Below are 72,089 nucleotides of genomic sequence, written 5' to 3'. Positions count from 1 at the left end.
ACCTTGATCATTTCTTTTTCTAGATCTCTTTCTAGGGAGTTTTAGGGCTTTCTTCCATCCATCTTTTGGGTATTGGGTCATTTGAACATGACATGAGGCTGAGACATCAGATCTGGACTGAAGGAGGTCCCTTGAGTCCAAAGATCCAAGCTTTATCAAGCTAGAGGCAAGATTTTATGCGTTTGACCCCATATAGAGCTTATTATGGCATTTTGAGCCCTAGATGCCATGCATGGACGTAAAGTTTGCAGCTTTACGTGGTATTTCAGCCTTGGGAGGATAGATCTAGAGTTTGGGACATTATTTCTGCTTAGAATCATTAAAATGAAAATTGGTCTAGAGGGACTCGATGAATGCATGAGCCAACTCGACGAGTCAGCAAGGGTTTCCCCGATAGTATGAACGTGCTACAACTCGGCGAGTTGATGAGACAACTCGACGAGTTGAGTTAGAGTTTTCTCTTTTTTCTGAGGACAGAGGAACTCGACGAGTCACATAGGTGCACTCGCCGAGTTCGGTCAACATGGACTGTTGACTCAAGTGTTGACCTCCGTTGACTTTTAGGGTCTAGTCAATAGTGGACTTTGGGGACCATAGAAGGGTAAAATGGTCTTTTCACCCTTTGAGACCTAGTGGAAGAGTTAGCTTGGTGGTTATTACAAATTTCTTATTAGAGATAATTATGTTATGTAGGCGGAGTCTAGACTGTTCGTGGGGTACTAGATCTACTTGCTTACTTACGAGGTGAGTCTTCTCACTATACTTACCTGAGTGGTAATGATGTGTGACCGGAGGGTCTTATTTGAGTTATCGACCGGAGGGTCCTATGTGCTTATATTGAGTTATGTGATATTATGCATCTTGTCTGTATGATATATGCTATATTATTTTGTGCATTACAGAGATAGGATCGGAGGGTCCAAACTGAGTTGTGAGACCGGAGGGTCTCCACTGAGATACAGGACTGGAGGGTCCGAACCGAGTTGTGAGACCGGAGGGTCCTCACTGAGACACATGACCGGAGGGTCCACACCGAGCCGTGAGACCGGAGGGTTCTCACTGGGACACAGGACCGGGGGGTCTATGACGAGCTAGAGCCTTGAGAGGCTTATTATTTGTGTATGTGGTATTTTGGGGAACTCACTAAGCTTCGTGCTTACAGTGTTGTGTGATATGTGTTTCAGGTACTTCTCAGGATCGCGGGAAGGCGCAGGCTTGATTGTACACACGAGATGGAGTTTATACTTTTGAGGATCCTGGATTTTATCAAACAATTTATGAATTTGTGTTTTTGACAATTTGACAATTGTGGTTTTTGAAATGTGATATTGAGAATTATGTGGTTTTGAAAATGAAAATTTTGATTGAAATGTACGGTGTTACAAGTTGGTATCAAAGCCTTGGTTTGAGGGATTCGGATGTACTCTCGGGTATGTCTGAACTCAAATCGAGGATTTGAGTAGAATTTTCTAAAAAGCGTGGTTGCAGAAATCGGGATTAATCGGCGATTAATCGTGGATTAATCGCTTGGCGTTCTCCAACCGTCGAGGATTAGGGTATTAATCAGACATTTAGGATTAATCGGGTTTGGCGGGATTAATCGGTCTTGGCGGTATTAATCGGTCAACAGAAGTCAACAAATTCGAAAAAAGTCAAAAAATGTCAAAAAATTAAAAAAAAAGTTGAAAAAATCAACTATTGTTTTTACTTCAAAATTTTCAAATTTTCAAAATTTCAAATATTATACCAAACTATTCATATTTTCGTATTTTCAAATTTTCAAATTACAAATTTTCTTATTTTCTAATTTTGAAGTACTTGTTTTTCTTAAGATATATTAATATTTGATTAATTTTAATATTTTACTAATAATCTATGCTCTCCGATTAATCCCCGCCAAGACCGATTAATCCCTTAACACCAGTCGACCGTCGAGCTACTGTCGAGCGATTTTTACAACCTTGCTAAAAAGAAATGATTTTTCTAAAACGAGTAAGATTTTTAAAGAGAAAACGAGACGGAGCAATGTGTACAATTAACCAGACCCGAACGGTGATTTCCCAAAATACCATTATTTTTTTATATTATGAGATATTAGAGCTGCATGCTAGAGAATAGGCTAGGTACTTCAGAAATTAGGGCTAGAGTTGCATGATTCATGATGCCTTAGCCTAGGGTATGCTATTGATTAATCTTATCTGCTATTTACTCTGTGTGTGTATTGAGTAGGGAGAAACATAGTAGGAATCTTTAGAGAGAGTTTCGAGTAATCTAGGAGAGGTGCCTAGATAAGCATTAAGGTATCTACCGAGAGAGTAATTGATATCTGTGAGGGATAGAGTACTTGTGAATTAGGATCCTAGGAGGAGGACTTGGGACGACTACAGGATGGTGTGGAAAGTATTGGGCCCGTACTACTGAAAGCACCGAATCTGTATGCGATCCAAGTAAGAACTTTAGGATACTTAGGAGCATGTAGGGGTGGGTAATGGCATGAGTGCTTGAGCTAGTCTCTGATGATTTTTGTGTTTGTATTTCAGAGACACTATGGTGGTTACCCGCAACAACCCCGGGGGGTAGTGATACCAGTGACGAGGAGATCCGCGGGATCATACATGAGGAGGTGGCCGCAGCTATCAGAGAGGCTATACCAGAGATGTTCGGGTCTATTAAGACCACCCTGATTGAGACGTTTGATGAGCGATACACTTCTGTTACGGAGGCTGTTGCTGCTGCAGCCACCGCAGCCCTAGCTGCTTCGAGGCCACATGGGGGTGACTCGTTGTTGTTCCGGGAGTTCAGCAACACGAAGCCACCTGAGTTTGATGGGGCGCAGGATCCGATCGCTTCCATGAGATGGATCTCGACATTGAGGGGTGTTTTTATACATGTTCATGTCCAGAGTATTTGAGAGTCCGGTTCGCGCTGAACCAGCTTCGCTTGGGAGCGAAGGACTGGTGGAAGTTTGTGACGACTGATTTCACCCCGGCAGATCATGCTGCAGTGACTTGGGAGAGGTTCACCAAGTTGTTCTAGGATGAGTATGTTCCCTAGGTGGAGAGGGAACGTTTGCCGCATGAGTTTCTGTCTCTCAAGCAGAAGAAAGAGTCAGTGACAGAGATTACGAGGATGTTTCATGAGAGGGCGTTGTTCTGCCCTGAGCACGTGTCCACTGAGCAGGCACGTGTGAGCTGGTATTTGAGCATCTTGAGAAGGGATATATGGGAGTTCGTGGTGAACTCGTCTTATCGGACATTGGCTGAGTTGCAGACCAATGCCAGGAGGAGAGAGATTGAGCTGGAGATACAGACCAGGGAGGAGGGAGAGGAGCAGGGGAAAGATAGGAGATCGGTACAGTCGCAACCGATGACAAAGCGGGCTAAGCCCACTTATTCGAGATCAGGAGGCTAGAAGGGCCGCACTTGTAGCAAGTGCGGCAAGAACCACGAGGGATCTTGTCGAGCAGGGACTTGCTACAAATGTGGCAAGGAGGAGCACATGGCGAGGGACTTCCCCAATGGATTTTCGATTTGCTTTCATTGCAACTAGACTGGCCACAAGAAGGCCGAGTGTCCTCAGCTCACTCAGGGGTCAGCTCAGGCTTCTGCTCCTGCTACTTTAAGTGTTACTGATGGTCGTCCGGCGAAGGCCGAGCTCCGAGGGCTCGTGGGAGAGCATTCCAGCTGACTGTGGAGGAGGTCCGTGCAGCGCCTGATGTTGTTTCTGGTACGTATCTCCTTTATTCATGTTATTTTGAGATTTGTTTATGCTTATACTATGTTGTATATAGGTACTTTTCTTGTGAGTTCTCTGCCTGCTTTGGTATTATTTGACTTGGGTACGAGTCGATCCTTTGTGTCTTTATCCTTTAGTCGTCACATTAGTGTCGGACGTGAGGCGTTGAGTCGGCCACTGAGGGTTTCTATAGCCGACGAGCATGCGGTTTTTGCCACTGATGTATTCTGGTGATGTGTATTGGAGATTTTCGGTGTTGAGTTCCCAATAGATCTGGTGCCGATAGCGATGGGTGATGTCTGTGTCATAGTGGGCGTGGATTGGTTGAGCCGGTTTGGGGATGTGATTGACTGTGAGCGTCAGATGGTGACCATACGAGACCCTAGTGGGGGAGTGCTTACTGTGTATGGCGAGGGGATCAGATCTGGGTCGGCTTTCTGTTCTACCGCCAGGGCAAGGAAGAGTTTACAGTAGGGGTGTATGGGCTTTCTAGCGTATGTGATGGATATGAGAGCTGCCACTGAGAGGCCGAGTTCTATCTCCGATGTTCCGGTTGTGTGTGAGTTTCCGGATATTTTTCCCGAGGAGTTACCGGGTGTGCCTCCCAAGAGGCAGGTGGAGTTTCGGATTGATTTGATTCTGGGTGCGGCGCCTATTGCCAAGGCACCTTATCGCCTTGCGTCGCCTGAGATGTATGAGTTATCCTCGCAACTTCACGAGCTGTTGGGGAAGGGTTTTATTAGACCAAGTATCTCACCGTGGGGAGCGCCGATCCTTTTTGTCAAGAAAAAGGATGGTTCACACTGGATGTGCATCGACTACCGGGAGTTGAACAAGTTAACGGTCAAGAACCGTTATCTACTACCGAGGATCGACGATTTATTTGATCAGTTGCAGGGGGATTCTTGGTTTTCCAAGACTGACTTGAGATATGCATATCATCAGATGAGAGTTTGCGAGGAGGATATCCAGAAGACGGCCTTTAGGACTCGTTATGGGCACTACTAGTTTGTGGTGATGCCTTTCGGACTCACCAATGCACCGGCAGCGTTCATGGATCTCATGAACCGAGTGTGGAGGCCCATGTTGGACAGGTCGGTGATTGTGTTCATCGACGACATCTTGGTATACTCAAGGTCCAAAGAGCAGCACAAGGAGCATCTTCGGGAGATTCTTGGAGTGTTGAGGATGAAGAGGCTTTATGCCAAATTCTCCAAGTGTGATTTATGGTTACGAGAGGTCCAGTTCTTGGGGCATCTTGTTAACCAAAATCGGATTTTGGTCGACCCGGCCAAGATTGAGGCAGTTATGCGATGGGAGGTGCCGAGGTCCCCATCTGAGATAAGGAGTTTTCTTGGCCTGGCAGGTTACTACCAGAGATTTATCAGGGATTTCTCCAAGATTGCCATTCCTCTTATCAGATTGACCAGGAAGGGTGTTACTTTTTCTTGGGGGCCCAAGCAGCAGGCCTCGTTCGAGACTCTTCGCCAGAGATTGTGCGAAGCTCCAGTGTTAGCCCTTCCCGAAGGAGTGGAGGACTTCGTAGTTTACTGTGATGCATCTATATCGGGGATGGATGCCGTGTTGATGCAAAGGGGACACGTGATTGCATATGCATCGAGGCAGTTGAAGCCTCACGAGATGAGGTATCCCACCCATGATTTGGAGTTGGGGGCGGTTGTGTTCGCCCTCAAGATTTGGCGCCACTATATGTATGGTGTTCGGTGTACCATATATACAGACCATAAGAGCCTGAAGTACCTTATGGATCAGCCCAACCTGAATATGAAACATAGGAGATGGTTGGATGTAGTGGAAGAGTTCGACTGGGAGATTTTGTATCACCCTGGCAAGGCTAATGTGGTAGCCAACGCCCTGAAGTTGCCGAGCAGTGAGTGCTCCGATGCGAGACGTGTGCATGAGGATGACGGTGATGACTCCAGTCTTAGATACCATCCGAGAGGCCTAGGTGGAGGCCGTGAGACCAGAGAACCATAAGAGGGAGCGGGGGATTGGGCAGATTTCTGAGTTTGAGACCGATAGTCGTGGGCTTATGACCTATCATGGGCGGATCTGGGTGCCGTATACGGGTGGAGCTCGGCGTATTTTGATGGAGGAGGCCCATAGGACGAAATTCTCGCTTTATCCGGGAGCCACCAAGATGTATTTGGACTAGAAAAGAGATTATTGATGGCCCTGTGTGAAGAGGGATGTGGCATGGGTATTCGAGAGATGATTAACCTGTCGTCAGGTCAACGCGGAGCACCACCGTCGACATGGCTTGTTGCAGCCTTTAGACATTCCCCAGTGGAAGTAGGAACATATTTCCATGGATTTTATCACCAAATTACCGAGGACCGCACGATGTATCGTTGCGATATGGGTGATTGTAGACCGGTTGACGAAGAGTGCTCACTTTTTGGCTATCAGTGAGAGCTTTTCAGCGGAGAAATTGGCCAAGATCTACGTGCGAGAGGTAGTGACACGACATGGGGTGCCAACATCGATAGTGTCAGATCGGGATGTGCGTTTTACTTCCAAGTTCTGGAAGAAATTTCGTGAGGAGTTGGGCACCCGGTTTCATTTCAGCACCGCTTACCACCCGCAGACCGACGAGCGGAGCGAGCGGACGATTCAGACACTCGATGACATGCTACGTGCATGTGTTATGGACTTCGGAGGAAGTTGGGACACTTACTTACCCTTGGCTGAGTTTTCATACAACAACAGTCATCATTCTAGTATTGGTATGCCTCCCTTTGAGCTCTTATATGGGAGGAGGTGTCAGACTCCCATCTGTTGGGGAGAAGTAGGGCAGAGAGTGATGGGGAGCACTGAGATAGTGCTCAAGACGACAGAGCAAATCCAACAGGTCAGACAGAGGTTACTGACGGCCCAGAGTCGTCAGAAGAGTTACGCCGACCGGCGTCGTTCAGAGCTGGAGTTTCAGGTCAGAGATTTTGTCCTCCTGAAGGTATCCCCATGGAAATGGGTGATACGATTCAGGAAGCGGGGTAAGCTGGGCCCTAGATACATCGGTCCTTTCAGAGTGATCGTACGAGTGGGTAAGGTAGCTTATCAGTTGAAGTTGCCTGCGGAGTTGAGTCAAATTCATAACACCTTCCATGTGTCCCAGCTAAGGAAGTGTGTAGCAGATGAGACGGCGGTGGTCCCCTTAGAGGACATTCAAGTTGATGAGCGCCTGCATTACATTGAGAAGCCGGTAGTGATCTTGGGTAGGAAGGTAAAGGTCTTGAGGAACAAATAGGTTCCTTTGGTTCAGGTTCAGTGGCAACATCGGAAGGGATCCGAGTGGACTTGGGAGCCGGAGTCCGAGATGCTAGAGCAGTACCCCGAGTTGTTTCCGGAGGATGACTTCGAGGGCGAAGTCTGATTCTAGTGGGGGAGAATTGTAACATCCCGAGTCCCAGGTATATAATCTAACTATTTATATTCATTTTGACAAGAGAACTCGACGAGTTGGAGGCCACAACTCGTCGAGTAGAGTTTAATTAAGATAGCCGCGGGACTTTTAGAGTCTACTAGACGAGTCAGAGGACCCCGACTCGACGAGTAGGAACTAGGTGAGAAAACCCTAATTTTCAGGGTTTGTGTCCTATTTAAAGGACCTTAAGCCCTCATTTCCACCTCCCTTATCATCCCAACCCTGTGTGAGAAACCCTAATCCTGTGTATCCATTTGTGAGTGAAAGAAGCTAACTTTGAGTGTTCTAGTGCACATTTGGAGGGGGAGTGAAGAGCATCAAGGCTTGGAATGAGAATAGGCTTTTGGATCAAGAGTTTTTCGGTGCTAGCTTCTGTTTGGAGGTAAAAAGCTACCACCTTGATCATTTCTTTTGTTAGATCTCTTTCTAGGGAGTTTTAGGGCTTTCTTCTATCCATCTTTTGGGTATTGGGTCATTTGAGCATGGCATGAGGCCGAGACATCAGATCTGGACTGAAGGAGGTCCCTTGAGTCCATAGATCCAAGCTTTATCAAGATAGAGGCAAGCTTTTATGCATTTGACCCCATATAGAGCTTATTATGGAATTTTGAGCCCTAGATGCCATGCATGGACGTAAAGCTTGCAACTTTACATGGTATATCAGCCTTGGGAGGCTAGATCTAGAGTTTGGGACATTACTTCTGCTTAGAATCTTCAAAATGAAAATTGGTCTAGTGGGACTCGACGAGTCAGCAAGGGTTTCCCCGATAATCTGAACGTGCTACAACTTGGCGAGTTGATGAGACAACTCGACGAGTTGAGTTGGAGTTTTCTCGTTTTTCTGTGGACAGGGGAACTCGACGAGTCACATAGGTGCACTCTCCGAGTTCGGTCAACATGGACCGTTGACTCAAGTGTTGAGCTCCGTTGTCTTTTAGGGTTTGGTCAATAGTGGACTTTGGGGACCATGGAGTGGTAAAATGGTCTTTTCACCCTTTGAGACCTAGTGGAAGAGTTAGCTTGGTGGTTATTATGTTATATAGGTGGAGGCTAGACTGTTCGTGGGGTACTAGATCTACTTGGTTACTTATGAGGCGAGTCTTCTTACTATACTTACCTGAGTTGTAATGTTGTGTGATCGGAGGGTCTTATTTGAGTTATCGACCGGAGGGTCCTATGTGCTTATATTGAGTTATGTGATATTATGCATCTTGTCTTTGTGATATATGCTATATTATTCTGTGTATTACTAAGATAGGACCGGAGGGTCCAAACTGAATTGTGAGACCGGAGGGTCCGAACCGAGCTGTGAGACCGGAGGGTCCTCACTGAGACACATGACCGGAGGGTCCACACCGATCAGTGAGACCGGAGGGTTCTCACTGGGACGCAGGACCGGAGGGTCCATGACGAGCTAGAGCCATGAGAGGCTTATTATTTATGTATGTGGTTCTTTAGGGAACTCACTAAGTTTCGTGCTTACAGTGTTGTGTGATATGTGTTTCAGGTACTTCTCAGGATCGCGGGAAGGCACCGGGCTTGATTGTACACACGAGATGGAGTTTATGATTTCAAGGATCCTGGATTTTATCAAACAATTTATGAATTTGTGTTTTTGACAATTTGACAATTGTTGTTTTTGAAATGTGATATTGAGAATTATGTGGTTTTGAAAATGAAAATTTTGATTGAAATTTACGGTGTTACATTGTCAAGTGGAGCAGTGAGGCACTTGTACCAGCTACGCTGAGGATTACTGATGGCCGCGAGGTCAGGGTGGAGGTTCCATGGCGAGGAACCGAACATTTGAGTTGCAGGCCGAGGAGACCCAAATCCTATTAGATGTTGTTGCAGGTATGTATCGTATTCGCTTCCTTCATGTTGTTATTATTTATTCTTATGATTTTATGATTGTGTGTGTGAGACGTTATGTTCGTTTTATTTAAGTCTTCACCTAAGGATTGTAGTTTCTTTATGTTGCATGTTTATTATTATTGGAAGGTTTGTCATATGCCATTTGGCATGCCGAGAATCATGTTTGAAAGGTATCTGGTTGAGCCAGTTGTAGGCGTCAGTTCCGGAGGCGACCGTCAGTGATGGTGTGAGCCCTCGGTGGGCATAAACTAAGTGTTATGATTGGAGGATCAACAACCAGATTGTTTTTGATGATTTCAGTGCATTAGATCGGAGGAGGTTGCAGTGTAAGTTCATCATATTTTTGGAATTCGAGACGGTTGAGATCTTTCATGATTGAGAGGTATAAAGGATTGGTTAGAACGTGGGTTCAGTGTGAGTTGCTATCAGATTCATACTTTCAGGGATGTACGTGTGGTCCTCGCATCAGAGGCTTTTAGGCAAAGATCTCGTTGTAACCGGTTGTCCCTTTTGGGACAGCGAAGACAGTTCAGAGGTGCTTATGCCGCTCAGGTTGGATGTCAGTTGATGGGTTGGTTAGCTCGTTGAACTGATAGCTATTGTTAGTAGGGTGAGAGTTGTTGTGATCTATCAACTTCTGGGAATGGTTGATGCATGTTCGCAAGGGGTTTTTTCCAGTAGCAAGTGAGTTGTTGGATTGGTTATTTAGCTGTTCTGACAGTGGGTATATTCGTTCTTCGTCTTCAGTTGAGGTTTTTCAAGGACTTGGAATTGCATCAGGGGAATGTCTTTGGAGGCGGCAATCTTTTGTCAAGAGTAGCAAAGTGTTGGATCTGGTTTGGGGTGTGGGTAGCCTAACTTTTTTGGTCTTGGAATCTTAGTTCTTGTAACCTTAGGATGATAATGGTGGAGTAGTATGGTTGTGAGATGGTTGAAACACATTAGTTATGAGGTTGGAAGAGTACAACTGGATTCAAGTGGGGGAGAATCGTTTGGATTAATGGGAATATTTTCAAGTGTGAGTCAATGTGGAATTTGATATCCTAGGTCAAGTGGAGAGCCAGATCTGGTTGTGGTATGATTTGGGGTTTATGCCAGTAGTAATGTTCAATGTTTCGTCGTAATCAGGGAGGAAAATGTTGAGCATTCACGTTATCTTGTCTGAGGACGTGAAGCATCGATAGTGGCGCATTTATGGGTTCGTGGCTAGGTTTAGGTTGAGGGTTGTTTTAGAACCTATCTGTCTGTTCTTGTCTGATGAAGGCTTTGGGTTTGAAACATGACCCGAACGCTTGTTTGGGGTTCTGTAGGTTGGGATTTCGGCTCATGTTGATTTTGGTTAGGTTTTGTGGATAGTTGGCAAGACCATGGGTTGGACCCATGGCTATTATGGATGTATGGCAGTACTACGGGCTAGCCCTTAGTATCTGCTAGGATGAGTTTGGCTGTTACAGGAAGGGTTGTAATACTGTGAGGGGGTCACAACCTTCGTTTAGGTTGAGTCGGGTTCGTTATTGTCATTTAGTTGCCCAGTGTTCGGACATGAGGATTGTTAGAGTTGTATTGGTGGTTGGACTAGTATAGCTTCCGATTGATGGCGAAGTCTGTTTGGCTATGCCAGCTTTGGTGAGACCTGTGGGCGAGGCCCGTTTGGCTATGCTAGCTTGGGTGATACTCGTGGGCGAGGCCCATTTAGATATGCTAGATTGGTGAGACCCGTGGGCGAGGCCCGATTGGTCATGTTATCTTGAGTGAGCGGACCATTCATATATTTGAGGTTATGCTCAGGACATGTATCATTGGTGGTAAGTCCCCAGGATAGTGATGAAACGTTGGCGAGATCAGGGTGCTCTATGATCTTAACGCTCAAGTGGATTAAATGGTGTCACAATGTACCGTGAATTAGTAGTGTATAACTCATGAGGGTGGGACCCAGTAGTGTCTGGCATGGTTATGGCGTTAGATCAAGTTAGGAGTAGGGAAGCATAGTGATCAGTGGTTTGGATCCATGTGGAAGATACACTAGGGTAGCCTTTATCAGTTAGACTCTTGGTGTAACACCCGTGTGTCAGTATGGTTTAGCTTTTATTCTCTAGGGCTAAAGATGTAGTTTTTGGGAAAAACTCTATGCCACGGCGTGGAGCAAGGATGCCCACGGTGTTGCATTGAATAAATGACACACATATTTGATTGATCCTCCACGGCGTGGCCAAGAGTTGCCACGGCGTGGCAGCTTTTCTGGCCCAAGCCCATCATTCCTTTAGGGTTCCCTTCGTATTTAAGTCCCTCTAAACCCATTTTAGGGTTCATTATCAGCCTCTAAGCTCTATTTTACCTCAGAAAACCCTAGCATCCATCTCTTGTTGGATTCTTGAGCTTTTTGGAGCTTTCTTAGCTTGGAGAAGAAGAGAATAAGGGAAGAAGGTACTCTATTGTTGGATCCTGCAAGGAAGCAACGCCATCAACATCTCTCTTTGTTCTGGACCTTTGTAAGTATCAAAGGCTCAAACTTTATGGCTTGAAGTGGTTTGGTCTAAGATATTGTCCCATGTTCCTCATGTTTGAGCAAGTTTGGAGGGAAGGAACTCATAAAGTTGGTAACTTTATGACTCTCCTGAGTCCGAAGAGTATTTTATGTTAGGGATCTAGTCTTTGATGGAAGATCTTATCATTTGCCCGGGTTTTGGCCTTTAGGGTTCATATTTTTACCTAAGATGGATCTTAGACATGTATTTGACATACATGCCTATAAATCTTCCACCTTTATGATAGATTTGGTATTAGAAACCCTTCTCGAGTAGTTGGGTTAAGGACTTTTTCAGATTAAGGGCTTAATGATTAAGACATCATGGATTTTGGCTTTATTTGGACGTAAGGTTTGAGATCTTGGTCTCTTTGGGTGTCTTAATGGATAAAGTTGGAAACTTTATCCATTTAGACAAAAATATGGACTAGATCTGAACTTTGGAGCCCTTAGGGTCGAGGGAGACATCTTAATTCATTAAGTTGTTTGGAGCCCAGTGCCCACGGCGTGGCCTAGGTCTCCACGGCATGGCGGCTGGGCTGAGACTCGCTTGTTTTGTCATTTAGTGGCCACGACGTGGTCAAGGATGGCAACCACATAGCTACCTGTTGTAGTTGACTTTGACTTTAACCGTTGACATTTACCAAGTTTGACATAAGGGTATTTTGGATATTTTGAATTGTTATTGATATTGGTCACTATTTGATAATTAGGTGCAGGGTAGAGCTGATATTCAGAGTAGAGACCTATACAGCTATTTGTTCGTACTGAGAGGTGAGTTGTCCTCACTGTACTAGTGGGTTGAAGGCACCAATGTTGACCCACTAGGTTATGTATCCTGGTATATAGGATGATGTTATGCTAGTTATATGATAGATTAGTAGATATGTATGATTACCTATATTTGTTGGATATGTGTTTTGTTACCTATTGTATATGTCAACATATTGTGGAGGGGTTGAGGTGGTCCTTCTTTGTGTTGAAGGCCAAGATACCTGGGGTGGTCTGGATAGGTTTTAGGCCCTACGAGGCGGTCCAGTCAGGATGAAGGCCCGAAGATCGGTCCAGATAGGCTATAGACCCTGCGAGGCAGTCCAGGCAGGCCGAAGGCTCAGAGAGCGGTCCAGATAGGCTGTAGGCCCTGTGAGGCGGTCCATTCAGGCTGAAGGCTCACATTTTCATGTTGTTGTTGGTTATGTTGCATAGTGGTACTTTGGGGGAAATCACTAAGCTTTGGGTTACGGTTTCAGTTTATTGTTTTAGGTACTTCAGAGGATCATCGGAAAGCGAAGGCGTGATCGTGCACATCTTCCTGTTTTTATGATATTGGATCTTGGGAAAACTCTGATTATGATTATACTTTTGAAACAATGGTTTTTGTAAACACTTTATGGTTAAAATGGGTTGTTTTTTAAAATTGTAAATTTCTATGATTTTTGGGACGTAACAAGTTGGTATTAGAGCCCTGGTTTGAGTGAATTTGATGAGCATTCGTGTTAATCCAGACTCAAACTACAGAATTGTAAAAGTTTCCATATTATTTTTAAATTGTTTTCAGAATGTTTTTTTTTTCAAAATTGTTTTCAAAGGCAACCAAAGATGGACGAGATGTGTACGATCAACCGGAGCAAGGAAGTATACCCCAAGTTACCACACTGTTATTAGTTATTGATGATTATTATAATACTACATGCTAGTGATAGACTAGGGATCTCCAGGAATTGTGTGATAGGATTTCTTGATGTATGATGCATGATAGCCTTGGAGGACTTTTTATATGTTAGATGAAATTGACATAATTACTGTAGTTTCTTAGTGTGTGCATCATAGTTGTACATAACAAAGAGTTTATAGCGTAAGAATGTTTGATTTAGCCTTATTTCACGCTCTTGTCTAATTAAGGGCTTAGGGTAGAATCAAGTATTCGACTGTCTATGGGATCCATCGTTATGTATGATTAGCATGCACGAGTGATTGCAGGGTTGGTGGAAGTTTCATGAGGGGGGGGGGGTGCAGTTCATAGCAGGTCAGCGTGAGGAATGATTAACCACTCTTGAGAGAGTGGAGACAATATGAAGGTGTATCCTATATGCTTAGGCTTAGAGGTCGGGGATTTTGTATGAGGATATGCCCGATTTTATTGTGTCTTAGTGCCAGTCGACTCCTCTACTAGAATGTTGCTTCCTTTGTGTTTTGTGGGACTCATATTGATGTGACTTAACTAGTGAATGAATATGCTAAGTTACATGCTGCAAAGGTTAAATAATTTTAGAATGATGGATTCATCCCTATTGTGCAGCTCTTGTTTGAGCATAACCGTTGTAGGGTTGGGTCTTTTAGTCGAAAGATTATTTAAGTTTTGTTGCATGTAATTGTATTCATGAAGTGGTTAGCTAACATTAATAAGAGTTTTCAGTAGCCGATAGCAAGGTGAGGTGGAGGTCCTAGTAGAGCCTAGGAAGTGCCTTAGTGCGATTGCTACGCTGTTTAGCGGGTATTAGGAGTATTATTATGAGTAGGTGACTTATAGGACTCGATATTGACTCTTGAGGAAAGTATGGATAGGTGTGAAATGTAGTATTGGGCCTGTACTTCTGGAAACACAGGATCTATACTCGAATCAAGGGAAGTCACGAGGATTCTAAGGAGCTAGTTGAGGGTAGATAGCATGGTTGGATAACCATGACTCGTGACAAGGTTTCCATATCTATCAATCTTTTGGTTATGGTTATTTAGGTCGAGGATGAGTCTGGTGATTGGTTGGGCTGTAGTAGCCATTTAGTATTGGGTTTGAATGGTACAAACCTACGAGAGTTAGTTGATTTGAGGCCTCGAGGGCTTTCCTCGATGGTAGTTCTAGTTGAGTCGCGAGACTCAAGAAATAAGCGATTGTTATGATTGGCTCGAGGATTGTAGCTAGAGGTTGAATGATCAGCAGATAGATTCGAATATTACTATCTTCGACAGGGCTTGTTCCTCCAGTCTTTCATGTTCAGAAGAAAGTGAGGGAATGCATGTAATTTTTGGAGTTGGGGTGTAAACTCAGTATGGGGCTTTGCGACTACGGTTTTTGTCGGCAGTATGGTAGTGTAGGAATGCACAAGAGGATTTTGTGGATTGGATGCCTTGATATGCGATCGAGGATCTGTTTTCTTAGTATATAGGCAGGCCAGGAACCCGATTGTTGGTTTGGAAATTATGGACAAGGTTAGTGGTAATCCATTTTTTAGGAATAGAAAAACGGTGCTACGTATGGACTGTCATAATTATTGTTTGTGCACATGCACGAGGCTTCTTCAAGTTAGAAGTAGTTACGATTGGAAATTACTGAGGTCATCATCTGAGATTCAGAATCTCTTGGGGTTGCTTGGTCCTTATCTGGAAGATCATCCTGCATGTGTTTTACATCCCAAGAGTCAGGGATGGTTTATACCTAGTTGAGCCGATCTGAGATATGGTTTGGTTGCAACGCCATTGGGTGGTAGTTCTAACCCTAAGTGGGGTAGAACTAGGTATTCTGCTTGGAGGATCATCGATTCGTTTGAGTTTGTGGTGTCGGAAGAATGGTTCATAAGGATCTGCATTGCGGGTATGTGAGACTTTGATTCAAAATTTGGTCAAGTTAGGGGTGTAGAACAAGTGGTTACCAGAAGTATGTGTTTAGGAAATACACGAGTTGTCTCACAGCAGGAAGTAGTTGATCAAGGAGCCTGTTGTAACCATTTTTTTCCTTCTGGGTGCTAATGAATATATGCGGAGGCACTGGGCTCGCTCTGGTTGAGTATCGGTTGTTGAGGGATTTGTCAGCTCGTGGTACGGATTGCTATTTATAGTCTAGATTGGGCAGTTGCAGATCGGTCAATCGGTTCCAGATTTGGTATGTTTAGTCCTTATTGGGCTTTTTCCAGAAGGGTATTGGTTCATTGGAATAGGTTTTAATGCATTTTCGATCATTGGTAATTCGTTCATCATCAAAGCGGAGATTCTTCGGAAGTTTTGAGTTGTATCAGTTGAAGTTCAATGGATTCATAAACCTATCATCGAGTTCGACTCGAGTTTGGAGGATGTCCTTAGTTGTTGGGAGTCTGGAATTGGGGGTAGTGTTGTTCAGTCTTCCGGCCGGGACATTACATTTGCGTAGAAGCTAATTTTTGGTATCTCGTGCTGGCAAGGTTGATAATTGGATGGATCCGACCATGGTTTTAGCAACATTTCTGGTTAACTTTAAAAGTTTTATCGAGCTAGTTGCGTATTGATGGGATCTGTTTCGGTCATTCATGAGGATGTTCTGTTAATGATTGAGATTTGTTATCTCATTAGATCTACTAGCACTTCACCCTTTGGGTAAGGTTGTGAGGAAAAGGGAATGCAGTAAATCCAAGAATTGGTTATGGGTTTTCTTAAAATTGTGTATGGTGGTAAGTTCATTATATATTATTTATGAGGGACGTATGTGGTCTGGACAAGATATCAATGTAGCACTTGGTTTAAGTTATATGCATGGTTCTTGATTTGTTTATAGCCTCGAATTAGAAGAAGAATGCAACAACCTATCTCGTTCTCTAGTTGTGCGCGATCACGTTTCGTTTGATTTTTCATTAATTGCAGCCTGCTGTGATGGAATAGCGACAAGATCATATTAGTACTGTGAACTTATTGCTTAATGGTTAAATCGTGTCGCGGTGTATTATGAACCAGTGGTTGTGCGATTTATATGGGTGGGACCCGATAGTCAATTTTTTGAGGCTCTTAGGTCTCAGATTGTTGCTTTTCTTGGCATGTTGGGAGTTAGTGCATAATTAGAGTCGGGAGACTCAATGACCAGTTGGTTTGGATCCCGTGGGCAGTTATGGGTTGATGGGAGTATCAGTCGTGCATCAGAAGTCTCTTGCGAAGTGTTTGCATTATAAATCCCGTTTGTTTGTGGGTTGTTCATTAGGAGTTTGGTTACCAACGGTGGGCATCGGTTATCGAAACTCAAGTCATGAAATTCATTTTGAATGTCTTGAGTGATTTGTCAGGTGGGGGTACACCTGAGCTGATAAGGATTTGGGTACAACGTAAAAAATTATTGAATTGGTCATCTTTGCTCGTAGGAGCAGTGGGTTGGTAATGACATGTCAGGGAGTGAAGGGTGTATTTAAGGTTTTTGGTACAACTCCCGGAATTGGGATTGGTTGAAATCCACGATCAGTGTGTTTTGAGTATTCGTTCTACATGTTTGGTGGTGTCCTTAGTCAAAGATAAGGGGTAAGATCAACGAATGGATGAATATCAGTTCTGGAGTATGTTTCTGAAGTTTAGAACTGATGGGTTTCTGGTCCCAGGGAGCATATTGATGAATTTGTTTCGTTAGTTGTAGTTTTGAGAGTCCCCGCCTCTGTGATTCTCACTAGAAGTTATGCCTTATAGCTAGGAAGTTGTGGGATATGTTGTCATTGTGCGTGTTTCTATACAGCGGTTATCGAGTTGAGACTCGTGTTGGGAGTCGCTTTATTTTTAATGGAGGGTTCATCAACGGTGAATGATCAGGGGTTCTGTTTCCTAATGGTATCAACAAGGTCGTTCAGGGTCGGCATGGTTATTGTTCGGTTTGGGGTTGTGAAGGGGAGTCGTATTGGCAATAATTAAGAATGGTTTTGTGTTTCGGGAAGTCAGACAAGGTATTGGATTTCAGGAAATTGAGCTGAGTAGCGATGGTTAGTCTTCATTGGTTATGGTTAGCGGGGCAAGGATTCGATCGGCGTTAGTATGTGGGTCTTGCTAAAGTTGGGTTCGATTAATATACTGGAAGGCCATCGTATGACATATTCGAATCGTTTGTGGTGCATGGAATGTAGTGAGAAGTGATTTCGAGGACGAAATCTAATTTAAGTGGGGGAGAGCTGTGTAACGCCCACAGATTCGGGCTAATCAATTTAGAGATAATAAGCGTTAAAAATGACTTTTTGATAGAAGATTATTCAGAATAAATAATCTTAACCAAAGTATAGTATGTGGTACAAGGATTCCGTACATATAAAGAACGCTGAAATCCGACTTATAACGAAGAACTTATGAACCGTCGAAGTTTTTGCGACAAAACCGGCACGGCTCCGCGTATCGTAAAAAGTAAATTTTTGACAAAATACTTTTTAGCCTTAGAAATCTAAACGAAAGTCGTAGTATATGTTAAACAGAGAGCGTGCATATAGAAAATGTTCAAATCTGACTTCATTTGAGGAAGTTATGAATTTTCTAAGATTTTGCATAGCAGTATACAACCCGGAAATCGAATTTTAGATCGATCGGTTTTTAGCCGACATGACCTAAACGAGAATTGAATATCTCGTTAATAGGAGATCAATGATATAAAGACAGCCAAAAAACGGACGTCGGATGACAAAGTTACGAATTTTTAACGGACTTTAACTGTCTAAGCCTGTTAAAATATAACTTTAAAAATAAAGTCAAAATCAGCCAATGAAGTCTAAACGAAAGTTGTAGATCACGTCACTATCTACGCGTGGATATAAAGAGCGTCAAAAATGGATCTTGTATGCGAAAGTTACGGATTTTAGAAGATAATTAACTTTTCAATTAAGTTCCGGAGGTGACACGTGGCACCATCTCAGCCACACCTTCTTCCCCACGGCTTCGCACGCGATCGCGACACCTGACACTTCAAAATTCCGTGTTCAGCCCAAAAACACTCCGTGTTGCACAATTTCATAGCCTATAAATAGAGGCGCAAATCACTCCATTTCTCACACCATTCTAACCCATTCTCTCTCAAACCTCCCCAAACCCTCAAGGCTTTTCCCTAGCATCTCCTAGGTGCTATAAGCGAGTCCCGGAGCACCAGAAGGCCCCGAGAAGAAGAGATTTTGACTCAGAAGTTATGTCCGCGCAGAGCCTGGTTCCTCGCTAAACCCCCTTGTAAGTGATTTATGCTTACTATACTTTAAGTATAACTTATATTTAAGTTCATTATCGTTATTATGAACCTATAAACAAAATTTATCGGTGATTCCAAGTCGTTATGCTAATTGATCTACTTACAGGGATGATGTCTAGGCCGTGATTTAGTGAGGTGTTTAAAGTGAGATTTCCAAACAGTATACTTCGTATACCCAACGGTCCCTACCTCCGATATGATCCTACCTGGTTGTTCCTTACTTGATAGATCTTGAAGTAGACTTTGAGTTAATGATGAATCTAGACTAATAATTAGTCGCAATAAATATTAGACTAAGACTTAGCAATAATAATGCAAGGTTACGTCAAAGGAAAAGACAATTGCTAGAAGCGAAGTGCTGCTCGAATTTCGAGTAGTCACTTTAACAAGTGAGTGCATAGTCCCTTTGATGAACATGATTTTAATACAAGTATTAATAAAGGTATTAAATGTATCTCGAAAGTTTATATGTGAGTTATATGCTTATTATTTGGAAATATGTGTCACATGTATATTTAATGATATACGCTATGCGAACCAGACATGGTTCTATATGTGTTGAAATGTATTTACATGATAATAATAATAAAAGTATTATAAATGAGAAGATAAATGTATGTTAATATTTAATACTCTGTATAAAATATTACACTAAATTAGGATAGTGTTACAGAGTTAGTATTGAAAGTCGATTATAAGCATTGTAGGCTTGCTTAGTGATGAAATAAGACTAAAAAGAGATGTTTAGTTCAATTAAGTTTGGATATTTGGTAGTATCTTATTAAGGATACGTGTGTGACCAGAATAGAGAGAAGAAACTCTGTTCGAGGAGATTGATGATCGATGGAGTATGTCCTACATACAAAAGTACTTTCTATATACCAAGTCTTTTTCAAAGATCTGTATCTTAGGTGTTGCTTGTGTCGAGGTATTATTATGTTCTGGGGTACAAGTCCTACTCATACCAGGGTACTATAATGTGTCAGAAGTACTATCATGTCCAAAGTCCTTTTTTTGACACTATTGTGTGTCGGGGTACGGGAGCCTACGAGAGTACTTTATTAGTATTTCCCCATACTTTTCCTTTTGATGAGCTTTGTATGTCAGCGTTTCCTTTCACGAAGTAACTGAGGGAACTTCGTAGACTGCCTAATAGAGTGTGTCAGTAATAGACCACTACTAGGTATATCCAATGTTGTATTGCCGGATAGGGTGAGTCTGGGGGTAAAATACCTCACGATGCCAGACCACTGCTAGACAAAGTTATCTAGATAACCACCCCTGACTTAATTGTTTTGTTGTTTTTACTAACGGAGGTTTGTGGTGAAACTTACTTCATTCCTCTCATTTGATGTATTTATTGATCCTCGTTTGCTGCCAGGGAATTTCCGAAGCAACGTCGTCAGTTTGCTGTTCATATTGATCCTTTAGGCTAGATCTTGTAAGATCGTTGTATAGGATTTATACGTGGGAATCGATGGGATGAGATAAATTATTTTAGAGATATGATATATATATATATATATATATATATATATATATATGTGTGTGTGTGTGTGTGTGTGTTAATGATAATAGTTGGATTTACAGGTTTGAGATATACATTATTATCACATTGTGGGATTGAAATCCCTATGTACTCACTAGGTTTCCCAACCTGGCCCATTCAATTTATAGTGTCATAGGTAGCTATACGAAAGATAGATTCTGCTGAGAGATTCAAGGAGTATTAAGCCACGAGTTTAATTACTGTAAGGCTTGTAGTATTTCATTATGCTAATGTTTTTGTGTTGACGATGACATCCCAATGTTTTAATAAAATACATTTCTTCGGAAATGTTTTGATAATACATTTATCATATTTTTGGGAACAAATTCCGCAACCTTATTCTTCAAAAAGGATACTCTGATTTTTAAATACGCATAAACAAATCGGTCTTTTCTGGCCGTGAAAATGGGGATGTCACAAGTTGTAACACCCATGTTCCAATATGGTTTAGCTTTTATTTTCTAGGGCTAAAGATGGAGTATTTAGGAAAAACTCTATGCCATGATGTGGAGCAAGGATGCCCACGGCGTGGCATTGAATAAATGGTGTGCGTATTTTATTGAGTCGGCATGGCATGGCCAAGAGTTGCCACGACATGGCAGCTATTCCGGCCCAAGCCCATTATTCCTTTAGGGTTCCCTTCGTATTTAAACCCCTCCAAACCCATTTCAGGGTACATTATCAGCCTCTAAGCCCTATTTCACCTCATAAAACCCGAGCCTCCATCTCTTGTTTGATTCTTGAGCTTTTTGGAGGTTTCTTAGCTGGGAGAAGAAGAGAAGAAGGGAAGAATGTGCTCTATTGTTGGATCTTGCAAGGAAGCAATGCCATCAACATCTCTCTTTGTTTCTGGACCTTTGTAAGTATCAAAGGCTCAAACTTTATGGCTTGAAGTGGTTAGGTCTAAGATATTGTCCCATGTTCCTCATGTTTGAGCAAGTTTGGGGGGAAGGAACTCATAAAGTTGGCAACTATATGACTTTCCTGAGTCCCAAGAGTATTTTATGTTATGGATCTAGTCTTTGATGGAAGATCTTATCATTTGCCTAAGTTTTGGCCTTTAGGGTTCATATTTTAACGTAAGATGGATCTTAGACATGTATTTGACATACATGTATATAAAGCTTCCACCTTTATGATAGATCTGGTATTAGAAACCCTTATGGAGTAGTTGGGTTAAGGACTTTTTCGGATTAAGGGCTTGATGATTAAGCCATAATGGATTTTGGCTTTATTTGGACCTAGGGTTTGAGATCTTGATATCTTTGGGTGTCTTAACGGATAAAGTTGAAAATTTTATCCATTTAGACAACAGTATGGACCATATCTGAACTTTGGAGCCCTTAGTATCGAGGGAGGCAGCTTAATTCATTAAGTTGTTGGGAGCCCAATGCCCACGACATGGCCTAGGTCTCCATGGTGTGGCGACTGGCATGAGACTCACCTATTTTTTCATTCAGTGGCCACGACATGGCCAAGGATGGCCACAACGTAGCGACCTGTTGTAGTTGACTTTGACTTTGACGGTTGACTTTGACCAAGTTTGACCTAAAGGTATTTTGAATTGTAATTGAGATTAGTCACTATTTGATAATTAGGTAACATGAAAGAGCTGATATTTGGAGCAGAGACCTATTCAACTATTTGTTCAGACTAAGAATTGAGTTTTCCTCACTGTACTTGTGGGTCGAAGGCACCAATGCCGGCCCCCTAGGTTATCTATCCTGGTATATAGGATGTTGTTATGCTAGTTATATGATAGATTAGTAGATCTGTATTATTACCTGTATTTGCTGGATATGTGTTTTGTTACCTATTGTATATATCGACATATAATGGAGGGGTTGAGGCGGTCCTGCTTTGTGATGAAGGCCATGATACTCGAGGCAGTCCGGATAGGCGGTAGGCCCTGTGAGGCGGTCCAGTCAAGCCGAAGGCCCAAAGAGCGGTCCGGATAGGTTGTAGGCCCTACGAGACGGTCCAGTATGATCGAAGGCTCGAAGAACGTTCCAGATACGCTGTAGGCCCTGCGAGGCGGTCCAGTAAGGCTGAAGGCTCATATTTGCATGTTGTTGTTTTTTATGTTGCGTAGTGGTAGTTGTGGCGGAACTCACTAAGTTTTAGCTTACAGTTTCAGTTTATTGTTTCAGGTACTTCAGAGGATCATGGGAAAGCGAAGGTATGATCGTGCACATCTTCCAGTTTTTATAATATTGGATCTTGGGAAAACTCTGATTATATTATACTTTTGAAACAATGGTTTTTGTAAACACTTTATGGTTAAAATGAGTTGTTTTTGAAAATTATAAATTTCTATGATTTTTGGGACGTAACACTTCGGCAGAGTCTAGTTGTGCGACCGTGCATGTGATTGTCAGTCGCAACAAAAGGTTAAAGATACTACATCCCAGTTATTAGAAGGTCAACATGGAATCATGGGATCTCGAATAGATCGAATATGTGAATTTTTGCTTATTAGGATGTGAGTTATGTATTTGTTTGGCACCAATGGTTGAGACTTGTGGTGGGAGTCGCCTTTGTTTTAAGGTTCAAGGTTATCGACATCGGTGAATGGTCAGGGTATATGTTTTCTAGTCTTCAGCCTGATAATTTAGGGCCGAAGGGACTTGTTCGGTTTGGGTTGCAGATTGGAGTCGTCATGGATGTGGTTGGGATGGTTCAGTATGTATGGAAGTTAGTCATGGTATAGAGCTGAAAGAACCCCTCTCTAAAATTATATCATATTACTCAAAAACATGCTACATGCATATTTATAAACAATATTTTACATTGATAGTTTAATTACAAAAGACTGGATACAAACCGACTAAGTTTTAGTATATTACATAACTACCCAGGAAATTATAATTTTATAACTTACACGATCACTAAAAACAAAAGTAATACTATTAACTATTCTAAATCTTCCAACAGTATATGTCTATACTGGATCCTTATTACCTGCAATAGTTAAACACTGATAGGGATAAGCGGTGACACTTAGTGAGTTCAAAAATAGATACAATATACCGTTATGCCTTATATATACCAATATGACAGAAGCAAAGAGGAACAAAGAACAACAAAGGCAGATGAGTATCATATGTCATGCTTTCCATATCAACAAATAATCTGATTCAAAGATTTACAATCAATGAGATACAACAATTTCAACTTGATATACATCAATAAGACTTTAGCCCAAGTGGCACAGAAAATAAACTATTTCTGAATAAACATTTTGCTAGAATTTACAGGCTTTCAGCCCTATCCAGCATTCTGCCAGTGCCAAAGTGATGCTTACTCATACACTTCATGGTCAAAGGCTACATACCAGTACCCAAGTGATGCTTAGTCATTCACTTCAAGTAAAAGGTATAACACATTTTCATAAAAACACGGGAAAGCATATTGAACATATAGCACATAACATTCCTATAATTTGAACTCACCGTGAAATAACCGGAGGTTAAAATAGTAATTTGGGCAGCACTTCGTTCCTATAAATAATTTTCTTCGATGAAAACCGGGAGCTTTATTGAAAACCGGGAGTTTTTATTGAAAACCAGGCCTTGCGAGGGTTGAGCTTCAAACCGAAAAGATAAATTTCTCGGAGTCTTCGGACATAAATTTCTCGGAGTCTTCGGGCACTGCGGGACATTTTTCAGGTGTTAGATACGATCCCGAGGCTTCGGGGGTTGTAAAATAGCTAAAAAGTGGGTTTAGGGATGAAAATTGTGAAATTTGGTAACATTAACCGGGAGGGTTCGCACCTCCCTTATATAGTTGCGAGGGTTCGGCCGAAGGTTAGAAGGAAGAAACATGTGTCGCATGCGAGGGGGAGCTGGGCGTCGGATGCGAAGGCTGAACACGCGTCAGCAGCGAGGGCGAGGCAGGTGTCGGATGCGCATGCGAGGTGGCTCACTTCAAAGCTTCGGACGCGCCACAAGTCGGACACGGGGCAGGCATGCGAAGCTTGTACGTGGCCTAATCCGAGCCATGCATGCGAAGCTTCACGGAATTTGTGCCCAAATCTTCAAAAATTCATAACTTTCGCATACGAGCTCCATTTTCGACGTTCTTTATATGCACGCATAGGCGAGATTATACTCTACAACTTTCGTTTAGACTCGGTCGGCTAATTTTGAATTTATTTTTAATATTATTATTTTTAACCGACCGGGACATGAAAATCCGTTAAAAATTCATAACTTCTTCATCCGACGTGCGTTTCTGTCTGTCTTTTTGCCGTTCTACTACTATTGACGAGACCTTCGATTCTCGTTTAGGTTGCGTCGGCTAAAAATCACTCGATCTTTATTTCGAGTTTTTAGCTGTATACTGCTATACTGAATCTTAGAAAAATCATAACTTCCTCATACGAAGTCAGATTTGGACGTTCTTTTTATGAAAATTCTCGGTTTAACGAATACTACGACTTTCATTTAGATCACTAAAGCTAAAACGTAGTTTATTGAAAACTCACTTTTTACGCTAAATAGTGTTTTGCCGGTTTTGTCACGGATCTTCGATTGGTCATAACTTTTTCGTTATAACTCGGATTTTGATGAGGTTTTCGCCTAAATGTTTCTAATGAAATTATCTACAACTTTCAATAACATTATTTTTATTTATTTCCAACTTTATATTTTCGTTAATTTCGATAGTTGACTTTTAATTGGAATCTCATAAGACTTCCAATACTTTCCGAATGATTCTAAACATAGTTTTACTTTAATTCTCGTAAAAACTATCTTGTTAGAACTCAATATTCAAATTCATATAATATTTCATAATATTATTCATTTTTAAAGTAACAAAATACGATAATCGAACAAGGTTATTAACGTGTATGTTACAAATACCTCCTCCTTTTGGGGATTTCGTCCCCAAAATTACAACGATTTAAACAAATGGGGATATTTTGCTCTTATATCATTCTTATTTTCCCAAGTATAATTTGGGCCTCTATGGTGTTTCCACTTGACAAGCACCAACTCCACTTCTTTATTACGTAGATTAGTCGTTCTTTCGTTTACGATCTCTTCTGGCTCCTCTACATATCTTAACTTATTATCCAGTTTCACCTCGGATAATGGAACTGGTTCATCATATATGCTTAAACATTTACTCAGATAACTCACATGAAACACATCATGAAATCTTCCAGCAATTCCATACGGTATGCTTGCTTACCAATTCTCTAGATGATTTTGAAAGGACCAACAAATCTAGGACTTAGTTTTCCTTTCTTCCCAAATCGCATAATGCCTTTCCACGGGGATACCTTCAGCATTATGAAATCACCCACCTGGAATTCTATTGGTCGTCTCCTCCTTTCTGCATAGGACTTTTGTCGATCCTGGGCCGCTTTCATTCTTTCTCGTACAATTTGAATCTTGTCAGTGGTGTCTTGAATCATTTCAGGGCCTCCAAGGATTTTCTGTCCTACTTAACGCCAACATAATGGAGTACGACATCTACGTCCATATAGTGCTTCATATGGTGGCATTTTGATTGAAGCGTGGTAACTGTTATTTTATGAAATTTCGACAAGAGGTAAGTATTTGTCCCAGTTACCACCAAACTCCAAGACACATGCACGAAGCATATCTTCTACTGTTTGGATTGTTCTCTCCGTCTGACCGTCTGTCTGGGGATGATAAGTTGTACTGAGAGCAACTCGAGATCCCAATTCACGTTGCATACTCGCCCAAAAATGAGAAGTGAAGCGAGTATCAAAATCGGAAATAATCTTTAGTGGCACACCATGTATCGCAATAATTTCATCCAAGAACACCTGTGCGTATTTCTCCATTAGGGTCGTTTCACGCATGGCAAGAAAATGCACGCTTTTAGTCAATCGGTCGACAATTACCCAAATACTATCATTCTGTCTAGTAGTCTTTGGCAATTTGGTAATAAAATCCATGGATAGCTCTTCCCATTTCCACATGGGAACATTAAGGCTTTCCGGAATTCCGTAAGGCTTTTGGTGTTCTGCTTTGACTTGTAAGCATACTAAACATTCATGTACTTATCTTCCAATGTCTTTCTTTAATCCAGGTCACCAATAATCAGATTTTACATCATAGTACATTTTACTTGTACCAGGATGTATTGATAGCTTAGAGTTATGAGCTTCATCTAAAATCTTCTGTCTTAATCCACCAATCTTTGGAATGTATAGCCGATTCTTGAATACCTTCAATCCTCGTGGTTCATCAAGTAAAACATCAGTATAATGTACCATTCCTTCTTTCTTCACATTTTCTGGCTTTAAGGCCTCTACTTGCCATTTCTCTAGTTCATCTAGAATAGTGAACTTTACTGTAGTGTGAGTAATAGCATAACACACACTATTATGATAAACCTTTCTGCTAAGTGCATTGGCAACTACATTGTCCTTTCTAGGATGATACAGTATTTCACAATCATAGTCTTTGATCAGCTCCATGGCTCGATGTTGTCTCATATTCAAATTTTGCTGACTGAATATATACTTGAGACTTTTGTGGTCGGTAAACAATTGGCATTTTGTACCAAAAAGATAATGCCTCAAAAGTTTTAGGGCAAATACTACCGCAGCTAGTTCGAGGTCATGAGTGGGATAATTCTTTTCATAATCTTTCAGTTGTCTTGAGGCATAGGCTATCACTTTACCACGTTGCATCAACACACAACCGAGTCCCAACCTTGAAGCATCGCTATATACAGAGAAATCATTATCACCTTCTGAAAGTGATAAGATTGGAGCATGGTTCAAAAGATCTTTTAAAGTTGAGAAAGCTTTTTCTTAGGCTTCACTCCATTCGAACTTTACTTCCTTCCGTGTAAGACTCGTGAGATGTACAACTATACATGAGAAATCTTTAATAAATCTCCAGTAATATCCCGCGAGACCCAAGAAACTACAAATTTCAGAAGCATTACGGGGCGCTTCCCGATTTTGAATGGCTTCAATTTGTTGGATTAGATGTCTAAGCTCATAACTATTATTGGTATGTACTTGACCCGAGAGTAGCATGGTCCATTTGGGTTGCATATCATCAGGACAATTTGTTAGGATGGACTCTTAAGAGAAGGTTGCATATTATAAGTTATAATATATTAAATATGAAATCATATGTTTTAATTAGTATTGATCAAGAATTAATTTGGAATTAATTTAGTGATCAAAAGAGACTAATTAAATCTATGGGGACTAATTATGGTAATTAGTTATATTTATATGTGTTGGGCTTATAATCCATGTTGGGCTAAGTTTATGTATGGATACATAAAGAGTTGGGTCACATGAACCATGGCTCATAAAACCCATGGGTATGGATTTGGGTTATACCCATGACCCTTGGAATCCTACATATAAATATGTCCATTCATAGCCAAAAACGCCTAGACTTGTACTTGGAGTTCATGGAGGTGTTTTTGGTGCATGGAGATTCTCTCTCAAGAGCCACCTTTGTTCATGATGTGTTGTGACTTCATTTGAGGCTTCCACACTATTGGGGCTAAGCTCTTAAGGCCAAATATATCAAGACTTCAAGCTACATAAAAGGTATGTTACCCTAACTAGTATCTTGTATGGTATATGTCAATTGCATGCTAGTTATAGGCTTAATACCTTGGAAACATCATTACATGTATAATTAGTGAAAACATAGATCCAAGGTATTTAGGGTTGTATGTGCACCATAGGATGTTGTAGTAATCAAAACCCAACACAATTTTGGTAGGATCAACGGATATACCGTCACCAGAAATCACATGGCCGAGAAATTGAACTTGGCGAAGCCAAAATTCACATTTCGAGAATTAAGCATATAGTTTCTCCTTTTGAAGAAGTTCTAATATTTCACGAATATGAATGGCATGTTCAGATTCAGACTTGGAACATATTAGAATATCATCAATGAATACGATGACAAATTTATCGAGCATTGGACGGCATACGCGATTCATCATATCCATGAATACAACAGGAGAATTTGTCAGACCGAACGGCATGATAAGGAATTCATAATGTCCATATCGAGTACGAAAAGCAGTCTTCGGTACATCCTGATCGTGTACTTTCAACTGATGATAGCCAGATCTCAAATCAATCTTCGAGAAATAGCTAACACCCTGAAGTTGATCAAACAAATCGTCAATGCGAGGTGTTTTTGGTGCATGGAGATTCTCTCTCAAGAGCCACCTTTTTCATGATGTGTTGTGACTTCATTTGAGGCTTCCACACTATTGGGGCTAAGCTCTTAAGTCCAAATACATCAAGACTTCAAGCTACATAAAAGGTATGTTACCTAACTAGTATTTTGTATGGTATATGTCAATTGCATGATAGTTATAGGCTTAATACCTTGGAAACATCATTACATGTATAATTAGTGAAAACATAGATCCAAGGTATTTAGGGTTGTATGTTCACCATAGGATGTTGTAGTATTCAAAACCCAACTGCGGTATCAGAGCCATGGGTTGTTTTCAAATTATACTTGATGCTACTTGCTGAAAAAAGCTGGAAGAATCGAATTTTTTGCTGTCTGGACAGGGGACTCGACGAGTCCATGTGTAAACTCATCCAACTTGTCAAGTTGGTTCTTGCACTCGGCGAGTTGGAGCCCCTGACAACATATATTTACGTTTTTTGGCTTGTTTTGGATTAGAATCATTACCACAAAATATTTTTTTCATAAAATTTGATTTTGTTGTTATGGTAATGATGATTCTCATCTAATTAAAAGATAATTGTCATAATTTCAAAATTTGTATTAGTTATATGTTTATGTTAATTTCTTGAAGATTGATGATATTAATTATCTTGTTCTTATGAGTTAGTTTAGATTAATAGAAAAATTATGTGATAATTGGTTTTCGATTCATATTGATCTAAAAGTTGTTCATAATATGAGTTTTTGTAACTTGTCCTCAAGTTATATGAAAAGTCTCATTTATGAAATTTAAAACTCATAAAATTTCCATAAGTTATGAAAATGAAGAGTCTCATTTTTAAATGTTTTTAAAATCTTCCATAACTTATCCTCACGTTATGGAACTTGAAGAGTTTTTTCATTAAACTACTTTAAACTCATAAGTTATGGAAACCAAAAGTTTTTGAATTGTTCAAAACTTGCCCTCAAGTTTTGGAATTTTTAAAGTTCCCCCCATGAATACTTTAATTCCAAGTTAAACCCTTAGAATTTTAAAAGTTTAAAATTCAACCCTTATACTATTATAATATTATAGGTTTAATATTTATATATATGTAGAAGAGTAAGTCAGTCTTACCGTTAGTAGGCCTCATTCACGAAGCCGGTCTATAAGGGGGTATAAGGTTACTGCCTATAAAATGGCAGTTTAATGGGTGTCCATTCTCACCCACCGCTTCCTTGATTGGTGGAGGGTCGTTAGCCGAACGGGTAGGACATGACATTAATTCTCCCTTCATTAAAAGTATAATGATAAATACTAAGTAACTAAACACTTACAAATTCCCAATCTTAGTTACTTAGGAAAATGTGAATTTGGTGCTAACCCATGAAATTGCACTTTGCACCTTGTTAAGTCGTTAGTGGAGCGTGTGTGGTTAACCGGCACACTAATCTGGGACTGACAATGTGTGGCAAAGGGTAGCTCGATGTTAATCATAGATCAATGGAGCGTGTGTGGTTAACCGGCACATTGATTAGGTGGTTGTAACATTAAGTGTACCAAGTTAATTTGCATGGTTATTCACTCCTTGTTTGTGATCCTCGGCATCCCAGTCACAAACTTGAAGGGCACAATCGGGATTTAAACATGCCATTGAATAGTTCAATGAATCTCAAAAGATCTAGGAGTTTCAAATTCATTTAAAACCTAATGTTAAATTTCATTTTTCATGGTGGAAATTGGTAAATCGTCATTTACCTACCTTCAAATATTTTGTAGCTTGGATTACGGCATCCCTCTTCCTAGTTATAAAATATTGTGTTGGGTCCTAGCCTTAATATTTCATATTGGGTGTTATATTAAGGACTTAAATCAACTAAACTTGAATTTCTCCCTCATAGATGTCTAGTTATGACAACTATGGTCTTCCTTATCCTTTTGGATAAAGCTATCCTAATGAATATGATATCCCAAATGGCGATCAAGGTGAAAGATTAATCCGTTTGTTGTGCATTAATGGGACTGGAAATCATACTTCACTTCCTCCACCTCCTCCAATTATTCTCCCTAACCCACAAGTTCTTGAAAATTTCAAGGTCACTCAATCCCAAATGGCAAGCAGTGTATATATGTACTCACATCTTGGAGATGAAGTCTCATATTGACAAGTTGGGAGAGTTGGGTGTCGAAGTCTCAAGGAAGTTGGCTGTTGACTGGGTTCTTCAATCACTTCCTAAGTCATATAGCGGGTTCTTTGAAGGACTACTATGTGACAGACCACGACATGACCCTTATCGATCTTACCTATTTGCTTGTTGCTGCTGAATCAGAAATGATTTGGAGCACTGGTAAATCAAATTTGATTGGAAGATCTACTTTCCAAACTTTCATGGACATTGACAATGGAAACATTGGAAGTCCAGAAAAGTCTTCTCTTCCCAATGGAAAGGGATCGGCCATAGTCAACCCGGTTGACCAAATGGTAAAGAGAAAGGCTAAGTCTGAGATAGTCCCATGTACCATTACCAAAGATTCCATATGTTTCTATTGCCAACGGAAGGGGCATTGGTTGCGAAGCTTCCTTATTTACCTGAAAGTTCACTAGGATGGTAAAAGTCAATAAATTTGACTATGCTTCAGGTAAAGTCCACTATCTAACTCTATTAAGTTCCTATTTGGAGATTCTTATTACATGATGTGACTAGGTCGTATTTTGATGTTTTGTAGAATCGAAAAATTAGAGCAAGCTTAAAAGAAGAGTATGCTGAATCTGATCGCGAAGATGGATTTCGATCACATGATTCGAAGATCAGAATTTTGCGTTGCTGCTTAAGAGTTATGATAGATTGCTTAGGAATACATAACAACATAGTTTTCATTTGTATTTGCATTGTAAGGAAAAGTTTTCCGCAGTTTTGTAAATAAAAGAAAATTTTTGAAATTTATTTATTTTTTAAGTTTCCTTACAATGGCATTTATGAAAATTGTTGTTTATATGATTCCATTGATATCAATATTGGAAAATGGATTTGATTCTTTCGTTTGTGGTAGTGTCATAATTTACCAAATAAGGAAAGATTCTTATCACCAAAGTTTCAAATGGTTAGAAACTTGGAATCATGCAACTTGTATTGTATGATGAATGAGAATTTTCATCTTTGGGAAATTAAGACTAATTCCTTGTTCACATGTATATGTGAGTCAAGTGAAAGGACTATGAGATCGGGTATACTTGGTTGTGCGCTGATCAGGTCCACCACAAAGAACGATAAGACTATTCTCATGATTTACTAAAGTTTAGTAAATATGGTTATGCTTACAAGTTTAAGTGTATTTCTGAAACATTGGAAAAGTGTCAATGTATGACAGGACGAATGAGTAGAATCAAATTAGGCAGAAAGATAAAAAGTTTCTCCAATCTGAAAAGATGGGAGAGTACTTTAGTATCATGTTTTATGATCATCTTAATGATTATGAATAACCATATCACAATTGATCCTCTAAGGACATCTTAGTGCATTTGTTTGACTAAAAAGAGGAATCGTGAATTGTTTGAAATGGTTAAATCAAGAAGATGAGTCATACTTTGGTCCAAAACAAGTCTTAGAGTAATACTCCAAGATTGTAACCTTGAGTGACATAACCTTAAGAATGTTTCTAACACTTATCAAATGTAGAGTAAAATATTTTCTACTCTTGTACATTTGAAATTGGTGAGTTGTGATGTTTTGGATAAAACAAAGACCAACTAAGGTCAATTGTGTGAAGTATTTGTCTTGATAAGAATCCGCACTAACTCTTGAATATTTGCTTTGTCAAGGAATGGTTCTTGACAAAAGAATCTTATATGTCAAGAGGTCAGTGGGAGTCTTAAAGATCTTGACAAGTTTCAAGAACTAATCAATAATAAACCTATTGTTAAACACTAGCACACGACTCGAGGTTTGTAACCTATCGTGTTGACATATTCTTGTTTCTGTGCCCATTCCAGTTAAAATTGACTATGCATATGAGTTCTATGAGTTCTCAATTGTTTGCATAACAACCTGGAAGCAATGGTAGGCCCTTGTGCTGCCAGGTGGCAAGAAAACTAAGATTTAACAAGTTCAGTCCATATGAGTTTGGATTTATCACTAACCTCCTCTTGTGGTTATGTTTTTGACAAATTCACACGGATAGGAACACATACACCATAAAAATCTAAGTGTCATAAGGTTTCTCTCCGATTCATGAAAATGATGGTGAGGAACCACTTTCACTAAGTAGATTTTAAGTAGATAGCAATTGTGATATTTGCATTCTCAAAGTCGTTAGTGGAGTGTGTGTGGTTAACCGACACACTAACATGGACTAGTGAGAATGGCAAAAGGTCTAAACATTATGATTACAACATCCCTTTTCATAATTGTTTAGACACACATGTGAGCTATCTAAGGAAAGGTGTATGAAATCGGGAAGCTTAGATAAAGTTTTATCAAAGCATCTCGTATCAGAAATCTGAACTTTGGTAAGAAAGTCAATAAGTAATGATTTCTAGAAGTCCAACTGATTTCTGGATACATGTCAAAGCTAGTGGGAGCATAAGTGTTATGCTAATAATGGTTATTATGCTAGTGGGAGCATAATGATTATGGTAAGTGTTGCGAGTTAGCAATGTTAATTATAGAAAACAAAAAGTTTCAAGTTGCAACGTTGCAGGGTTTGGAAAGTTGTTTTTCTATAATTAAGGGAGAGGAAATTATACTTCATTCCAATTCTAAAAGCTTATATTGTAAATCTTTAATCAAATTTAGTCATGATTACATTATTTGCGTTCTAAAATTCGATTATGATTACGGCATCCCTTTTCATAATTCGAATTATGAGAACATGACAAATAGAAATAGAAATATTATAGCAAAAGACTGGTCTAGTATCATGTCTTTATGTAAGACATCATGAATCGTGTCCCATATGCTTTGGATATAGGATCGATCACATGTGTTATAATATTCATCCGTTCTAAATTTTCCAAATGCCTAGGGCATTAAGAGGGAAAAGGACTAGAATTGGATATGACTAAAATGATTAAGCAATTGTCGAGGACAATATGAGGTTTACCAAAGATTGGTTGCTCATGGACGGTTGGAAGTATAGTGTTAATTTTGGAAGGACCATATTGACATATTCTGAAAAGAGGCAACTCTTGTTCAGAAGTGATAGTCAAAATGGGAATATGGAAATGTTTCCATAGGTGGAAGTTATTCTTTAAATCTGTGTAAGATTAGAAAAACTTAATGCAGGAAGGATGTTCAAGGGAATGTACTTTGAATGTGAGACTTCATTTCCATGGAATTGCTCTGTCTGTTGCCAAGTCTCTGTGATTTTTGTGCATAGTCATTACAAGAGGATCATTGCATATAAGTTTAGAATCTAACAGATTATAGTAAATGACAAGAATTTGGTGTTCTTACATTTACGATAAGGATTTGGAATTGTGAAATGAGCATCATTGAAATGTTTTCAATTGATCTATTCCACAAACAAAGGACCATAGGTAAACATAGTGTGCATGCTTGGAGCATGGGACAACTATTGTTTTGATTCAAGTATAAAGTTGATTATTCGAAACATTATACAATGAATAATGAGTAATCAATATGGTGATTAAATAAAAGGTGTTTTATTTACTCTCATAAGTATTGGGGCCATATAGGATTAGTATTATTCTTGTGTTTCACTTTGCATGTTTTGACTTCCCAATAACTAGGTTCTTCAAACCGTCCACAGTCGATCATACTTTGGAAGTAGGTATTGAGGCAAGACTGTCATGAATGGGTCTGTAGTTTGTCTAGGTGGCCTAGACATAGTTGCAGTGTTCATGAGTGCTCCTGGAATAAAATTCGAGTATTGGATTAAACCCACGCTCATTTGAACACTTCATGGATTTTATAATGAGTGATCACGAGACAATAATATCTTATATTCTTCAAACGGAGACGTGTGAGTTGTAGTTGCGAGTCGGTTGCACATTGACATATGTAAACGCACCAGTAACTTGGATGTTATAAAACATATCGTTGTGTGTAATTTGATGAGTGAGTACAAGCGATCATTTGGGTCGAAGTTTATCCGTTCCTTTTACCCCATGTGGATAAAAGCGATATATGTGGGCCCCTCGATGATTTAGTGATGACAAACATAAGTGCTCGGCCGGGCCTGGACTGATTTGATATTTTCAATTAGTCGGTCGTCATAAATCGGAAATCGGGAAAAAACAGATGGACAGAGAGAATGATCTTAATCCATGTCTCAGTCCATATGATATCTAGAATGGAGGAATATATGATCCCTTACCTAATGGACATGTCATTGACTAGGTCAGAGTTCGACAACGGATTTTAAGAGCTACGATTGGTAGTCGGGTTTTGGAGTCTTACTTGCAATAATAGTTTTAGACTTATCCAAGTGGGAAACTGTTGGATTAGATGTCTAAGCCCATAACTATTATTGGTATGTACTTGACCCGAGAGTAGCATGGTCCATTTGGGTTGCATATCATCAGGACAATTTGTTAGGATGGACTATTGAGAGAAGGTTATATATGATTTATTAATATATTATAAGTTATAATATATTAAATATGAAATCATATGTTTTAATTAGTATTGATCAAGAATTAATTTGGAATTAATTTAGTGATCAAAAGAGACTAATTAAATCTATGGGGACTAATTATGGTAATTAGTTATATTTATATGTGTTGGGCTTATGATCCATGTTGGACTAAGTTTATGTATGGATACATAAAGAGTTGGGCCACATGAACCATGGATCATAAAACCCATGGGTATGGATTTGGGTTATACCCATGACCCTTGGAATCCTACATATAAATATGTCCATTCATAGCCAAAAACGCCTAGACTTGTACTTGGAGTTCATGGAGGTGTTTTTGGTGCATGGAGATTCTCTCTCAAGAGCCACCTTTGTTCATGATGTGTTGTGACTTCATTTGAGGCTTCCACACTATTGGGGCTAAGCTCTTAAGGCCAAATATATCAAGACTTCAAGCTACATAAAAGGTATGTTACCCTAACTAGTATCTTGTATGGTATATGTCAATTGCATGCTAGTTATAGGCTTAATACCTTGGAAACATCATTACATGTATAATTAGTGAAAACATAGATCCAAGGTATTTAGGGTTGTATGTGCACCATAGGATGTTGTAGTAATCAAAACCCAACACAATTTTGGTAGGATCAACGGATATACCGTCACCAGAAATCACATGGCCGAGAAATTGAACTTGGCGAAGCCAAAATTCACATTTCGAGAATTAAGCATATAGTTTCTCCTTTTGAAGAAGTTCTAATATTTCACGAATATGAATGGCATGTTCAGATTCAGACTTGGAACATATTAGAATATCATCAATGAATACGATGACAAATTTATCGAGCATTGGACGGCATACGCGATTCATCATATCCATGAATACAACAGGAGAATTTGTCAGACCGAACGGCATGATAAGGAATTCATAATGTCCATATCGAGTACGAAAAGCAGTCTTCGGTACATCCTGATCGTGTACTTTCAACTGATGATAGCCAGATCTCAAATCAATCTTCGAGAAATAGCTAACACCCTGAAGTTGATCAAACAAATCGTCAATGCGAGGTAGTGGGTACTTGTTCTTGATAGTTACCTTATTTAGCTCACGGTAATCAATACACATTCGCATCGAACCGTCTTTCTTCTTGACAAATGACATTGGAGCACCCCAATGAGAGGTACTCGGTCGAATAAAGCCTTTGTCAAGTAATTCCTGCAGTTGGATCATCATTTCTTTCATTTCAGCTGGCGCAAGACGATAAAGAGTCTTTGCAATCGGAGCAACACCAGGCACTAGGTCAATTTGGAATTCTACTTTCCTATCCGGAGGAAGTCCAGGAAATTCTTCAAGAAAAACATCTGGATATTTATTAACAATGGGAACATCATTTACCATTTTCTTCTCCTCTTTTGAGATATCAACTGTATAGGCCAGATAGATAGAACACCCTTTCAATATGAATTTACGAGCTTTTAGGAAACAGATTATTTTTACGATTTTAAGTCTTTGTTCACCGTAGACATAAATAGTATTCTCTCCTTCAATAGGAATACATACTATCTTTTCATAGCACAAGAGTTCTGCACGGTTCTTTGACAATCAATCCATGTCGAGAATAATATTAAAGTTGGGCAAGGAGATAGGAATCAGATTAGGAAGAAAATTATAGCCTTCAATTTCTATCACACAATCCCTATAGACTTTATTAGCAAGTAATGATATACTTCCCGCAGTATCTACATGAAATGGTTGTGCAAGTGCATAGCAAGCAATTTGAAAGTAATGCGCAAATTCATGAGACACAAAAGAATCTGAGGCACCAGAATCAAATAAGATGTGAGAAAGTCTAGAGTTGACTAGAAATGTACCAGTCACAACATTCGGGTCTTGACGTGCCTCCTCCGTGGTAATCTGAAATGCACGGCCTTTAGCTTTTGGCACCTCCTCCTTTTTAGTTGGAGTACTCTTTGGTTGTTGAACAGGAGCTTGACTTATCTCTGGTTGTTGAACAGAAGCTTGACTTCCCGTCATTTGACTAGTAAGAGTAGGGCAGAAACGATTTCTGTGGCCAGCAACACCACAAGCAAAACATGTAACATTCTTCATCGGGCAAACAAACTTCATGTGGCCTACTTCTCTACATCCATAACAGACCACTGATCCTTTTTCTAATCTGCATTCGCCCGGATGATTCTTTCCACAATTTCGACACGACGGCGATTGAAGAGAAAAAGATTGTGACCTACCGCGGCCACGAGGGGTATTATGAGATTGCACTTGTTTACCAGGATCAGTTCGAATAGATTGAGCTGGTGGAATAGAGGAAACAGGAACGGTTCGATCAATACGTGGATGCTTCGGAACAGAAAGAGTGGCACCACGTATTTCTAAGTCATGCTCACGCTTTCGAGCATACTCAACAGCTTTATCAAATGACAGAACATCCCGATTAGCCACGGAATCGCGGATTTCATACCGTAATCCATCCAGAAATAACTGAATTTTATCGTCTTCTATTGGAATATACTTTGTAGCAAACTGTGCTTTTTAATTGAATTGAGTTTCATAATCAATCACAGTCATTCCTCCCTGTTTAAGCTCGATTAATTCTTTCTCCAATCTTCTCCTCATGTCTAGAGGACAATACTTTCCTAGCAAGCAAGTTCTGAACATTTCCCAAGATAAGTTCTCTTGGTCATACTCGTTGACAGCTTCGAATGTTGCTTCCCACTAGACTAAGGTTTCTCCGATGAGCATTGCAGAAGCATAGTTAGCCTTGTCTTCATTAACCACATGATAGATACGAAATACTTTTTCTGTGTTCTGGATACATGTAAGAACATGGGATTAAGAACACCTGAAAACTCTGTAGCACCATTACTCTTGAAAGTTTTGAATGAAGGACGTCTCGCCTCCCCTTTTGAAGATTCTCTGATGGCTTTCTCTTTGCCTTTATCACCATTCTTTTTGTGTTCTTTGAGAGTCTGCCGAATAACACCAGTAAGTTTACCCAAGAGTCGCTCCTCACGAGGGGATGCTTGAATATTTCCTATGGTTTGTATCCATATACTTACAATGAATCTGTTCATATATTGAACTTCTGACGATTTAAGTCTAAATACCAATCTGTGGTATTTAGTTCACTTAAACTACTGCTCTGATACCATGATTGAGAGAACCCCTCTCTAAAATTACATCATATTACTCCAAAACATGCTACATGTATATTTATAAACAATATTTTACATTGATAGTTTAATTACAAAAGACTGGATACAAACCGACTAAGTTTTAGTATATTACATAACTACCCAGGAAATTATAATTTTATAACTTACACGATCACTAAAAACAAAAGTAATACTATTAACTATTCTAAATCTTCCAACAGTATATGTCTATACTGGATCCTTATTACCTGCAATAGTTAAACACTGATAGGGATAAGCGGTGACACTTAGTGAGTTCAAAAATAGATACAATATAACGTTATGCCTTATATATACCAATATGACAGAAGCAAAGAGGAACAAAGAACAACAAAGGCAGATGAGTATCATATGTCATGCTTTCCATATCAACAAATAATTTGATTCAAAGATTTACAATCAATGAGATACAACAATTTCAACTTGATATACATCAATAAGACTTTAGCCCAAGTGGCATAGAAAATAAACTATTTCTGAATAAACATTTTGCTAGAATTTACAGGCTTTCAGCCCTATCCAGCATTCTGCCAGTGCCAAAGTGATGCTTACTCATACACTTCATGGTCAAAGGCTACATACCAGTACCCAAGTGATGCTTAGTCATTCACTTCAAGTAAAAGGTAATACATATTTTCATAAAAACACGGGAAAGCATATTGAACATATAGCACATAACATACAATTATTCCTATAATTTGAACTCACCGTGAAATAACCGGAGGTTAAAATAGTAATTTGGGCAGCACTTCGTTCCTATAAATAATTTTCTTCGATGAAAACCGGGAGCTTTATTGAAAACCGGGCCTTGCAAGGGTTGAGCTTCAAACCGAAAAGATAAATTTCTCGGAGTCTTCGGGCACTTCGGGACGTTTTTAAGGTGTTAGATACGATCCCGGGGCTTTGGGGGTTGTAAATAGCTAAAAAGTGGGTTTAGGGGTGAAAGTTGTGAAATTTGGTAACATTAACCGGGAGGGTTCGCACCTCCCTTATATAGTTGTGAGGGTTCGGCCGAAGGGGAGAAGGAAGAAACACGCGTCGCATGCGAGGGGGAGCCAGGCGTCGGAGGCGAAGGCTGAACATGCGTCAGCAGCAAGGGCGAGGTAGGTGTCGGATGCGCAGGCGAGGTGGCTCACTTCAGAGCTTCGGACGCGCCACGAGTCGGACACGGGGCAGGCATGCGAAGCTTGTACGTGGCCTAATCCGAGCCATGCATGTGAAGCTTCTCGGAATTTGTGCCCAAATCTTCAAAAATTCATAATTTTCGCATATGAGCTCCGTTTTCGACGTTCTTTATATGCACGCGTAGGCGAGATTATACTCTACAACTTTCGTTTAGACTCTGTCGGCTAATTTTGAATTTATTTTTAATACTATTATTTTTAACAGACCGGGACAGGAAAATCCGTTAAAAATTCATAACTTCTTCATCCGACGTCCGTTTTCGTCTGTCTTTTTACCGTTGTACTATTACTGACGAGACCTTCGATTCTCGTTTAGGTTGTGTCGGCTAAAAATCAATCAATCTTTATTTCGAGTTATTAGCTGTATACTGATATACCGAATCTTAGAAAAATCATAACTTCCTCATACGAAGTCAGATTTGGACGTTCTTTTTATGAAAATTCCTGGTTTAACGAATACTACGACTTTTATTTAGATCACTAAAGCTAAAAAGTAGTTTATTGAAAACTCACTTTTTACGCTAAATAGTGTTTTGTCGGTTTTGTCGCGGATCTTCAATTGGTCATAACTTCTTCGTTATAACTCGGATTTCGATGACGTTTTCGACTAAATGTTTCTAACGAAATTATCTACAACTTTCAATAACATTATTTTTATTTATTTCCAAATTTACATTTTCATTAATTTTGATAGTTGACTTTTAATTGGAATCTCATAAGACTTCCAATACTTTCCGAATGATTCAAAACATAGTTTTACTTTAATTCTCGTAAAAACTATCTTGTTAGAACTCAATATTCAAATTCATAAAATATTTCATAATATTATTCATTATTAAACTAACAAAATACGATAATCGAACAAGGTTATTAACGTGTATGTTACAAGAACTTTCGGATTTCTGGCAGATTAGTTGGATTTTCTCTTTGTTGGTTAAGGGCAGCGTGTTAAGGTTCGTTCTTCGTCAGGGTATGTGAATTTTGTTAAGATTGGGCTTTGATATCAGTGTTGGTAGTTGGTCGCCTGTGTGAGATGATTTCTCAGTCCGGTTTTGGTTACACAGAAGTTTAGTTAGGGTTGGCTGGTGTAATAGAGTAAGTTGTAAGGAATGATTTCGAGGACGAACTCTCATTTAAGTGGAGGAGAGTTGTAACACCCGTTTTCCATATTGGTGTAACTTAAAGCTTAGAGGAATCAAAGATGGAGTTTTTGGGAAAAACTCTATGCCACGACGTGGTGCATTGAATCCCACGGCATGGAAAGTTATTCTGGAATGCAGGTTTTTGGTGGGCTCCACGACGTGGCAGCCTAAAACCCAAGATTTTTAAAGTTTCTCTCGTATATAAACACCTTAACTCCTATTCTAGATCATCTTTCTTAGCCTCCATCACTCCCAATCCAAGAAACCCTAACCCTAATCCCTCTTCGTGATTCTTGGCTCATTTTGGTATTTTTGGTGGCTTGAAGAAGAAAAAGAAAGTGTTCTAGTGTGTTTATCAACCAAGGAAGCATCTGTTGGATTAGTGTCTAAGTCCATAACTATATTTGGTATGTACTTGACCCGGTTGTAGCATGGTCCTTTTGGGTTGCCTTCACCAAAGCAACTAGACTGGATGATTTATGGAGAGAGAGAGAGAGAGAGAGGATATTATGGTTTATTAATATATTATAAGAATAATATATTAAAAGAGAAATCTTATTGTTTAATTAATATTGGTCAATAATTAATTAAGAAATTAATTTTGTGATCAAAAGAGATTAATTGAACTTAGGGGACTGGAATTGCAATTATAAGATAATTGATTTTGGGTTGTGGATCTTGTGGATTAAGGGGGTGGACGAATTTAGGGTGGAAGCCCACCTTGAAATCTTCCAAGCCTCATTCCAGGATGTTTCATTGGACTGCTTAAGGCCTAAGTCATCCAATTAGGGTTTTGAATGAAACCCTAGCAGCATAGCTATTTAAGGACCCCTAGGGCATCCAAAATTGGCTACCAGAAGAAACCCTAGAGTTCTAAGAGCCGAAATTGTGCCTCCATTCCCTCTCTTCTAGATCATCTTCTTGCCTTGGTGTTTGTAAGCCATTAGAGGTATTACACTTGTGATACTAGGCTCTCAAAGGTTGAAGATTCTTGCAACAATCAAAAGGTAAACATCTAAATCTGTTTTATATGTTATTTCGATTTTGATATGCTAGATCTAGGGTTTATAAGCTTTGGATATCTTGCATGTACAATAGAGAAACCTAGATCCAAAGCTTTAGGGTTTTGCATGTGCACATAGGAATGTTCTTTTGCTCAAAACCCATCAGTGGTATCATAGCCTTGCTTGGTTTCTATTGTATTTGATGCATTGTATGTTTATTCATTGCTTGAAATCATTTTTTTTCTGCCTTCTGTCTAACAGACTCGTCGAGTCCCAAAGTGAACTCGACGAGTCAGATGAACTCGGCGAGTTCTGTAAGGGACTCGGCGAGGCGGAGTGTCAGACAGATAGATTTTTGGGATTTTGGCTTATTTTGACTTAGGATAATTACCAAAAATGTTTTTAATTAATAAAATCCGATTTTTATTGATTCCATGTGATTATCTTTGTCAAAATAAAAGATATTTATCAATTAATTAGATAATTATTGCCTTATTTGACAAACCTTAATTATTTGAATTATTTGATCAATTATCTTGCATGAATTTGGATTAGGTTAAATTAGATAATCACAAATTAATTGTTTAATTATATTATTTGAATTTTGATCTAGATAGTTTTGAAATGTTTCAAAACTTGCCCTCAAGTTTTGGAATTTAAATTTTTGATTAAAAGTTTAATTTTGAAATAATTAAATTTCAAACCCTAGAATTTTACAAGTGTAAAATTCACCCCTATACTATTATAATATTATAAGAATAATTATTATATATGTATAAGATAAATGCTAGTCTTGCCGTTAGTAGGCCTTATTCACGAAGCCGATCTATAAGGAGGCTATAAGGTTGCTGCCTATAAAATGACAGTTTAATAGGTGTCCACTCTCACCCACCGCTTCCTTGATTGGTGGAGGGTCGTTAGCCGAACGGGTAGGATAGGGCAAATAATTCCTCATTAAAAGTATAATGATTAATAAAGTAACTAAATGTTTTTTATAAATTCTCAATCTTAGTTACTTTAGGAAAAATGTGAAAATGATGCTATTCCATGAAATTACACTTTGTACCCTTGCTAAGACGTTAGTAGAGTGTGTGTGGTTAACCGGCACACTAATTTGGGTCTAGCGAAGGTGGCCAAGGGTGAATCGATGTTTGTCATAGATCAATAGAGCGTGTGTGGCTAACCAGCACATTGATTAGGTGACTGTAACATTAAGGGCACCAAGTACATTTTCATGGTTATTCACACCTTGTTTGTGATCCTCGGTATCCCAATCATAAACTTGAAGGGCATATCGAGATTTAAACATGCCATTGAAAAGTTCAACACTAGTACAAAAATGACCTACGGTCACACTTTCCGAAAAACGGCCTGTGACACTTTTTATTAAAAGTGTGGCCAAATGTCACTAAAAAAATTTAGAGACTGTTTTTGGATACATTTAAATTAGTTTGTGTGGCTATTATATAGATAATCAAAACTTTAACCACACTTAATTATACCAAATGTGACAAATATTAGTCACACTCGACCACTGAGGCCATAGGTCACAATCAGCCACATGTATCGATTAAGATTGTCATACTTTTTTTATGAGAGACAGTAGATAAACGTATCGTGACATGAGTTAGTTCTATGTGTGTTTATAACCTGGTGCCTTTTTAGCCACATAACAGACAAAGTAGCTAAAAGGTGATACATATGGTCACACTAAATATTTGTGTGTCCATAGGGCGGTTCTGTACTAGTTGTACTTCATTAACGCAAGAAAATAAAACAAGTTAGTATTGGTTACTTATGGTCATGTACCTTTTATTATGTGTGTCAAAATATTATGACTTGGCTTTAAGAAGAAACAAATATTGTGTGTGTAGGTAGCATTTAGTTACGATTACAACTATTATATGTGTCTATATGTAAATATAGACACATATGTAAAGTTTATTCTGGATGTACTATTGTATTTGGAAGACTCTTAAATTTGACCATATTTATCTTTGATATCAATTGGCAGAATAAAAAATGAACAAAAAGTTCAATCATGGCATTTTACAAAAGTACATTGCTTTTTTTTGCAATTAAAGGGTTGTATAAATTAATGAAAAAAATTGAATGGCGGTTTTGTAAAGTTAGAAACAATTTCTGAAAAAACAAAAAATAAACTAAAAATAATAAAAACAAATAACAAATAACAATATAGTTGTATTGAATAATAGCTATAAGAAAGGACCAAATTGCGCTTTTTGTCATCTATTCTTTTAATTGCACCAGATCAGACACCATTAAAAATGAAAAGAATACAACTTATTTTAACATAATAGTATGATAAATAAATGAAAAGAATACAACTTTGTCTAACATTGCATAACGAAAGTACATTACTATAACATGCAGTTTATGTTATAACATGTCATCCACCATTACAGTAAAAAACTGAAAAAAAAAAACTTTGAGTTATAACAATATTACACCAGAATAGTTTGATGGTATAATATGGTAAAAAAATATTAAGGAAAGTACATCGTCATTTTTTGTCATTTTCTTATTCTCCACGTAACGCTAGGATCAAGGTTTGGCCTTTCCCTTCTACAAACAAAAATAAAGATCATTAAATGTTAAAAGAAGGAAAAATGATATCGCTACAAATGTAATTCATGACATTAAGAAACACATACCGTACGTATAAGAATACCATGACAATCAGTACGAAAATAATCATTTTCCTTCTGCAACTCAAGTGTGTCTACATGTGCCAATATATTATCATTATGAGTAACTACAATATTAAATTCTTCATCTACATCTTCATATGTATCTCTGTAATTTTTGGGAGGTGTCTTGAACACAATAGACATTTTTTGATCGAGCGGGTCTGTCACGTAAAATACTCGTTGTGCTTGTGAGGCCAATATGAAGGGATCACCTTTATGGCCTAATCTGTTTAGTTCAAGTAGTGTGTACCCCAATTTATCCCTTTTTACCCCATTTCTATTGTCAACCCAGTCACACATGAAAATTGGAATTCGTTTAAAATGATAATCTAGTACCCATATCTCTTGTAAAACACCATAATAAGTGTTTTTGGCATATGTTACAACTTCTTTACTGATGTGTGTGTCAGTTGCAACGACAATAACCCCACTGTTTTGGTAAACTTTACCTTCACGAGCTTTTGTACGAAAAGTATATCCATTGATAGCATATACATCGTATTTAATAATGTTCTTATTGGGTCCATGTGAAATCAATCTCATTGTCTTTGTTATACTTTCTCTACAGCCCCCTAACTCTCTCTCTACCTGAATTGTAATTAGATAATGAATTTAAGATATAAAGAAATACATAACAAAGAACACAACATATATGAAATGAATATACCTCCTTTCGTAACCAATGACCAAATGTATTACTGTGCTCTTGTTCTAGTTGTGCCTTTCGTTTAGTAGGGTGTTGATGTTGCAAAAATTCCATGTGTCGTCTGTCAATACGTTAATGTTAATATTCTAACAAAAAAAACATACATGTAAAAAAACTTACTTGATATACGGGAGTACTTCAGATGTATTTTGCAATACAAAGAAATGTGCTTTGCTGAATAGTTCTGCAGAAACTTCTACCGATTTAGCAGCTGATAGAGGAGTACCGTCTGTAATAGAACTACTATCTACATCTTTTTGAATTCCACATGTGTTATGATTGTCAGGTGGAATACCAACAGTATCCATAGTTTTGAGGAATTCACTAAAAAACTTAATCGTCTCTTCTGCAACATTCTCTTCTGCAATGCATCCTTCTGGTCTATTTTTGTTTCGCACGTGCCCCTTAATAACCTTCATAAACCTTTCGAACGGGTACATCCATCTAAAGAATATTGGACTGCATAATTTTACTTCCCTAGTTAGATGAACGGTTAAATGAATCATCACATCAAAAAATGATGGTGGAAAGTGTTTCTCAAGAAGGCATAAGGTTACACATAACTCCTCTTGCAACTTATAGAGCTCATCCAGTTTGATTTCTTTGCTACATATTGATTTGAAAAAGAAACAAAACCTTGTAATAGCAACTCTGGTGGGTGGATGCATAATAGATCGAATTGCTATGGGTAAAAATTGTTGCATGAGCATGTAATAGTCATGTGATTTTAGTCCGATCAACTTCCTATCCTTCAGACTCACCAAACTAGAAAAATTAGAACAATACCCTTGAGGAACCCTTAAGTTGTACAAAGTCTCACAAAATTTGTCTTTTTCCTCTATTGTCAATGTACAACCTGCTGCGGTAAGTGTTGTGTTGTTCCCTTCTATCTTAGGATGCAGCTCTGGTTTTAAACCATAATGAACCAAATCCAATCGAGCTTTATAACCATCTTTCGTCTTCCCGGGAACGTTCAACACAGTTCCGGTTAAACTCTCGCCCACGTTCTTTTCGACATGCATAAAATCTATACAATGTGGAATCAAATTGTCGCGCCAATACCTTAGCTGTCTATACCGTATATTAAATTTCTTCCAGTATGTTTTATTTTGCTGGCCCACATCTGAAGTACCCACTTGGCGTGATTTTCTCTTTTTTTATTAATCTTCCCACCTCTTCCAGTTGTAGATTGTTGGATTTCTGCCTCCTTTCCCTTAGACACCTTTCTCCATTGTTAATTATAAATTTGACCCTGTTATATACTTCCTCCCCATTCATAGGTTCTGGAGAGGGTGAGAACTCTTGTTGTCCATTGAATGCCTTTTTTTGTCTTCTGAACGGGTGATCATACGGTAGAAATCGTCTATGACCAGCATAACTCTGCTTATTCGATTCAGGGAGTCTAATGCAGTGTGTTTCTTTGCCACACACAACACAACCTCGAAATCCGCTCTATGGACAACCACTTAATGTACCTAGAGCAGGATAATCATTAGTAGTCCATAACACTACTGCACATAGTTTAAACTGCTCTTGTGCATATGCATCGTATGTTTCAACTCCAACATCAAATAATAATTGCAGATCATTAATAAAAGGTGCTAGGAACACATCAATATCGTTTCCTGGTGTTCCCGAAATCAATAACGAAAGCATGATGAACTTTTTCTTCATATACAACCATGGTGGAAGGTTGTAAATGACAGTTAAAATAGGCCACACACTATGATTCCTATTTCCTCTATTCACATCGACCCCGTCAGCCGAAATGCCTAGCCGTAAATTTCTTGGTTCGCTAGCAAGTCAGGATATTTGTCATCAATGGCAGCCCATGCTCGTGAATCAGCTGGGTGATTTAAAACACCAATATCCACCTTTCTGTCTGTTGCGTGCCATGTTAAATCTTTTGCAGTAGTCTTCGACTGAAAAAGTCGTTTCAAGCGCGGAATAATTGGAAAGTACCACAAAACTTTTGCAGGAATATTCTTGTAAATTTTATTTTTTTGTTCATCGACCTTCCATCTTGATTTACCACAAGTAGGACATGATGCCATTTCTGTGTATTCGTTTCTGTAAAGTATACAGTTGTTGACACATGTATGTATTTTAGTATACCCTGAACCCATTGCCTTGAATGCTTTTTTGGCCTCGTATGTACTACTGTACATTTCGTTACCTTCTGGTAACATATTTTTGATCAAAACCAATAATTCTGTAAAGCACTTATCTGATACTCCATACTTACTCTTCAAGTTGAGTAGTTGTATGATTGCAGATAATTTTGTGAAATTAGGACACCCTTTATATAGGGGCTTCTCGGCATCTTCTATCAGTTCTCTAAACTTCTCGGGGATCCCAATAAAATTTTCTTCTGCAACTTCAACCATCTCTACTGTTTCTGCAGCATCTGCTGGCATTTCTGTGTTCATGTTCATGGAATCAACAACGTATGACATGTCCATGTCATAATTATGTTCATATATATAATTTATGGGTGGTTCCTTTGTTTCTCCATGCTTATTCTAATTCGTGTATGTTTGATCAATTCCATTCCTGAATAGGTGATCATCTACCACGTCCAACGAATGAGATATGTGGTTTACACACTTGACAAATGGACATGGAATTCTTATCTTTTTTTTGGTATCTACAGGATCCATATTTTTAGAAATCTTGTAATTATGTACTGCATATTTCAAAAATTCTGCAACACCCTTTACATACGTTTCTGATGTTCTGTAGGCTCCCATCCAAGACTTGTCCATATTCAGTTTACAAAAGCATCAACAAGCAATATATGTTTCGTGTTCATTGAAGTATTTTAACAAACAGTTAGTGTGCATAAACGAAAAAGATCACATTACAAATACATCCAATAACTGGAAACCAAATAGTTGTTAATTCAATAATATATAATGATACACATCATGACCAAACGAAATAGCAAAGATTCATATTATGAAGGTAATTGTTTTTTATGTCCCTGTATAAATTAATGTAGTATGTGTACCTGTATGAATTTCATGTTGAAGTATCAATTCCTGGTTGAAGTATAAACGTAGTTGCAATGCGTTTGTAGTAAGCAGAGAATGATTCGATGGGAATTCATATTGTCTAAAAATTCATATTTACGCAATAGGTGTGGATGATCAAGGATATATCGAGAAATAAAAAAAAGAGAAAAAAATTGTTCCTAGTGGGGTTCGAACCCATGGTATTCCAAAATATACCTTTAACTACATGTACACTTACCAACTGAGGTGACTGGCTGTCTGTAAGTTATTAGTTTACGAAAAAAAGAAAACAATAAACTAAAAGAGAAACATTTGACGAAAATACCCCTGCTTCCTCTAGAACTGATCTAAGACAAACACATTAACATCAATCATAAAACAATAAACTAAAAGAGAAACATTTGACGAAAATACCCCTGCTTCCTCTAGAACTGATCTAAGACAAACACATTAACATCAATCATACTTTCCTCATTTGATACAATAAATGTAATTGTGGTTTCACATTGTTTTTAATTAGCCTTCACAATTTGAAATAAAAACAAATGCCGAAAATACCCCTGCTTCCTCTAGAACTGATCTAAGACAAACACATTTAGCATCAATCATACTTTCCTCATTTGATACAATAAATGTAATTGTGGTTGCACATTGTTTCTAATTAGCCTTCATAATTTGAAATAAAAACAAATGACAAAAATACCCCTGCTTCCTCTAGAATTGATCAATGACAAACACAGTTAGCATCAATCATACTTTCCTCATTTGATACAATATACGTAATTGTGGTTGCACATTGTTTTTAATTAGCCTTCACAATTGGAAATAAAAACAAATGAAAAAAATACTCCTGGTTCTTCTCACACTCTTTTTGTTTAATTGTAGTTATGCACATCATATATGTATCCAAGATTAACTTTTTTTTTTCTATCAATACTATGATGATGCATACCCTTAGGTGATGTTTCCTTTTTCTTTTCATTATATATACTGAATGACCATTATACCCTTATATCTCAAACACAGTTTCAATGGGAAATTATAACATTTTCTTTGTTTTATGATAATAACAAATAATTGACGGATATACCCCTGCTTTAGCATAATCTCCATATGTTGAAAACAACCATGGGACAAACTAACTAATTTAACCAATAACTTACCTCTAAAGTGGAACTAAGTTGAAAAGTACATTGCTTTTTTTACAAAACAATGCAGCAAAACAGGGACAACACTGACTCAGTTATAAGTATCAAACACAATCTAAATTACAATATAAAATTATTATTATAATTACTTCCCATTTTGCCCCTAAGACAGTTATAATCAAAACAACATCATATTGCTTACAAAAAAGAGTTTCATATGTACTTTGTATTAAACACAAAATGGAGTACAACATAGGTCGCCTACACTATGTTTTTCCATGCAATCACATTCTCCTTGGCCATGTCCATTGCATCTTCCATTTTTTCTCTTGGAATGGTCATGTTGAGCATATGCCTGATGTATTTTATTCCATCATCAATTGTTGCCATTGGGTGTCCTGTTACAAACAGATGAATAAGCTTCTCAATTCTTTTGGATGGTGAGTTCATCAAAAAGTGGGGGAAATTGATTGGAACAAATACAGGCATGTGTTCAACATACAGATGTTCAATCTCTCGGAATTGGTGTGCCCTAACGATCATCTTGAAAGTTCCCAAACAATCATCATTTAGAATTGGAATCATTGACAACCCACAGTTTTCTTCGGTTGGCATATGATACCAGTTACCCATAGTTGTATACCCCAAGCTTTTGGAAAAACGACCAAGCATCTCCATGTTGAGAAAATCGATGTTGACAAAAGAAATAAAGTTAAATTTTGTCTTTAGATACGACTTAACTGGATAATCTGTAAAAAACCCGCCATGTACAACTCTAATGGTGAATCTATTATCATTTGCTTTCACGTACTCTACTAATGGTGTGTTTTTCGGTGGTTCACTGCTTACACTCCAGAGTTGGAACCTCGGATTTGCCCATGGATCAACATTCATCTTTGTTTCCATTGATCGTCAGAGTTTTTTTTCACAGAGGAGGAGCAAATAATCGAAGCTATCGTATGTTGGTAATGAAGATGTAAGAATGACGATTTTGATATATGGGGAGGCTTTAAATGGATCATCATTCGGAGCTAAAGGGACATTGACGCAAGCCATCACTTCCGATTAATAGCAGGCTACAGGGGAGGTGCAATTTGAACGACGGCTGTGATAATGATTATCGATATTGTGTTATACATTAATATATTATTTACGTTAATATATATAATATTAATTAAGTGTAACATACATACTTGCTTTGTTTTTATTATTACCATACAAAATATAAATTTATATATATATTAATTATAAATATATAAAATCATTTTTTTAATTAATATGGGTATGGGTTGCAGGTGGTCGGGTGTTGGTACGGGTTGACCATTATTAGGTCATGTACGGGTGTTGGTAATGGTTTGGGACCAAAATTGGTTTATAATATGGGTATGGGTTGCAGGTGGTCGGGTGTTGGTACGGGTTGACCATTATTAGGTCATGTACGGGTGTTGGTAATGGTTTGGGACCAAAATGGGTTTATAATATGGGTATGGGTTGCAGGTGGTCGGGTGTTGGTACGGGTTGACCATTATTAGGTCATGTACGGGTGTTGGTAATGGTTTGGGAACAAAATGGGTTTATAATATGGTATGGGTTGCAGGTGGTCGGGTGTTGGTAATGGTTGACTATTATTAGGTCATGTACGGGTGTTGGTAATGGTTTGGGACCAAAATGGGTTTATAATATGGGTATGGGTTGCAGGTGGTCGGGTGTTGGTACAGGTTGACCATTATTAGGTCATGTACGGGTGTTGGTAATGGTTTGGGACCAAAATGGGTTTATAATATGGGTATGGGTTGCAGGTGGTCGGGTGTTGGTAATGTTTGACCATTATTAGGTCATGTACGGGTGTTGGTAATGGTTTGGGACCAAAATGGGTTTATAATATGGGTATGGGTTGCAGGTGGTCGGGTGTTGGTAATGGTTGACCATTATTAAGTCATGTACGGGTGTTGGTAATGGTTTGGGACCAAAATGGGTTTATAATATGGGTATGGGTTGTAGGTGGTCGGGTGTTGGTACGGGTTGACTATTATTAGGTCATGTACGGGTGTTGGTAATGGTTTGGGAACGAAATGGGTTTATAATATGGGTATGGGTTGCAGGTGGTCGGGTGTTGGTAATGGTTGACCATTATTAGGTCATGTACGGGTGTTGGTAATGGTTTGGGACCAAAATGGGTTTATAATATGGGTATGGGTTGCAGGTGGTCGGGTGTTGGTAATGGTTGACCATTATTAGGTCATGTACGGGTGTTGGTAATGGTTTGGGAGCAAAACGGGTTTATAATATGGGTATGGGTTGCAGGTGGTCGGGTGTTGGTACGGGTTGACCATTATTAGGTCACGTACGGGTGTTGGTAATGGTTTGGGAACAAAATGGGTTTATAATATGAGTATGGTTTGCAGGTGGTCGGGTGTTGGTAATGGTTGACCATTATTAGGTCATGTACGGGTGTTGGTAATGGTTTGGGACCAAAATGGGTTTATAATATGGGTATGGGTTACAGGTGGTCGGGTGTTGGTAATGGTTGACCATTATTAGGTCATGTACGGGTGTTGGTAATGGTTTGGGACCAAAATGGGTTTATAATATGGGTATGGGTTGCAGGTGGTCGGGTGTTGGTACAGGTTGACCATTATTAGGTCATGTACGGGTGTTGGTAATGGTTTGGGAACAAAATGGGTTTATAATATGGGTATGGGTTACAGGTGGTCGGGTGTTGGTAATGGTTGACCATTATTAGGTCATGTACGGGTGTTGGTAATGGTTTGGGACCAAAATGGGTTTATAATATGGGTATGGGTTGCAGGTGGTCGAGTGTTGGTAATGGTTGACCATTATTAGGTCATGTACGGGTGTTGGTAATGGTTTGGGACCAAAATGGGTTTATAATATGGCTATGGGTTGCAGGTGGTCGGGTGTTGGTACGGGTTGACCATTATTAGGTCATGTACGGGTGTTGGTAATGGTTTGGGACCAAAATGGGTTTATAATATGGGTATGGGTTGCAGGTGGTCGGGTGTTGGTAATGGTTGACCATTATTAGGTCATGTACGGGTGTTGGTAATGGTTTGGGACCAAAATGGGTTTATAGTATGTGTACGGGTCCCATGTGGTCGGTTGGTGGTACGGGTTGATCGTTACAATGTCATGTAGGGGTGTTGGTACGGGTTTAGGACCGAAATGGGTTTATAGTAGGTGTACGGGTCCCATGTGGTCGGTTGGTGGTACGGGTTGATCGTTACAATGTCAGGTAGGGGTGTTGGTACGGGTTTAGGACCGAAATGGGTTTATAGTAGGTGGACGGGTCCCATGTGGTCGGTTGGTGGTACGGGTTGATCGTTACAATGTCATGTAGGGGTGTTGGTACGGGTTTAGGACCGAAATGGGTTTATAGCAGGTGTACGGGTCCCATGTGGTCGGGTGGTGGTACGAGTTGATTGTTACAATGTCAGGTAGGGGTGTTGGTACGGGTTTAGGACCGAAATGGGTTTATAGTAGGTGGACGGGTCCCATGTGGTCGGTTGGTGGTACGGGTTGATCGTTACAATGTCATGTAGGGGTGTTAGTACGGGTTTAGGACCGAAATGGGTTTATAGTAGGTGGACGGGTCCCATGTGGTCGGTTGGTGGTACGGTTTGATCGTTACAATGTCATGTAGGGGTGTTGGTACGGGTTTAGGACCGAAATGGGTTTATAGTAGGTGTACGGATTTTTTTTCTTACTTAATATAAAATAAAATGAAAAATCTTAACAAAGTGTTCACACGGAAAAGTTAGTAATCTAACTAGACCTTATTCTTATTTTCGTTTTATTATACTATTTTCCCATTGTATATACATAATTATATGTTAAATATTTTTTATTTCCAATAGTGATATAGTTGTATCCTAACGTAAATTTGTTAATTTACAAGGACCAAATTTGTAACATTTCTATTAATATCAAATAACTCGTAATAATGTTTCAAAGGCCAGAACATGTTTCCAAACCACGATGTATGCTTCTCATCGTGTGGGTTCACTAACAGATCAAAATTTGGAAGAAAATTTGAATTCGTCAATCAAAATTAAGCAAATATAATGGGAGGCAAACATTTTTTCCATTTTGTTTTGGGCTCCAAATCAATGCGGGAATTATTCATCTATCTCACCGCCAAAACTATGAAGATCAATCCATCAGATTAAGGAAATTCCGGTAAATTTGGTAACCACCCTCAATTTAGGACGTACTAACAATGTATTATTTAAAAGACTTTGATTTTTTCAACCATTGTATGGTTTTTCTCTAGGCTATATCCCAGTTGGATTATATTTCAGTTCATCATTCGACAACATTCATCACACATTTCTACTGTAAGTATATTCTCTGTGTATGGTGTCAATGTTATTGATTGTATTGATTAGGGGATAATACATAAAACAAAATTTTTTTGATTCTTCATATTACTGTGCTTATTGCACACCAAATGTTCGATGAAATGTGTATGTGAAATTTTGTATGTAATATAAGTTAGTCATACCTTTTTATTAAACATATAAATAATCAAACTTATTTCATATGTTTCATGTCAACAGAAGAATCATGGAGGTGAACAAGGAACAACATGAGGATATGCCCGACTATGATATGGTATATGAAAAAAGATGATGGAACCCAAGTTTATGAATCGGACTCAGAAGATGGTGAAAATAAGGACATTGACTACAATAGCCATTCAGATTCGGAAGAAGAAATCCAAAGCACAGTTCCTACAAGGTCACCTAGGAAGAGGGGCCTGACTCGATTGCCAAAGCTGAAGACCGAGTATGTCAATTCTGGTGGTAGAAAAAAAATGTGTCAAGTTTGATGAATTCGGTAAGTTTACAGGGAAGAATAATGCAGTGTTTGTTAGTTATTTGGGAGATCTTGTCCGCAAGAAGGTGGGATTAAGTGCTCTTTCCTGGAAGAAAGTAAAACCGGAAGTGAAGGACAAACTTTGGTAAGAGATTACAGTAAATATTTTTTCACTTTTTTTTAACTTCATCTCATATTTTATTTACAAATCATGTATTAAATACTAACAAATTCATTATTGTTTCATTTTAGCGCTATTTTAAAGTTGATGAAACTGGAAAACAATTTGTGATGAATAGGCTTGGTATCCTTCTACGAAACTTCAGAAGGAAATTGTATGCAGCTTACATCAAGCCACATCTAGGCAATTCCAAAAAGCTTGGAGAAATCCATGTTCGATATCGTGCAATAATTACTAAAAAAGATGATTGGAACAAATTCGTGACATATACGCATTCTAAAGAGTTTAATGTTACAACTTTTACCCAAAACTTCTTCATTTATTTATCATAAAATTACCAAAAAGTGCTTGACAAAACTTTTTTTTTGACAGGTTGTGTCACAAAAGACTATCAAAACGCGAAAGATGTCAAAGTACGCTCATCGGATGGGACAAGGGGGGTATACTACTCTTAGGCGGAAGTTGGTAAGCTTTGTTTTTAGCTATATGATCCATTATATTACCTTCATAGCATTGTACTTAAATGAATTTTACTTTATATTGTTTACAATTTAATTTTTTTTATCAAGATTGAAGAGAAAGTGATTTCAAAGGAAGAAATGCCCCCAAGGTCAATTATGTGGTGTAAAGGACATGAAAGTAAAGGAGAATTTAAGGATGAAGATGTTAAACTCATGGCGGATAAACTAGTAACTTCAATAAACTTTTTTATTACTATTACTGTAAAGAATTTAATCAGTTTTATTTGGACAATAATTATTAATATTTTGTGTGGTAGATGGAACAAGATAAGCAGATAAAAGAAGGACAAGTAAATGTTGAACCAGGCACGGATGCCATGACCTTAGTTTTTGGCAAGGAAAAGGGAGGATTTTTAAAGGGTGTCGGCACAGGAGTCACTTACAACAGATATTTCAATGTTCCTTGCAGCAAAGGATCATCTAAGGAAGAAATTAAAGATCCTAAAGTTGCACTGCATAATGGAAAACTTGAGCTTGAGAAAAAATATGTTGAACTCAAGGCTTTGTCTACAAAGGTTAATGAACAAGATCAAACACTAAAGCTAGTTTTGGCTCATCTTAATGCAAAAGGAGCTGACTTTCTAAATCTATCTTATACAGTTGTAAGTAATCTTATTAACAACATGTATTTTCAATGTTACTTGTAAATTGCATTTCTTTTAGACATTTTCCATGTTTCTTTATATTTGCTAGGGTATTTCAAGTGACAAGATTGTTGAAAGTAGTGAAACAACTCCTGTTAGTCTCAAAACCAAGGAACCATCAGAACCTGTAACACCAGTATGTTATCATCTTATAAGATCATCATTGATATACTTTTTTGGTACTAATTTCTGTTTTTTCACTTGAGACTTTAACTTATTTAGGTTATTGCAAAACCCACCAAGAAACAAGTTCAAACCAACTCTGCAACTGCAACTCCCGATACACAATTGATTTCCATGAAATCTGCAACAGTAGTATATACTAACTTTAAAGTTTTCAACACTTTTAATTTATCTTTTATATTAAAATATAATTTTACATATATGTCTTAAACCTTTATAGTAGGCAAATACAAAACCCACCAGAAAAGCTGTTGACTCTAAGACTGCCACTATCAATCCTGACATACCAACAGTTTCACCAAATAAACCCCTTCACCAGGTAACTGTTTTTTACATGTTGAATATACATTTCTGTCTTTTTGTTTCTGATTCTAATATTACTTATCATTGTAGCCAATCAAGTGTGGTCTATCACACCCGTATAAAAGGAACATCGTTGCTCGTGGTACCATTCACTTATCATCAGAAAGACAATTCATTCATGGAGTTCCTCTACAAGATGATTGCTATAAAGTTTACATTGATGAAGTGGTAATAAAAGAATCATTTCTACCCCATAAAACTGGAGAATTCACATTAGTTGAGGATGCATATAAAAGTTTTGTTCCATGGCCAAAATACCTTGTGCAAACCAAGTCAAAGGTTTGTTTAATTATGTTCACTACTTTGTGCATTACACTTTATTTTCTTCATAAAGTAGTATACTAAGTTTTTGATGAACTCATTTTTTTTTGTTTCAATGTTGTTGTTATAGGTACCAGAAATTATATCACATCAAGAACATCAACATCAAAACTCAAAGAAAAGGAAACCAACTTACACATCATCTGATGCCCTTCTCAAGAAGACAAGGAGCAATACAAATAAGAAGAATGCCTAGTTATGTTTAGGTTTTGATTTATGATGTGTTTGATTTTTTTACCATTATTTAAATTCTTGAAATTAGAACAATTTTTTTTTTTTTTTTTGTATTTTAATTGTAGAAAAAGTAACAATAAATATTAAATTAAAGTGGCTTTAATATAAATTCGGACATGTTTTATAGGTTTTCAATGTCTCTAAAATTATACAATGGTTACTTTACATCATTTTTTAACGTGTGGCTAAATGGTTAACAATAGCCATAATATACAAGAATTATGAGTCTACAGTTGCTTTAAAATGATGTTTATTCTGAAGTTTTTGTGACTAAGTTAAACAATAACAACATCAAAAACAATTTATGTGGCAAATAAATACCATAATTGATTGTTGTTGTGACAAAATACTAGCAAATCGTCACTTACAAAATTAATTATATGTGTCCATTTACCGAACATGGTCATGTTCACCGTAATTATATGTATTTAAAATATACCCAATAGTCTTATTACGATACCGAATAGTCCTTAATTTTAACAAAATGTGTGTCTTTATAATACTTATGATTGCATTTCACTTAATTGTGTGTCTCTATACGATAGGCTATAGTCACAAAAATTGATTGTTTTTTGTGACTAATTATTAGTAATTCGCCACTTATGGAATTAATTACATGTGGCCATTTAGCAAACATGGTCATGCTCACCGTAATTACATGTTTACAAAAGATACACAATAGTCTTAACAAAATTTAAACTGTGTGACAATATAAAAGAAAACAACTACACTAAAAAATCATGAATGTCGCAAGTTGGTGATATACAGTTACCACAGTTACTAAATAAATGTGTCTATTGACGGTTTAACGCTACAATATTGGATATTTAAGGAAAAATTTTCCGTACACATTTGTCACACTTTTATAATACAGCCACATGTTTTCATATCATACAGACACTACATTTTAAAGTGACCATAAAACTCATACGATGGCTTCACCTTCAGTCACACTTTCAGTGAAAAAATAAAATGTCACTATACGCATATGGTCACACTTTTTTGGTGTGTCTGTAGGTCATTTTTGTACTAGTGCAATGAATCTCAAAAGATCTATGAGTTTTCAATACATTTAAAACTTAATTTCTTTTTCGTTTTTTCATGGTGGAAATTAGTGAATCGTCATTCACTTACCTTCAAATTATTTGTTGTTTAGATTACGGCATCCCTCTTCTAAATTGAAAATAATGTTGTTGGATCCTAGCCCTAATTTATTATTTGGGTGTTTAATTGGGGATTCTTATCTAATCAAACTTTGTCTCTTTTCTTTTTCAGATGTCTAACTCGAACAACAACAACGCTTCAGGCTCAACCTCTTCAGGCTCATTCTCACTCATGAATTTGTGTGGGAGGTTGATTTCGACGGAAACAATTTCAATGATTGGATCCTCAATATTTGAATGGTTACCCGCTACGAGGACAAGGAGTATGTCCTCGACAAGGAGCTGAAGGAGGTAAATGTCAACACTGCTACTCCCGAGGAGATCGCTGCCTTTGAGGCCCACGAGCGTGATGCTACGAACGTCCATTGCATCATGCTAGCGACTATGACTGTCGAACTCCAAAAGTCCTTCGAGGACTTTTACCCCTATGAGATGCAGCAAGATTTACTGGACAGGTATCACCAATGTGCCATGCAGGAGAGGTACGAGATCATCACTTCGATGATCACTACCAAAATGAGGGACGAAGAGTCTGTTACTACTCACCTGCAGAAAATGCAGAGATATTTTGACCGTATGCTAAAGTTAAATGTTAACTTCAATGAAGAGCTAGTGATTGATATTATTCTTCATTCCCTGACTCCTTGCTACAACCAGTTCTGCATAACCTACCACATGAACAAAGAGGAGGTCACGTTGAGCAAGATTCAAGGCCTGTTGAGGACTGCTGATAGCAACCTCAAGGACAAATCCGTTGCACCAAATCCTACTACTGTTTCCCCCATCTTGGCTATTGGGCAGGGGAAGGGTAAGAAGAGGAAGGCTCCTTCCAAGAGCCACCATAAGGGAAAGTCCCATGATGGCACCTATTCTAGTGGAACCAAGGCTGGTTCCACTGCACCCTCCTCCAACCCGAAGGATGCAGAGTGCTACTACTGCCATTACAAAGGGCATTAGAAATGAAGTTGCCCGAAGTATCTGCAGGACATCAAGGATGGAAAGATAAAACCATGCTACGTAGGTACTTATACTATTCAATCTAATAACTCATCGCATGCTATTTCTTGGGTTCTCGATACAGGATGTGGTTTTCACATTTGTTCTGATTTGCAGGGCCTAAGAAGAAATAGGGATGTGGAGCATGGGAAGATAAACTTGATCATGGGGAACAGAAGATCGTCGCATGTCACCAAGATTGGAGTTTACTCTTTAGTGCTTAGTAGTGGGTTAGGACTAGAGTTGAATAATTGTTGCTATTCGCCATAGATGGCAAGAAACATCATTTCTTTTCATGGTTTATATAAACAAGGATTTCGATTTTCGTTTGATAATGAAAAAAGTTCTATTAATGCTTTTCTTAATGGTGTTTTCTATTTTGAAGCATTTCCTTGTAATGGAATATATGAAACTGTGATGGTTGTAGACAATTTAGGAAATGATGTGTTGTATATCGATTCTTCCAATGATTTGGATAAAGCATGCTTGTGGCATTGTTGTCTTGGACATGTCAACAAGAAACGCATAGCCTAACTCCAAAACGATGGAGTGTTGGAGTCCTTTGACCTTAGGGACGATGACGTGTGCGAATCTTGTTTGCATGGAAAGATGACCAAGTCACCCTTCACTGGTACTTGTGAAAGGGGTGAGGGTTTATTGGATCTCATACACACCGATGTGTGTGGGCCCTTTAGATCCACCACAAGGGATGCGAGCCGCTTCTATGTGACTTTCACCGATGATTATAGCAGATATGGATATATCCACTTAATCAGGCACAAGTAAGAAACGTTTGAAAAGTTCAAAGAGTTTAAGCAGGAAGTGGAGAATCAGTTGGGCAGGAAAATCAAGATGCTTCGATCCGATCGAGGTGGAGAGTACCTTAGTCTTGATTTCCACGACAACCTCAAGGAATGCGGAATAGTTTCGCAATTGACGCCACCTAGGACACCGCAGTTGAATGGTGTAGCTGAGAGGCATAATCGAACCTTGCTCGACATGGTTCGTTCCATGATGAGTCGTGCTTCGTTACCTATCTCATTCTGGGGGTATGCCTTAGAGACTGCCGCCCAGATCCTTAACCTAGTCCCTACGAAGAAGGTTGCCAAAACACCTCACGAGATGTGGACTGGGAAAGCTCCATCGTTGGCACATATCAAAGTTTGGGGTTGCGAGGCTTTCGTAAGACGAGAGACTCACAAAAAGCTCAAACCTCGTAGTGAGCGGTGTATTTTCATCGGCTACCCATAGAAGTCCTTTGGTTATCTCTTCTATAGACCGAGTGACAATGTTGTCTTCGTTGCAAGGAGAGGGGTTTTCCGAGAGCAAGAACTCATAAGCCAAGGAGACAGTGGGAGGCAAATCGATCTTTAAGAGCTTCAAGAATCAAAGGATGAAGGAACCTCTAACACTGGCGCTCAACCTGAAGAGGAAACTCCTATTGAACCGATTGACGAGTCCTTACCTCTTAGACGTTCCAATAGAGTTAGCGTTCCACCCCAGTTTTATGGTTTCCGTATTACAACAGAAGGGGATAAGTTTATTAGTGATAGTACACTAGTAAATTTGGACGAACCTAACAGCTATAAGGAATCCATGGTAGGCTCGGAGTCTGCAAAATGGAAAGAGGCTATGGACAGCGAGATTCAGTCTATGTATGACAACCAAGTTTGAAATTTGGTTGACAATGTGCCAGGTCATAAGACGGTAGGGTGCAAATGGATCTTCAAGAAGAAGACCGACATGGATGGGAAAGTACACACTTATAAGGCACGATTGGTTGCGAAGGGCTTTACTCAAACTCCCGGAGTTGACTATGATGAGACCTTCTCACCGGTTGCGAAGATAAAGTCTATTAGGGTGATGCTAGCCATTGCTGCATTTCATGACTATGAAATATGGCAGATGGATGTCAAAACCGCTTTCCTTAATGGGAAGTTGGCTGAGGATGTTTACATGAGTCAGCCAGAGGGTTTTGTCGATGCAAAGCATCCTAGTAGAGTGTGTAAGCTTGAGAAGTCCATTTATGGATTAAAACAAGCATCTCGCAGATGGAATCTTTGTTTCGATGAGAAAGTCAAAGAGTTTGGTTTTTTGCGAAGCAAGGATGAGTCATGTGTATATGTCAAAGCCAGTGGGAGTATAGTTAGCTTCCTCATATTGTATGTAGATGACATACTACTCATAGGAAACGACATCCCGATCCTGCAGGAGGTTAAGTCATGGCTTGGGAAGTGCTTCGCTATGAAGGACCTCGGAGAGGCTGCCTATATTCTGGGAATAAGGATAGTGAGAAACAGGAGTAAAAGACTAATAGGACTTGGTCAGAATACTTACTTGGACAAGGTACTAAAGCGTTTTAGTATGGAGAATCCCAAGAAAGGGGAGTTACCGATCCAAAGCAACGCCAAGTTGAGTAAGATTCAATGCCCGAGTACCGAAGCCGAGATAGCAGAGATGATCCGAATACCTTATGCTTCGGCAGTTGGCTCAATCATGTATGCTATGACTTTTACTCGCCCTGATGTGGCCTTCGCTTTGAGCATGGTCAGCAGATATCAAGGGAACCTTGGCAGAGCACATTGGACCGCAGTCAAGAATATGCTTAAGTACCTTCGGAGGACCAAGGATTGGTTTCTTCTCCTCGCTGGGAGTGATGACTTAAGGGTGCGAGGGTATAGTGACGCCAGTTTTAGACCAACTGGGACAACTACCGCTCTCAGTTGGGTTGTGTCTGTACTCTGAATGGAGGAGAAATGACTTGGAAAAGTTCCAAGCAAGAGACCGTAGCTGATTCAACGTGCGAATCATAGTACATAGCGGCGAGCGAAGCGTCAAAGGAGGCGATATGGTTGAAGAACTTCATCGGAGACCTTGGAGTTGTGCCAGCCATAAAGGATCCTATGGAGATTTTCTACGATAATGAAGGAGCGGTTGCCTTGAGCAAGGAACCGAGGGATCATGGCAGATCTCGACATATCGACAGGAAATATCACTTTATTAGACATCGGGTAGAAGAGGGACTCCTCGTAGTGAAGAGGGTATCGTCAGAGGATAACCCAGCAGATCCTCTTACGAAGGGACTGAGTAGGGTTAAGCACTTGCAGCACGCTAGGAGCATTGGGCTGAAGGACGATATTAGTTTAGATTAGATAGTTTCAAGACGTGTAATAGATAAATTGTAATTAACATTTGAAGATTAAATAAAGGAGTATTATTTATAAGTAAAGTTACTGTCTTGTGTTAATTATTTACCTATTGTTTCACTTTGCATGTTTTGACTTCCTGAATAATAAGATTATTCGAACAGTCCACAGTCGCTTATACTTTGGAAGTAGGTATGAAAGAAGACTATCATGAATTGGTTTGTAGACTGTCTAAAGTGTATTAGACATAGCAAAGGTTTGCTGCGACGTTCATGAGTGCTTATGAAATAAGATTTGAGCATTGGATTAAATCCACCCTTGTCGTCATAACTTCATCGAATTTATCACGAGTGATCGCAAGACGATAATATCATATAGTATTTAAACCCAGATACATGGTTTATTGTTTGCAAGTTGGTTGTGCATTGATAATGCGTAAACGCATCAGTAACTTGATGTTATAAAACACATTGTTGTGCATGATTTGATGAGTGAATAGTAAATGCATATAAGTCGAAGTATATATGTTCCTTTTATCCTAAGAGGGTAAAAGCGATATCTGGGGCCCCTCGATGATTTGGTTTGACTTATGTGTCGGGCCCAGTCAGGACTGAATTGATGTGTTCAATTATGTTCTATGTCAGACGAATCAGAGATCGAGAAACAAACTGCTGGACAATAAGTATGACTATGTTCCATGTAATTGTCCGCACGATATCTTGAACGGAGGACTATATGATCCCTTGTCTAAAAGACGAGTCAGAGTTCGACAGCGGCTTTTGAGAGCTATGATTGCTAATCGGATTTTGAAGTCGTACTTGCATTTATAGTTATTAGACTTATCCAAGTGGGAGACTGTTGGATTAGTGTCTAAGTCCATTACTATATTTGGTATGTACATGACCCAGTTGTAACATGGTCCTTTTGGGTTGCCTTCACCAAAGCAACTAGACTGGATGATTTATGGAGAGAGAGAGAGAGAGAGGATATTATGGTTTATTAATATATTATAAGAATAATATATTAAAAGAGAAATCTTATTGTTTAATTAATATTGGTCAAGAATTAATTAAGAAATTAATTCTTTGATCAAAAGAGATTAATTAAACTTAGGGGACTGGAATTGCAATTATAGGATAATTGATTTTGGGTTGTGGATCTTGTGGATTAAGGGGGTGGACGAATTTAGGGTGGAAGCTTACCTTGAAATCGTCCAAGCCTCATTCCAGAATGTTTCATTGGACTGCTTAAGGCCTAAGTCATCCAATTAGGGTTTTGACTAAAACCCTAGCAGCACAGCTATTTAAGGACCCCTAGGGCATCCAAAATCGGCTACCAGAAGAAACCCTAGAGTTCTAAGAGCAGAAATTGTGCCTCCATTCCCTCTCTTCTAGATCATCTTCTTGCCTTGGTGTTTGTAAGCCATTAGAGGTATTACACTTGTGATACTAGGCTCTCAAAGCCTGAAGATTATTGCAACAATCAAAAGGTAAACATCTAAATTTGTTTTATATGTTATTTCGATTTTGATATGCTAGATCTAGGGTTTATAAGCTTTGGATATCTTGCATGTACAATAGAGAAACCTATATCCAAAGATTTAGGGTTTTGCATGTGCACATAGGAATGTTCTTTTGCTCAAAACCCATCAGCATCAACATCATTCTCTTGTGCATTCTCTAGACCTTTGTAAGTGTTCAAGATCCAATATTTTTGGTGATATGCTTCTAGATCTAGGTTTTTTGACCCTTTTCTTCATGATTGTGAATGGTTGAAGGAGCGGATTCCATAAAGTTGGCAACTTTATGTATCCATCACGTCTCTTTGAGATCATATGTAACACTCTGTCCCGAGTCATTCCTATTTGGGTGTGGGTGACATGATATAGATGATCTGTGTGTTCGGGTTGTGTTTTAGAGTCGAGGGGTAATTCAGTAAAGTGTTAGTTCGGGCTCTCATGGAAATTGGATTTTATTCGGGAAGTTTTGAGGCAATCATGTGATGATTAAAGCGTAGAACTTATCGGTATCTTTTCATGGACATAAGGATCGTCGAAATCGTATTTAGAATGAAGAAATTATGGCGTTCGGAAGAATTTTGGGTTTTTGGGGAAAACCTTAGTTCTTGGGGCGTACATGGGGAGTATGCAGGGCGTACTCGTGCGAGGGAACTTCCGCGGGGCGTACCTTGGCATACGCTGAGCGTAGTCAGCAGACTTGGTCGCGAAGCTTCGGCCTCGTACGTTAGGCGTACGAGGAGTACAATGAGCGTACGAGGAGTGTTTAAACCCTAGTTTTTGAGAAAGTGTTCCCTATTTAAGCAACTTAAGTCTTTAGGGTTGGCCTCTTTACCAGCCCCAAAACCTCTTAAAACCCTAGACCGTCCCTTAAGCTTCATTGGTGGTGTTCTTGGGCCCTTGAGAGGATTTTAGTGGTTGTTCTTCTCTTTGTGATGGAAGCTTTGAAGATTTGAGGTGTTTTTCTTGGAAGGAAGGCCATGGATCCATCATCATCTCACTTGTTGCAATCTCCTTGAGGTATCAAGTTCATACCTTGGCTTGTAAATGTTTAGATCTCCTTATGGCTTCATTGTTGTATCTTTGGTCCCTTTTTCGGTTGGTTGTGGAGATAAGGCATTTGAAGGACATATTCTTTTAGATGTGAGCTTGTTGGGAGTTCCTTATGCATAAAGGTGCAAACTTTATGGGGTATTGGGTCTCATGCATGCATTGAGATGTATATTAAGTCCTTTTGAAGCTTAAGAGCTTCATTTAGTCATGCTTGAACGTAAAGATGATAACTTTATGTGATTAATCAGTCCATGGAAGTCAGATCTAGGTTGTGGTGCAAAGTCTTTATGGATTAAGAGCTTAAAGTGAAAGTTGGCTGGATGCGAGGGTACGCTGGGCGTACAAGCTCTGAGGCGTGTACGTTGTGCGTACGAGCTGAGTACGCCCCGCATTTAGTAGGTTGAGCCATGGATTATGGGATCTTCGGTTTGGGCCATTCTTGGACTTTGATGCTTTGGTCCTTGTTGGGCCATCAGAATTCGAGTATTTTAGGCTAGAAATGTTTTGATCTCTCGATTAAGGCCCATGAAAGGGTTTGGGCTCAATTTGGAAAATTGGGCCATGATTGGGCTTTGGGTAATTAATGGGAATTTGGGCTTTTCGATTGATGGATTGGGCCTTGGTTTATGGGCCAAGTTCAAAAAGGGTGAAAATGGGTTTTACCCAAGTTTGGACACTTAATGTGGGTTAGATCAGATTATTGATGGATGTTTATCTTGTGTTTGATAGCGCAAGATTCTTGTGGGCAAGCAGTCAAAGATTCTTTCTATGATATTCAGCAGTGCGAGGTGAGTTTTCCTCACTATACTTTCAGGTCGAAGGCACCAAGGCCGGCCTATTGGTATGATAATTTGATATTCGTTGATATGATGAGTATGGAATAGATATGCATGCTAGTTTTGATATGCTAGTCTGGTAGATCTGTAGGACTACCTATGATTCTGTCTACATGGTTAAGTGTATGTTGTTATTGGTAGACATATTGTGTTGGGTTAAGGTTGTATTGCTTCGTGCTGTAGCCAACAAACCCTAGAGCCTTCCAGATATGAGCTGAGGACCGGGTGGTATGCCAAACTCATACTGAGGGCTCAAATGCATTCCAGATACGAGCTGAGGACCGGGTGGTATGCCAGAATCGTATTGAGGGCTTAAGGGTATTGAAGCATTCTAGATATACGCTGAGGGCCGGGTGGGGGACGCCAGACTCATACTAAGGGCTCAGTATCATTCCAGATACAAGCTGAGGACCAGATGGTATTCTAGACTCGTACTGAGGGCTGAACATTGGTATTCCAATCTGATAACTGTTTGGGTTGGGGAGCAAGCCAAACATAAGTTGTGGGCCTCGAGGGCAAGCCAGACTTATGTTGTGGGCTCAAGAGCAGGCCAAATATGAGTTGTGGGCGTGATAGGCAAGCCAGACTCATACTGTGGGCTCAGGGGTAACCTAGTGTTTTAGTTGTCGACTCATTACATGCTATTATTTGTATATATTATATGTTTCTGTGTTGGTACTTTGGGGGAACTCACTAAGCTTCGTGCTTACAATTTTGTTTATGGTTTCAGGTTCTTCAGATGATTTGTGGCAAGGCGAAGGCGTGACCATACACATCTTTGGTTTTACAACGGATTGAATCTTGGGAGACTCTGATTTTAAATCATGTTTTGGAGACAATGTTTTTGTAAACACTTTTATTAGTAAATGGGTTATCTTGAAAAGTTTAAATTTGTTGAAATTTTTGGGATGTTACAAGTTGGTATCAGATCCTTGGTTTGAGTGAATTGGAGGAACACTTGTGTGAATCCAGTCTCAAACTAAGGAAAAAGGGTTTTAAATATGGTTTTCAAAGTAAGGGACTTAAAAATAATTTTCAAAATTGCTTTCAAAATAACCAAAAGAGGATGCGATATGTACGATCAGCCGGAGCTAGTAAGTTGACCCCAAATTACCACACTGTTCTTTGATATTGTGATATGTTAGAACAACATGCTAGAGATAGGCTAGGGATTTTCAGGAACTTCATGATAGAATTTCCTGATTATATGATGCATGATAGCCTAGGGTCTTCCTTATATGAAATTGACATCATTACTCTAGTTGCTTAGTGGATGCATCATAGTTGTACATAACTAAGATTCTATAGCCTAATAATGTTTGGTTTGGCCTTATTTCCTGTTCTTGTTTGATGAAGGGCTTAGGGTAGGATCAGATATTTGACTGTCTATAGGATCCAGTGTTATGTATGGCTAGCATACATGAGTGTTGTAGGGTTGGTGGAAGTTTCATGAGTGGGTGCAGTGTATAGCGGGTCAGCGCGAGGAATGATTAGCCACTCTGGGGAGAGTGAGAGTAGGGCGAAGGTGCACCCGTGGTGCTGGGATTTTGAGATCAAGGATTTCGTATGAGGACCTCTCTCATTTGATTGAGTTTTAGTGCCAGTCGACTCCACTGCCCAAATGTCGCTTGCTGCGTGCTTTGTGAGACCCATATTGATGAGAGCTAACTATCAAATGAATACATTTAGTGACATGCTATGGGGGTTAAATAATCCTAGAGTAAAGGATTTGGCCCTATTGCGCAACTCTTGTTTGAGTCCAACCTTTGCAAGGTTGAGTCCTTTACTCGAAGGATTACTTATGCTTTGTTGCATGTAATTGTATTCATGAAGTGGTTAGCTGGAATTGGTAGGGGTTCTTCAGCAGCTTATGGCAGAGGGGGGGGGGGGTGGGTGAAATCCTAGGAGAGCCTAGGAAGTATTTAGTGTGGTTTTTTCGCTGTAGAGCAAGTATTGGGAGTATTTTTATGAATAGGTCTTAGAAGACCCGAGATGATTCTTGAGGAAAGTATGGATAGGTGTGGAAGGTAGTATTGGGCCCGTACTACTAGAAGCACATGATCCATACTCAAATCGTGGATGGTTTCGGGGATTCTAATGGTTGGTCGGGGAAGATAGCATGGTTGGATACCATGATTCGCGACAGTGTTTCCGTTCCTGCCGATCTTTGGTTATGATTGCTCAGGCAGGAGGATCGGACTGGAAATTGTTTTGAGCCCCAGTGGCAGCATCGATTTGGGTGTCTGGTGCAGACCTATTGAGCTTGTTCGTTTGAAGTCCTCGAGGTTTCGCTCGAGGTTGGGTATTCGAGTCGCGGGCATGAAGGGGATGATCAATATGATTGGCCTGGGGATTCCTTCCTTTCCACTTTTCGAGTTCGGGGAAGGAATGAGCAGGCTTGTAACTTTCAGGTTCGAGATGTAAGTCCAGCTTGGGGCCATTGGTCGCGGGGTTTAGTGACTGCATGTCAATACAGAAGTGTACAGGTGGATTGATGTGTTTATGGATTCTTTGTGGTGTAATTAAGGGCCCGTGTTCTTGGGTAATAACAGGACATGTTTCGGATCGTCGTTTGGGATTGCAAGCAAGGAAGGCGCGTTTGGATCGTAAGTCAGTAACTGCTTATGTTCTGGTATGGGATCCGTAATGATATGAGATAATGATTGGAATTTTCAGAGGTCTTCAGCTGAGAATCGGGATCCTCAAGGATTGGTTTGATATCTGCTTGGGTGGTCATCCTATGTGTGTTTTTCATTCCAGGGTTAGGAATGGTGGTACCTGCTTAAGCTGGTTTGAGTTATGATTTGGTTTCAGCACCAGTGGGTGGTAGTTCGGGCCCTATGTGGGGGAGAACTGGGATTCTCCGGTTGAGTATTAGTCGTTGAGGGATATGTCAGTTCGTTGTTTGGATAAAGGGAGCAGTAAGGTTTGTAGGGAGTATCAGTCGGGTATCAGAAAGTCTCTGTGGGGTGTATGCATTATAATTTCGTTTGTTCGCAAGCTGTTGTTAGGGTTTTGATTTTCAGTTGGGAATTCGTTATGAGGTCGCAAGTCATAAAGTTCTTTATGAATGTCTCGAGTGGTTGTCCAAGTGGGGGTACACCTGAGCCGATAAGGGGTTGGATGCAACGCGAAAATTTTTGGTTGATCATCTTTGCTCATCAAAGCAGTGGTTGGTAATGGCAGGGCAGAGAGTCAAGGGTTATTGAGATTTTGGTAAATCATATGGTTTTGGTTTTAGGTGATGTTCGCTATCGATATGTTTTGAGGATATTTTCTGCATGTTGTTGGTAATGCCTCCAGTCAGGGACTAGGGGAAATTCATGAAAGGATGCTCATCAGTCTTGGGGAAGAGTTGTGAGAAAATTTCATGAGATTCCATTTTCGAGTTGGCTTTTGTTGGAACTCGCATTGGGAATCATGAGTGTATGCGTACAAGATCTATATTTCAGTGAGATGCGGGTTTGTAAATATGTATGTCAGAGGCTCTTGTGACTGTGCTTTGGAATGGCTCTACCTGTGTGAAGATCGGGCAAGTTATGGGGCTTTAGAATTATAGCAGTAACATGTCGGTCCGACAATTAAGGAAATCAGTATCTTGTAGTTCATTGTGTTCATGGAATTGTTATCATTAGGAGTTGAGTAGATAGTTTGATGGATAAGTGGCATGGATTTAGCATTAGATCAGTATGGACGGTCTGTCATGGAGTCAGACCAATTCGAGACTTTAGATTTCAGGCGGAGTAAGATGTGGCTATCCTGCATGAGGTTATTTTAGTATGGGAAAAGATTCGTTCATTTTCAGGTTTCAAGAGCCCTGCTAGGGCTGGGCTCGGTCGCCCTGGAATTTAGGGTGTCATATGCTCAGGATCGTGACTGTGTCGCTCAAGTCGCCTAGTGCTTGGGTTGGAAAGGAATGATTTCGAGGACGAAATCTAATTTAAGTGGGGGAGATTTGTAACACCATGTCCCATATCGTTCCCATTTAGCTTTGGGTGACGTAATCTAGATGATCTGGGAGTTTGGGTTGTGTTTTAGAGCCGAGGGGTAATTCGGTAAAGTGTCAGTTCGGGCTCTCATGGAAGTTCGATTTTATTCGGGAAGTTTTGAGGGGATCATGAGATGATTAAAGCGTAGAACTTCTCGTTATCTTTTCATGGATATAAGGATCGTCGAAATCAGATTTAGAATGAAGAAATTATGGCCTTCGGAAGAATTCAAGGTTTTTGGGAAAACCCTAGTACGCGGGGCGTACTAGTGCGAGGTCACTTACGCGGGGCGTACCTTGGCGTACGCTGAGAGTAGTCGGCAGACTTGGTCGCGAAGCTTCAGCCTCGTACGCTGGGCGTACGAGGAGTGTTTAAACCCTAATTTTTGAGCAAATGTTTCCTGTTTAAGCACCTTAAGTCTTTAGGGCTGGCCTCTTTACCAGCCCCCAAACCTCTTAAAACCCTAGATCGTCCCTTAAGATTCCTAGGTGGTGTTCGTGGGCCCTTGAGAGTATTTTAGTGGTTGTTCTTCTCTTTGTGAAGGAAGTTTTGAAGATTTGAGGTGTTTTGCTTGGAAGGAAGGTCATGGATCCAGAATCATCTCACTTGTTGCAATCTCCTTAAGGTATCAAGTTCATACCTTGGCTTGTAAATGTTTAGATCTCCTTATGGCTTCATTGTTGTATCTTTGGTCTCTTTTTGGGTTGGGTGTGGAGATAAGGCATTTGAAGGACATATTCTTTTAGATGTGAGCTTGTTGGGGGTTCCTTATGCATAAAGGTGCCAACTTTATGGGGTATTGGGTCTCATGCATGTATTAAGATGTATATTAAGTCCTTTTGAAGCTTAAGAGCATCATTTAGCCATGCTTGAACATAAAGATGATAACTTTATGTAATTAATTAGTCCATGGAAGTCAGATCTAGGTTGTGGTGCAAAGTATTTATGGATTAAGAGCCTAAAATGAAAGTTGGCTTGATGTGAGGGTACGCTGGGCTTACAAGCAAGTACGTTTAGCGTACAAGCTCTGAGGCGCGCACATTGTGCGTACGAGCTGAGTACTCCCCGCGTACTCAACATGTTGAGCCTCAGAGTATGGGATCTTCGGTTTGGGCCATTCTTGGACTTTGATGCTTTGGGCCTTGTTGGGCCATTAGAATTCGAGTATTTTAGGATTAAAAATGTTTTGATCTCTAGATTAAGGCCCATGAAAGGGTTTGGGCCCAATTTGGAAAAATTAGGCCATAATTGGGCTTTGGGTAATTAATGGGAATTTGGGCTTTTGGATTGATGGATTGGGCCTTGGTTTATGGGCCAAGTTGAAAAGGGTGAAAAGGTCTTTTACTCTACTTTGGACACTTAGTGTGGGTCGGATCAGATTATTGATGGATGCTTATATTGTGTTTGATAGCGCATGATTCTTGTGGGTCAGCAGTCAAGGATTCTTTCTATGATATTCAACAGTGCGAGGTGAGTTTTCCTCACTGTACTTTCGGGACGAAGGCACCAAGGCCGGCCCATTGGTTTGATAATTTGATATTCGTTGATATGCTGAGTATGGAATAAATATGCATAGTAGTCTCGATATGCTAGTCTGGTAGATCTGAAGGACTACCTATGATTCTGTCTCCATGGTTAAGTGTATGTTGTTATTTGTAGACATATTGTGTTGGGTTGAGGTTGTACTCCTTCGTGCTGTAGCCAAAAAACCCTGGAGCCTTCCAGATATGAGCTAAGGACCAGGTGGTATGCCAGACTCATACTAAGGGTTCAGATGCATTCCGGATACGAGCTGAGGACCGTGGGTATGCCAAACTCGTACTAAGGGCTTAAGGGTATTGGATCATTCCATATGGGAGATGAGGGTCGGGTGGGGCATGTCATACTTATAATGAGGGCTCAGTAGCATTCAAGATACGAGCTGAGGACCGGTTGGTATGCGAGACTCGTACTAACGGCTGGACATTGGTATTCCAGTCCGATGACTGTTTGGGTTGGGGAGCAAGCCAGACGTGGGCCTTGAGGGCAAGCCAGGCTTATGCTGTGGGCTCAAGAGCATGCCAAATATGAACTGTGGGCCTGATAGGCAAGTCAGACTCATACTGTTGGCTCATGGGTAATCCAATCTTTTAGTTGTGGACCCAGTACATGCTGTTATTTGTACATATTATCTGTTTTTGTGTTGGTACTTTGGGGGAACTCACTAGGCTTTGTGCTTACAATTTTATTTATGGTTTCGGGTTCTTCAGATGATTTGTGGCAAGGAGAAGGCGTGACCGTACACATCCTTGGTTTTACAACGGACTGAATCTTAGGAGACTCTTAATTTTAAATCATGTTTTGGAGACAATGTTTTTGTAAACACTTTTATTAGTAAAAGGGTTATCTTGAAAAGTTTAAATTTGTTGAAATTTTCGGGATGTTACACATATGTTGTAGATATGGAGTATCTTGGAGTATTTGGTCCCATGTAAAAGTTTAAGTTCATTTCTAAAATGTTTTGACCTAAAAATGGAGGAGACATGCATTGCACATGCATGTCCATAAAGCTATGATTTTATGGTCTAGTAGGTGTAGAAAACCCTTCTGGAAAGTTTAGGAAAATGGATTTTATGATTAAGTGCTTAATGGTTGAATCATACCTTGAAGTTTCCATTAGAACCTAGGTTTTGAGATCTTGGTGTATGGGGATGTCCTAAGGGATAAAGTTAGAAACTTTATCCATCAAGACCTTAAGAAGAAGTAGATCTGAGCTTTGGAGCCCTTGGTGTGGTGGGAAGCATCTTAATGCGTTAAGCTACAGTAGAACCAGTTCCCATGACGTGACACTTTGCCACCACGACATGACAACTAGAGTGAGCCCCGATTGTTTTTTCATCGTGTTGCCACGACGTAGCCAATGGGAGGCCACGACGTGGCGAATCGCTGGAGCATTTTTGGCTGCTTGACTTTGGACCATTGACGTTGAGTTGTTCACCTGGTTTAACTTTTGGTCAAGATTTGCTGCATTTAGTGTATAGACTAAGGTTGGACCTGATATGATTTGATAGGTATGTTGTAGCATCGATTGCGTGGCTTTGAGCGGTGGTTTAGCTGACTTCATGAGTTAGGTGAGTCGCCTCACTATACTGTGTAGGATGCGATCTATCTTTGTGACAATTGCATTATGTGT

The 72,089-nt window shown here is 39.3% G+C and overlaps 1 protein-coding gene across 1 annotated transcript; it reads right to left on the bottom strand.

Annotated features, from left to right (window-relative positions):
* Nucleotides 1–43,921: 43,921 nt before the first annotated feature.
* LOC145112559 (uncharacterized) lies at nucleotides 43,922–46,447 on the bottom strand. The gene is made up of 5 exons (XM_079048713.1): nucleotides 46,249–46,447; nucleotides 44,894–45,800; nucleotides 44,735–44,834; nucleotides 44,032–44,655; nucleotides 43,922–43,942 (listed from the first exon to the last, which is right to left on the bottom strand). Exons 1-5 carry the CDS (start codon nucleotides 46,445–46,447, stop codon nucleotides 43,922–43,924), a joined length of 1,851 nt encoding a protein of 616 aa, XP_078904839.1.
* Between the last annotated feature and the right edge of the window lie 25,642 nt (nucleotides 46,448–72,089).

Source organism: Lactuca virosa, chromosome 1 (genome assembly GCF_052849685.1).
Source record: "Lactuca virosa cultivar CGN04683 chromosome 1, Lactuca_virosa_CGN04683_v6, whole genome shotgun sequence".
Lineage (NCBI taxonomy): Eukaryota > Viridiplantae > Streptophyta > Magnoliopsida > Asterales > Asteraceae > Lactuca > Lactuca virosa.
The sequence above is the reverse complement of the archived record's forward strand: the minus strand, read 5'-3'. Positions and strand labels throughout refer to the sequence as shown.

Excerpts from the sequence above, each read along its gene's own strand:
- LOC145112559 (XM_079048713.1), bottom strand. The coding sequence starts at position 46,447 with ATGAAGAAAAAGTTCATCATGCTTTCGTTATTGATTTCGGGAACACCA. Across the intron at positions 44,656-44,734 it reads GTCATTGGTTACGAAAGGAG|GTAGAGAGAGAGTTAGGGGG; the intron begins GTATATTCATTT and ends ATTACAATTCAG. Across the intron at positions 43,943-44,031 it reads ATGGTATTCTTATACGTACG|AAGGGAAAGGCCAAACCTTG; the intron begins GTATGTGTTTCT and ends TTTTGTTTGTAG.